Source organism: Hemiscyllium ocellatum, chromosome 19 (assembly GCF_020745735.1).
Source record: "Hemiscyllium ocellatum isolate sHemOce1 chromosome 19, sHemOce1.pat.X.cur, whole genome shotgun sequence".
In the NCBI taxonomy this organism is placed as follows: domain Eukaryota; kingdom Metazoa; phylum Chordata; class Chondrichthyes; order Orectolobiformes; family Hemiscylliidae; genus Hemiscyllium; species Hemiscyllium ocellatum.
The window spans coordinates 3,840,425-3,910,961 of record NC_083419.1 but is presented as its reverse complement, the minus strand read 5'-3'; the positions used below and the strand labels follow the sequence as shown (position 1 = coordinate 3,910,961).

At 43.5% G+C, this 70,537-nt stretch overlaps 2 protein-coding genes across 2 annotated transcripts in view; both read right to left on the bottom strand.

Annotated features, from left to right (window-relative positions):
• Positions 1-4,753, bottom strand: part of igf1 (insulin-like growth factor 1) — a 9,139-nt gene extending 4,386 nt beyond the window's left edge. The window contains exons 1-2 of the mRNA XM_060839195.1: positions 4,588-4,753; positions 2,296-2,452 (exon numbers count right to left, since the gene is read on the bottom strand). Coding sequence (XP_060695178.1) covers positions 2,296-2,452; positions 4,588-4,647 — 217 coding nt within the window. The 5' untranslated portion in view covers positions 4,648-4,753. The remainder of the gene's footprint in view (positions 1-2,295; positions 2,453-4,587) is intronic.
• Positions 4,754-20,062: 15,309 nt separating this feature from the next.
• th2 (tyrosine hydroxylase 2) lies at positions 20,063-59,599 on the bottom strand. The gene is made up of 12 exons (XM_060840039.1): positions 59,387-59,599; positions 56,766-56,940; positions 53,964-54,052; positions 53,779-53,846; positions 53,506-53,556; positions 49,682-49,827; positions 49,435-49,570; positions 44,662-44,731; positions 40,920-40,976; positions 35,303-35,398; positions 24,899-25,032; positions 20,063-20,222 (listed from the first exon to the last, which is right to left on the bottom strand). The coding sequence occupies exons 1-12, from the start codon at positions 59,597-59,599 to the stop codon at positions 20,063-20,065; spliced, it is 1,395 nt and encodes a 464-aa protein (XP_060696022.1).
• Positions 59,600-70,537: the final 10,938 nt, after the last annotated feature.

The following is a 70,537-nucleotide window of genomic DNA, read 5'->3' as shown; positions in this document are numbered from 1 at the left end:
GTGCAGAAATATTCTGCACAATTTCTTCCTATGTGCCAGTTTTGACTCCAACCAGCAAGAGTTTTCCCCCATTGACTCTAGTTTTGTTAGGGCTCCTTGATGCCACATTCAGTTGAATGCAACCTTGATGTCAAGAGCTGTCACTCTCCCCTCCCCTCTGGAATTCAGCCATTTTGTCCATGTTTGAACCAAGGCTGTAATGAGGTCAGGAGCTGAGTGGCCCTGGGGGAAACCCAAACTGAGCATCATTGTGCAGGTGCTGCTTGATAGCACTGTTGATGACCCCTTCCATCACTTTACTGATTATTGAGAGTGGACTACTGGGGTGGTAATTGGCCAAGTTGGATTTGTTCTGCTTTTTATGTACAGGACATACCTGGGTAATTTTCCACATTGTGACACAGATGTCAGAGTTGTAATTGTACTGAAACATTTGGCTAGGGGAGTGGCAAGTTCTGGAGCACAAGCCTTCAGTAGTATTGCCGGAGTGTTGTCAGGGCCCGTAGCCTTTGCAGTATCCACAGTCTCCAACTGTTTCTTGATATCACGTGGGGTAAAATAATGAGGCTGAAGACTGGCACTTGTGAGGCTGGAGGTGGATAGGGTTGGCTAAATAGCCTGCCTCATTGTTGTAAGATTCAATGGTGAAATGTGAATGATAACAGACCCAAATCCACTTTGTTCACCTTCTCTCATCTTGGTGATCACATGATACAATGGGAATGAATCACGTGATCAATTGGATGAGTCTACAGCAGACCCAGACATGAATTGAGGAAACTCTCTGTGTGGGAGCTTTGAGAACCAGAGGTCTCAACGTTACCCAATCTTTATCATTATCTCTTTCAACACAATTAGCATTCATTTCTCCTAAATTCAAACCTCCTGGTATTATTATGATGATCTCATACCAAAGCAGCATGGTTCTGATATCAATTGCAGTCTGAACCATTCACTCACACTTTGGCACATAACAAATAGATGCAAGAGGAGACCATTCAGCCCACTGAGTGTGATACTGTCATTTGATTTGATTGTGTCTGATCTTGGGCTTTGACTCTACTTTCTGCCCTCTCCCCAGAATTAGGGCCAGAGTGTTCAGGAGAGATGTTGGGAAACTCACAGGGTGGGAGAGGTTTGAGTCCTTACAAATGATAGAGGAGGCTGGATCAGTTATTATTTTAAATCTGGGATAGATAAACTTTTGTTAAGCATAATATTAAGGGATATGGGCCAAAGGCAGATATATGGAATTAGGCCACAGATCAGCCATGATCTCACTGAAAGTTGGAACAGGCTTGAGGGGCTGAATGGCCTACTCCACTCTTTATGTTCCTAAATATTTTGATCTCATCTCAGTCCTAACAAAACTGTGTCACTGTGCCGTAATAAATACAGGAACAGGAGGAAGCCATTCAATCGCTTTGAGCATGCTCTATTATTCTAGATGATAGTTCATCATCAACCTCAACACACTATCCCAATATCCCTTAATGTCATTAGTAACTCGAAATCCATTGATCTTTGTCTTGAACTTGCTCAATGAGCTTCCACAGAGGGTCACAATGATCTAATAGTCTCTGATTGAGAAAATTCCTCTTCACTTCAGTCTCTTTATCCAGAGGCTATTTCCCTGGCTGTAGACCCGAACATAGAGTCGTACAACACGGGAACAGACTCTTCAGTTCAACCAGTCTATACTGAACATAATCCCAAAAGAAACTAGTCCCACCTGCCTGCTCCTGGCCCCTATCCCTCCAAACCTCTCCTATTCATGGACTTATCCAAAAGACTATTAAACATTGTAACTGTACCCACGTTTACCACTTCCTCAAGAAGTTCATTCCACATGCAAACCACCCTCTGTAAAAAATTTGCCCCTCAAGTCTTTAAATCTCTCTCCTCTCACCTCAGACAGGGGAAACATCCTTTCAGCATCTACACTGTTCACCCTTCGAAAATTATAATATATTTCAATGACACCACCTCTTATTCTTCAAAACTCGAAGAGAATCCAGGCCCAGTCTTTTCACTTCTCCTTAGTGGACTATCCCAATCTATCTTTCTAGGAATCTGTCTGGTAATCCTCTCTTTCTCTCTTTGGTCAGTGTATCCTTCCTCAGATAAAGAGATCTCTACGGCACCCAATACTCCAGGTGTGGTCTTACCAAGTCTCTACACAGGTTGGAAGAAAGATAGTGGTGAAATGGCGGAGCACTGGAAACAATCTTAAAATCCCCCTGCTCAATCACTTCGGAATCTGATACAGCAAGGAAAGGATGTCAGTAAACTTACTGAAATAAAAGCCTCGGTCGCCACACACAAACTGGAGAGCATCCACCAGCTCTGCCCCACACAGTGTCTCTGTGCTGGCATCCACCCCACTCAACGTCAGCACACACAGCATCAGGGAGAAGAGATGAGGGTAGGAGACAAGACTAATCCTGACAACCTGCAGAAGGAAGGAGAGATAATTGCTATTGAAATCTGCGCCACCAAGTCAGTCAGCCTTGCTTAATGTTTCTCTCTCCACACTAACAGCCCTGATAGGACGTTGGTTGCAGCTCAGTGGATAGCATTGTGCCAGAACTTTGTAGCTTCACGTGTCGGTAGTGACTCAAGTAGGCCAACACTAGCAGTTCTTGGCAACCCCACTACGCTGTGGGTACCCAGCAGGTTGGGATTTCACACCAAAGGCTTCCAAACTGGCAAATGAGATTCCCCGATGAAGTCAGCCATATTGCCCTCAGCAATGTAACATGGATCGATTGTGAACGCAGGTTTCTGTCATCTCTTCACGTACATCGACCTGTTTAACAAAGACCCGTCAGCATTAAGACAAACAACGCAAAGTCCATCTCCCATGAATCCCAATTTGGACACGTTCACCTTCCTAGGCGGAGGAACGTACAGGGAAAAAAAATGTGTATTCAAAATTAAAGAGCTTAACACTTTCACCAAGGGCTCACCTCACAGAATCACGGAATTATTATGGTGCAGAAGGAGACCATTCAGCCCAAAATGGCTGTACCAGCTCTATTACCCAGTGCCAATCTCCCACTTTGTCCCCCATATCCTTGCATATTGTTTCGATCAAATAATCATCTAATGCAGTTTTGAATGTCTCTGTTGAACCACATTCCCAGGTGGTGCACTCTATACCCTAATTACTTCTCTGAGTGTAAAAGCTTTTCCAAAGGTTACTCTTGCTTTGTTTAGACATCACTTTAAGTCCATTTATCATTGTTTAGAAAACTCTTACCTGATTTTGTTGTATCACATTTACAATGGTAAAGGCCATTATTAGCCTAGAGTTTGCTGCAACAGGACATTAAAAAGCAGCTGCCACTATTTAAGCTTGTCCCTGGCACGTTGAGGTTTAGACATGTTTTGTATTACACACAACTGTGTGTGTAAGGTGTGAGGTGTTAGTATCGCAGCATGCGGAAACCACAACACCAGTGAAGAGAATAACCAACAAGAGGTATCTCCTTCAACAATCATACTGCTTGGAATAAGGCTTGAGATGGAAGTGTAAATTAAACCTGGTGAATTGGAGTTGAATTGGGTACAGAAAGTGAAACAGAGAGAGGGTGGGTTAAGAGGAGGGAGAAAAGATGAGATGGAACTGAAGAAAAATTTAAAACTCAAGCTATTAAAATCTCTGACAACAATGTGAAACTCTACACCTGTGTTTGTTAATTTTCAGTACCAGAGATGGTGATCAGGTGTAATTAATAATTATCACCTTGGCTACTTGGACAAGTGCTGATTTGTAATGTGCAGATGTACCAACAGCGTGAGGACAATTCTTGCACCAACTGAAGTTACCGTGAAGGACTCTCCTTCTCAACTTCGCCCCTCACCTGAGGTGTGGTGACCCTCAGGTTAAACTACCACCAGTCAGATTTCTCCCTCTCGCTAATGAGGGAACAGCGCAATGGTGAGTTTAGCTTTACCGTACTAAAACTAGTACTGACAAGACTTAACTTTCTGTCGAGTTAAGTTGGTATCTACTGCATAAAAACACAAACTTCAGACAGTTCAATGAATTTCAATGATGAAACAGTCAGTCAAATACCACCTTCATGAAGCTGGAAGCTGAATAGCACAATTGAGATAGTAGTATTTGGAATTCCTGTTTACTGTGTATGCCATTTCCCACAAATACCACTTAACCCCAAATTCTGCCTCATTAAATACATTTCAAGATAACTGTCAGAAAAATTGTTTTAAGATGTGAACATAGTCTCAAGTTGCAATAATTACACTTGATGTTTGGGTGTTTCTTGAAATATAAACGAATGTCCCCCCAGAAACCTACCTGTAGTATAAAGGGTAAGAGGTGAGCTTTAGCTGTGGCTACAGTCTCTACACCAGCTGAGATTCCTGGATGCAAGCAATTCATTAAATGCTACCTCCAATCGTCGAGTCCCTGGAATTTAAAGGTTAATTTGTCCGACATTCTACCATTCGGAAGGTCTGAGGTTTATACACACATACTAGGATCTGTCTCAGTTTCAGCAGCGCGGCTGGAGTTCCAATACACACCAAAGATGAGAGAGAGAGCGGGCAAAAAAAAATCACCTGAAAGACGTGTGCCAGGCGGCAGTTGGGTGCCTGAGCTGATTTCTGAGTCTCCTCCATCACTTCAGTGCCCTCACTTCCAGCCTGGCAAAATCCAGCGGCAAAGTCAGTTCCGGAGTCTGAGTTTACATCGCTGGCTCTTTCACACTCCAGAGCTGGGAGAATGTTGATCGATTGCGCAGTTTTAAAAAAAAAATCTGCGCCCATTTCAAGGACAGGGGGATTTCATTTAAAGAGATTCCCCTCGATCTGACTGTCTCTCTCACACACACACACGTCAGCTTCCCCTTCCCAAACCCGACGCTGCAATCAAACACTTTGAACAAGTGATTTTGCGAGTTCGCTTCTTCCAAAGCGAATTAAACCTTGCGCCTAATTCCCTTCACTTTGTGAATTTAACCCCCTCACCCCACATACTCTTCTGCATAAAAATACCAGGAGACGCTCATAGACTCAGCACAGTTTAAAATCACAACTAGCTTCTGGATTTTGTGAGTTTATTAAAATGTCATATATATATATATATATATATAAACTCTATAAGTTCCAATCTTAATGCAACTTTCTTCAGAAATGTGAGCACGCGGTTAGGGAGTTGGGTGATTTTGCCGGGAGATTGAGGTGGGAAACATTGACCTTCTCGGCTGCAGACTGTGCAGGAACTGAATACTCAGGTTTGGAGTTTGAGGGAGACTGGGGTTTAAATAAAAAGCGAGGATTGGCTTCGACCTCGGCTGGGCAGTTTGTAACTGACTGTTTGCCCTCTCAATGGGACAGTTACATCTATTTTAGGGCCAGTGTTCCTGCCCCAGAGATAGGGCAGAACAGCTTGGCTCAAAATATCTTCAATGCTGCTGGCACCTAAGTGCCCTCCTGGATCTATTCCCCCAAGAACACACCAATACAGCCCAGGCCTGGTTCAATGACACTGGACTCTGTCAGTACCACTGGTCGTGGCCAGAGGGAGACAGAGAGCAGTGACTCAGACCAGGCGCCCAATGTTGCCATCAAAATTCACGTTTGGTTAGAGGATGGATAAATCCACAGAACCCTATCAAATGCCCCTTAAAACTCTGAGAGAAGCTAGGGAAGTGATTGCTGGGCCCAATGCTGAGATAATGGCATCATCTCAGGTCACAGGTGAGGTGCCACAAGACGAGAGGTGAGTTAACATGGTGCCATTATTTAGGAAAGGCGGTAAGGAAAAGTCAGGGAACTATAAACTGGTGAGCCTGACCTCAGTGGTGAGTAAGTAGTTAGAGAGGATTCTGAGGGTTGGAGAGTTTGAGCTATAGGAAAACGTTAAATAGGCTGGGGCTATTTTCCCTGGAGTGTCGGGGGCTGGAGGGGTGACCTTAGAGAGGTTTATATAACCATGAGGGGCATGAATAGGATAAATAGACAAAGTCTTGTCAAGATAGAAGAGTCGAAAAGTAGAGGGCATGAGTTTAAGATGAGAGAAGAACCATTTAGAAGGAACCTAAGGGGCAACTTTTTCACAGAGTGATGTGTGAATGGAATGAGCTGCCAGAGGAAGTGATGGAGACTGGTACAATTACAACATCTGGATGGGTATATGAATATGAAGGACTTAGTGGGATGTGGGCCAAATGCTGACAAATGGAACTAGATTAATTTAAAATATCTGGTCAGCATGGATGATTTGGACTGAAGGGTCTGTTCCTGTGCTGTTCATCTCTATGACTCTATGTCCCTCCTTTAAAATCTCCCAACACAACTGCTGCCTTCACCTCCAGTCTTAGTTATCATAAAGCAGGAGGAAAGAGGTCCTATCCCCAACTCCCTGAGTTTTGGACTCCCCTTCCATTCCATACATTAATCTATTTTTATCCGGGGATTGTACATTTTCTCCTCCTGCCTTCCCTGGAAGTTGGAACAGTTTTATATTTCCAGCCCTCATTCTCCCCTTTCATCACTCAGTCATCATCTCCTATCACAAGGTGCCCTCAGTCCATTTAATTAAATTCACTGTCTGAGAATTTGATGACTCATTGCAGTCGTTTTCTTTCTAATTGTGAACTCCTCAAAGTTCCTTGAATTTCCTTCACTTCTCTTTCAGCATGCACATTGTATTGTGCCCTGAAAACTTGCACTTCAAACATTACAGCTCTTTTTTTATATTCGTTCATGGGATAGAGGCATCGCTGGCTGGATTAGCATTTATTGCCCATCCCTAATTGCCCAGAGGGCAGTTATGAGTCACACATGTTAGAATAGATTACTTACAGTGTGGAATCAGGCCGTTCGGCCCAACAAGTCCACACCAACCCGTCACCCACCCAGAACCATTCCCCTACACCTAATACTATGGGCAATTTAGCGTGGCCAATCCACCTAACCTGGATTTTTGGACTGTGGGAGGAAACCGGAGCACCCGGAGGAAACCCACGCAGACATGGGGAGAATGTGCAAACTCCACACAGAGAGTCGCCTGAGGCGGGAATTGAACCTGGGTCTCTGGTGCTGTGAGGCAGCAGTGCTAACTGCTGTGCCACCGGTGCATCCAGGGTTGTGCATAGGCCAGACTGGGTAAAGATGGCAGATTTCCTTCCCAAAAAGGGATAATGAGCCAATTGGGTTTTACAACAATTGATACAATTAGGCCAGCATTTTCATTCCAAAATATTTTGCTCAAATTCAAATTTCACTAGTTGTCATGGAGAGACTTGACCTCACTTTAGAAATTACAGAAATCCAAGTTTAATTAAACGATATATGAAAAACATTTTTATTGTATCAAAATAATCAGTGAGTCCCACCCCAACCACATAACCTGCATCCATCAGATACCATTCAATGTTCTTCTGAGGAAGACACAACTGAGTTCAGGAATGGATTGTTCCTGTGTCTGAGGGATTCTAACCTTTTCCCTGAGTGTAAGGAGAAAGTAAGTACTGCAGATGCTGGAGATCAGAGTCTTGCTGGAAAAGCACAGCTGGTCATTCCTAGTGAAGGGCTTGTGCCCAAAATGTTGATTCTTCTGCTCCTCAGATGCTGCCTGACCTGCTGTGCTTTTCCAGCACCACACTCTCAACTCTTTTCCTTGAGTGTCATAGCCCCATGGTTAGGAAGGACTATGGCAACTTTGCTTTTACTGAGACAAAGGATAATTCTCATTGTTAATGACACTCCAGTTTCATCAACATGCTTTGAGAAAAGGTCTCCTAAGTACCCTTTCCTACTGGTCTATAGATCCCTACACTCTTATAGAGTTTACTTTCCTATAACAACCACATCAGGTGGAAACATCCAAAAAGATAGCAATCTCAACGAGAACCACACAGCAGAGTTTCATGACCATCGGATCTACTCAAATTAAATTTAATTTCTGAGGTTGTATAATTATGTAACTTTTTCCACCATTGTGTGTACAATGTTTGTCCCAATTCAACGCATCGTCTACTTTGACACCTGGACACTAGTAACCTCTTCAATGTTCCACATCATGAATTTTCAGTGCAACAATGTCATTTAAGTGGCTTTTTCTTAAAGTCTATCATGCCTTCTTTCATCTAGTTTTCATTCAGTTTACAGAATCATGGGAAGGTGGATGTCCTTGTGGTATTGTTGCTAGAGTAGTAATCCAGATACTTAAATAGTGTTCTGAGGAACTGGATTCAAATTCTCCATGGCAGATGGTGAAATTTGAAAACAAGAATAATCTGGAATTAAGAGTCTAATGATGATAATGAAACCATTGTTGGAAAAATCCATCTTTTTCAGTAATATCCTTAAGGGAAGGAAACTGCAGTCTTTAACCCACTTAAGGCCTACTTGGGATTCCAGACCCTCAACAATTACAGCAGGAGGTTGACTCTTACCTGCCCTCTGGGTAATTAGGGATGGGCAATAAATGCTGCTGAGCTAGTGACAATCATTCCCATAGAGGATGAAAAGCTGGAGGTTAAGGGGTGATTTATAAAGGTTTATATAGTCATGAGGGGTATAGATAAGGTGAACAGCAAGTGTTTTCTCATCTAGAGTGGGCAATTCATGGCTAGGGGGCCTATTTGTAAGGTGTGAGGAGAAAGATTTAAAAAAGACTGAGGGGAAATTATTTTACACAGAGTGTGGTACGTGTGTGTAATGAACTTCCAGAGGAAGTGGTGGGTGGGAGTACAGTTACAATGTTATAAGACATTTAGATAAGGACATGAATAAGAAATGTTTGGAGGGATATGGGCCAAACACAGGCAGGTGGGACTAGTTTCATTAGGGATTATGGTTGGCGTGGACTGGTGGGACCGAAGGGTCTGTTTCTGTGCTGTATGACTCTATGACACGACAGTTGACAATGCCAAGTCCTGAGGAGATCCAGCATTTGTTAATGTGTACCCTGAGTCAATTTCAGAAACGTAGAACATTAAACTAATACCAGTTGAAGGACATCACTGACTAGGGTGGCATTGTGGCTCAGTGGTTAGCACTGCTGCTTCACAGCGCCAGGGACCTGGGTTCAATTATGGCCTTGGCAACTGTATGTGTAGAGTTTACACATTCTTCCTGTGTCTGTGTGGGTTTCCTCTGGGTGTTCCAGTTCCCTCTAATAGTCTGAAGATGTATAGGATAGGTGGATTGGCCATGCTAAATTGCCCATTGTATCCAGGGGTGTGCAGGCTAGGTAGGTTAGCCATGGGCAATGCAGGATTACAGGGAAGGGAGGGTCACTGTGGACTTGATGGGCCAAATGGCCTACTTCCACACTGTAGGGATTCTATTCTATGCGAAAGACCCAAAAGTAAGGGAGTAGGTTGTTCGATTTTTCGAAGATTTCAGATATTTGCATAGTACCTAAAGCCGCAGACTTGTGCTAACATGATTCCCATGTGCTGCTGGATCGGCTGGACAAAATGGAACAGCATCATTCACTGTCTCATGAAGTAATTTAGCAATCATTAACCTATCGATATGTGGAACGAGGGGATCAAGGAGGCTCTGTGACACAATCTAATTAAAACACTATCAATGTTAGGGCGGCTGTTCGGTAATCATTCAGCTCAACAGGCCATGACTGCTTAGCAACAGGCAAAATGATAGATGATTACAAACACTGAGGATCACTTTGGCTAATAAACGAGCACTGAACAACCAAAGACAAGTTAGGAAACCGAAAACAAGTTTGGAATAACTCAAGTTTATGAAGGGTGTAAGGTGTGACAGTAATGTTCAATAAAATGGGGTCGAGTTCATGAATCCTGCCCAACATTACCATAAATGAGAATAAAGCAAATCAAAGTTGACCATGGCCCTATCTTTATTCTTTATCCGCTCAAGTTTCTCAGGTCTGCTCAATCAGGCAGAAGCAGACATGAAAACTGATCTATGGCTGCCACCTTGTGGTCAAAACAAGAACAATTAAGCATGCCAGCATAGAAATCCATCAATGGAGAAATCAATATATATTTTAAAAAGTAATAAAAACAAGTATAACATCTCGACAGCACCTCAGGACATCACAACAGGCTTCAGAACAACTGAAGCACTTTAGAAGTGCTATTATAGAGTGTAGTATAGCAACAATGTAAAACACAGCCAACTCCCACAATCAGAAAAGTGTTAGCATCTGGTAAATCTACTTTTAATGATGTTGGATAAATATTTGACAAGACTATGGAGAGAACACCCCTTCTCTTTTGGAAATACTGCCATGAGATCTTTTATCTGATAGGTCACAGGGTGCAGAGGAATCTAGGTGTTCAAGTCTGTGAGTCAGAAGAAGTTAATTTGCAGATGCAGCATGGAACTAAGAAGGCAATTAATATTCCATATTTTCAGAAGACTGTATGACGTAGGCGCAAAAGTATGGCATTCAGCCTGTCAGGTCCTCTGTGCACTCAATGAGATCACAATCTGACAATCCTCAACTCCACTTTCCTGTCATTTCCCAAGATCCTTAGAGATTAATAATCTGTCTATCTTACCCATTAGAAGAGGAATTGACCCAAAAGTAAGGAGGTTATGCTTTGGGCGTTGGTGTGACCACATCATTAATACCATGTGCAGTTCTGGTTTCCTTACATCAGGCAAATGTAAATGCATTGGAGGCAATTTAAAGTAAGTTTACTTGAATTACACTTGGAATGGGTGGGTTGTGTGATGAGGAAAGGTTGGACAGACTGGGTTTGTTTCCCCTGGAGTTTAGAGAGTGAGGGAGTGAGTTGATTGAAGTGTATCAGATCCTGAATCGGTTTAACAAGGTGGATGGGGAAAGGAGGTTTCCTCTCATGGGTCAGTCACACAGGAAATGAAAGGAATTTATTTCTTTCAGAAGGTTGTGTAGTCTCAGAAGGTAATGGAGATGGGTCATTGAGTATTTTTAAGACATAGAATCTTGTTTGGCAGGGAAAGACGAGGTTATGGGGGAAGGTGGGAATATAGAATTTAGGAAAAAATAACAGATCATTCATATTGAATGTAGCAGCAGGCTTAAGGGGCCGAATGGCTTACTTCTGCTCCTATTTTATATGTTTACATGAATCATAGAAATTTATGGCATTGACAATGATCATTGGTTCTGACAGTCAAAAAACTGCATCAAATCTAACTTTTGATCCACAGGCCTGTAGGTTATAGCTTTTCAAATCTCCAACCACATAGCTCCTAAATGGAATAAAGATTCTATCTCTAACATCTAACATAATTGTCTCTACCCACACCCGCAGTGTGAAAATAACCTGTCTCCTCAATTCCTCCTGATCCTTTAACCAATTGTTTTAAGTTTATATTCTGAATTGGTTTGACTTATTATTATCACATGTACTGCAGTACAGTGAAAAGCTTTGTTTTGCAAGCAGTACAGGCAGATCATAGCAACCAAGGATATACAGATCATAGGGTGCTTAGACAGAATGAGGCACACAAGTTTACAGCTGCACAGGGGATCCACAAAGCAAGAGCAACATTATTTTAAGTTAGAGATGTTTATTCAGCAATCCTATTACGGCAGGGAAGAAGCTGTTTTTGAACCTGTTGCTACATGTGTTTACACTTTTGTATCTTCTGGAAGACGTTGGAAGAGATTATAACCATGGTGGGAGGGGTCTTTGATGATGTTTTCTGCCTTTCTGCAGCAACAGGAAGTGTATATGGAGTCAACGGATGGGTGGTTGATTTCCGTGAGGGACTGGGCTCTGTAGTTTCTTACAGTCCTGGGCAGAGCAGTTGCTGTTCCGAATACAATGCTCTCTGTGATGCATTGGTAAATGTCGGTGAAGGTCCTAATGGACATGCTGAGTTTCTTTAGCTCCTGAGGAAGAAGAGGCGCTGTGTGCTTTCTTGACCATCAAATCAATGTGAGTGGATCGGGATTGATTGTTGATTATTGTCATGTCCAGGAACTTGACTCTTTTTTTTAATTGACCTCTTTATTAAGTGAATGGGTCTTTCCTGTCCACTCCATCAGAACCCCTCATCATTTAGATTAGATTAGATTATTTACAGTGTGGAAACAGGCCCTTCGGCCCTACAAGTCCACACCAACCTGCCGAAGCGCAACCCACCCATACCCCTACATTTACCCCTTACCTAACACTATGGGCAATTTAGCATGGCCAATTCACCTGACCTGCACATCTTTGGACCGTGGGAGGAAACCGGAGCACCCGGAGGAAACCCACGCAGACACAGGGAGAACGTGCAAACTCCACACAGTCAGTCACCTGAGGCGGGACTGTTGCAGCTCAGTTAAAACACCCCTCAGCCTCCTGTGCCCCAAAGGAACAACTATAGAGTATCGAATCTTACCTCATTTTTAATATTTCCCATTCCAGGTGACATTTTTCCTGTAAAATGGTGACCAAAACTGAATGCACTTACCTAAGCCACAGTCTAATGAGTGTTTTGTACAGTTCCAGCATTATCTCCTCTCTTTTATAATCTAAACCTCACTCAATAATTTAAAGAATCTTGCAATAAAAGTAAAAGTTGCTGGAGAAACTCAGCAGCATTGTGGAGAGAGAAGCAGAGTCAACATTTCAAGTCCGGAATAATTCTTTTATATCTGAAGGTTGCATTGTTAACTCTCTTCCTCCCTTCACAAATGGTACCAGACCTGCTGAGCTTTCCCAGCACATTCTGTTTTATTTCTGATGTCTAGCGACTGCAGTACCTTTTATTAAAGTATCCTGGAGGGATTCTTAACTTACCTACCTTATCTGCTAACTTCTAGGATCAGTGGACATTCACTCCAATGTTCCTCATTTCTCCTCCACCTCGGTATCTCCCCCTTTACCATGTGTGCATTTGACGTGTTGTCCTACTCTCATACATCACCTCACATCTCTCTATTTGCCGCAGTGACATCCTCCTGCAGCCGACAGCCTCCTTCTTCACTATCATGGATCAGGCCAGACCCCCTACAAAATATTTCAAGAAGGTGGTGTAGACACTAACATTTTCTTATTTTAAAGGCAGATGTGAGGTGGATATTCCAGGTGTGATGCCGCTAGTCAAACCACTCGGCTTTAAGCAAAACAGAATTTATTTACACACTACAGCTGAAACACAAACAAAAAAAAACAGAATTTAGAATAACTTAACTATTGGAAACCAACCCAACACAGTAACAACTTAGCAGGAGGCACTGGCCTAATGGCTTTATCACTGGACTGTTGATCCAGAGACCCAGGTAATGTTCTGGGGACCTGGATTCAAATCCTGCCATGGCAGATGGTGGAATTTGAATTCAATAAATAAAAATCTGGAATTAGGAGTTGAATGATCACCATGAATCCATTGCTGATTGTTGGGGGAAACCTGTCTGATTCACTAATATTCTTCAGGGAAGGAAACTGCTATCACTACCTGAACTGACCTACATGTGACTCCAGACCCACGGCAATGTGGTGGACTCTTAATTTAGGGCTGGGCAATAAATGCTCCCTAGCCAGTGATGCCCTCGTCCTGTGAATGAATAAAGAAAAACACAAATTAACTGCTCCAATACAGTAACATCCCATAAACACACCCCTTGGCAAAAAGCCAAATTCAAAGACAGATTCTTACAGGCGGGAGGGAACAACATCCAGAGAGAGATTTCAGAGAGTGAGAGCATTCCTTTAGTGAAGCTTGCAATCCTTTGGACTCTCACATGTTATGACTGCTACAGCTAAAAAACAACTAGAAAAAACATGAACAGGGAGGACTGGCCACTCCCCTTCCTTTGTATAACTGGCCACTCCCCTTCCTTTGTATAACTGGCCACTCCCCTTCCTTTGTATAAATGGCCACTCCCCTTCTATTATATAACTGGCCACTCCCCTTCCATTGTATAACTGGCCACTCCCCTTCCTTTGTATAACTGGCTACTCCCCTTCCTTTGTATAACTGGCCACTCCCCTTCCTTTGTATAAATGGCCACTCCCCTTCTATTATATAACTGGCCACTCCCCTTCCATTGTATAACTGGGTACTCCCCTTCCTTTGTATAACTGGCCACTCCCCTTCCTTTGTATAAATGGCCACTCCCCTTCTATTATATAACTGGCCACTCCCCTTCCATTGTATAACTGGCCACTCCCCTTCCTTTGTATAACTGGCTACTCCCCTTCCTTTGTATAACTGGCCACTCCCCTTCCTTTGTATAAATGGCCACTCCCCTTCCATTGTATAACTGGCCACTCCCCTTCCATTATATAACTGGCCACTCCCCTTCCATTGTTAAACTAGATTCCATGGTACCTCGGCCTTTAAAACCTCTAAGAAAAACAAGGACAGAATAACCTTTTAAAAACGACAGAATTGTTGCATTGCTACCAATCACACAGTCAATTCTTAAATGTGGCCAGTATATCTGTATCTGAAACATTGATATTTACCATGACCAGTAAGGGACCCAGTACTGAGCTCTGAGGAACCCCACTGGAGATTGTCTTCCAATTACAAAAACATCCATCAATTATCAATCTTTGATCCCAGCCCTGAACCCATTTTGGATTTAACATGTTATTTGTGAGACCATCAGACCATAAAACATAGGAGCAGAAATTAGGCCATTCAGCCCATTCAGTCTGCTCACCATTCAATCATGGCTGATAAGTTTCTCAATCCCATTTTCCCGCTTTCTCCTTGTAACACTTGATACCCTTGATACTCAGGACCCAATCTATCTTAGTTTAAATATACTCAATGACCCGGCCTCTACAGCCTTCTGTGACAATGAATTCCACAGATTCCCCACTCTCTGGCTGAAGAAGTTTCTCCTTATCTCCGTTCTAAAAGACCTTCCTTTTATTCTAAGGCTATGCCCTTGGATCCTAGTCTTTCCTACCAATGGAAACATCTTCCCAATATCCACTCTCGATTTCAAGAGCTTTAACTTTTTTAGCCACCCTTGAAGATATCGACGTGCGACCATAAGATGCAAGAGCATAAATAGGCCATTCAGCCCATCCATTCTGCTCTGCAATTTGTCACAAAGATAGTCCCTTTTTTTTTTCTAAAAACTGTTCCTTGGCTCAAGGAGACTCTGTCCTTAATTTTTTTCAGAGGGACAATAAACCAGACTGGTTTGGTACAGACATGAAAAGGATTTTGAGAGACCTTTTGTTTATATGTAAACAGATGAGACTTTAGGCTAAAGTGGTCATGTTTTAGATGTGACCTGTATAATGAAAAGGGAGTGGTCAGCTCTCGAGCTGAGCTGAGCAGTTTTAGTTCATCTTGAGCTGGTGAGAAGTTCAACAGGGAGCTGTGTGGAAACTCTTTCTCTCTCTCTCTCTTTCTGCCCTTCAACTTCAGCCTGTAAGCATGTATTCCATTTATACTGGTTTTTAAAGGGAGATTGCTTATTGGGATTGTTGTGTATATTGGGAACAGCATAACTAAGTCTAATTGGACAGGCTGAGTTCTGTAGGGGTTCTTTATTCTATTCTTTGTGTTTCATTGTGTAATTTTGTGAATAAATTTTTGTTTGTTTTAAAATCTTGTAGTCAACCTAGCTTAATTATTCTGGGTAATTTTCGCTGTACACTGACTGAAACAAATTGCAAAGTTATGATCTGTGGCTACCTACTTAAAGATATTTTAAGTGGCCTGGCCTAGTCCATAACACATTCAATGAGATCATAGCTTATCTTATAATCCTCAACTCCACTTTGCTGCATTTTCCCCATGATCTTTCACAGAGTAAAAATCTATTTCTCTCAGCAGTGAATATACTAATGACCCTGCCTCCACAACTATCTAGGGTAAAGCCACAGCTTAACCACATTGTTATCTCCACAAAGGTCTCACTGAGTCAGGCATGACCTTGCCCGACAACTCCGTGTGTGATTGATCTTTGCCTTTCTAGATAATGATTTATTTGGTTCCTCTGAATTTTTATCAATGATATATCCAAAGCTGGGATAAGTCTCTCTGGGGACTTTCCTCCCCTCTGAAACAATGGTGTAATGTTAAACGTCTCCTCCAGTCCTCTATCACCATCTCAAAGGGTAGTGTATCTGTCAAATTCTTTACAACAGAGAGCTGTTGAGGCTGGTTTGTTAAGTATATTCAAGCCTGAGATAGATTTTTAATTAGTAAGGGTATCAACAGTGATGGTGAAAAGACAGGAAAGTAGGGTTGAGGATGCACAGATCAGTCATAATTTCACAATAGAACAGCAAATGGACCAGCTTAGAGACAACTCCCAATGATGTTTTCCAGCCATTTTCTTTCTTAGCTCTATCTAGGCTGATTTCAGATCTCATTTTCTGACAATAGCTTTATTCTACTGCTCTGATTTAATCTTTCACTAACAAAGCTACCCTACCTCCTGTTCCTTTCTACTTCCTGAATGTTGAATTCCTACTATTATTCAATTCCCAGTTCTGCTCACCCTGCACCCATGTCTCCATAATGGCAAATGGTGATTAAAGGTCATCCATGATCTTCTTGAATGGCAGAGCAGACTTAAAGGATCAAATGGCCTACTCCTCATCCTATATCACATTTTCATGTGTTAATTCACTCTAGAAAGTCTTGACTCTAATTTTTCGGGCAATATTAGCTCAGCCGAGAGACCCCAGGGCTAGATTTCTTTTCTCATTGCTCACTCTACAATTTGTCTAACAGTTAGTGTCTGGTTATTTCCTCTGTATTTGAACTGCAAGTCTCTCTCCAAGACACAGACCATTCCAGTTGAAACATATAGATTTATTGTCACGAGCTCAAAGTTCTGGGACTTATACCCTAACAGCATTGTGGATCTGGCTACACAGTATGGACTGCAGAGGTTCAAGAAGGAAGCTCACCAACACCCTCTTCAGGGCAACTAGGGATCAGCAATAAATTTATTACAATATATCAATCACATTCATGTGGTGAAATAAATTGAAGGAACAGATTGTTATTGTTGATGGTATTTATTATAATTGCGATAGCCAATGAAGATTTTCCAATGGTGAAATAATCACTGAAGCAAACTTGAAATAGGAAAGGACTCATTCACAGGTCAGTCAGCAACAGCAGAGAAAGAAAAACAATGATCCTTTTTCAGAATACAGAACTAGGAGAATAGTTCTCATCAAGCTGAAATGTTAACTCTGTTTCTCTCTCCACAGCCAGTGGAGTAGCACAGAGATAATCAGGCTCCAACATTTTCAAATTCATCACAAAACTTTAAAGATTTTAAAATAAGGACACAAACTTCTCCAAATTCAGACCAGGTTGAAAGAATGCACGGACCAGATCTTATGATTAATTAGACTCTAGCTGCAAGTAAACAGTTACAAATCCATCTTACACACACATATATACACAGATACACACACACACATACACACACACACTATGGACAAGAACAGACCCCCTCAAAACATTTTAAGTAAGTAACTTAAATCCTAATGTTTTCTTATTTTAAAGGCAAATGTAAAGTGCTGTGTTCCAGATGTAATTCAATTGGTCAAACTACTAAACTTTAAGCAAAACGCAATTCATTTAAACACTACAGTTAAAGCATATCAAAAGAAAGAAGAGTTTAGAATAATGTAGCTCTACAGAATAACAGGTACAGTAACTATTACTAATTAACCGTTCCAATATAGTAACATCCCATAAATAAAACAGACAAATTCAGAAAAACAGGTTTTGTCTCTAGCAGCCTAGAAAGTGAACCTCCAGCTTTTGGCTATGAGTGAGAAAGGGAAAAATAGTTTCCACTTCTTCAAGCCCACAAAAGCAGCAGCTGAATCTCAAAGCTAAAAGAACTAAAGCTAGAATTCCTGGTCTATAGGAGTTGGCCAAACCCATTCGGGCTGCTTCTATTGTTCTAACTTAAACAAAAACCCAAGGCTTCACAAGCTTGTTTACCCTAGCGGTCTGGCAGGTAGAGCATCTCTGCCTTAAAACCTCTCCTTCAAAAAAAGGACAAGATACACCTTTTAAAGCCACAGCATTGTCACAATAGACACATACAGACAGGGAAACAACAAATGGATGGAGAGGAAAAACTGATTAGACAATTACATAGTTTTTTAGGAGAAAGTGAGGACTGCAGATGCTGGAGATCAGAGTCGAAAAGTGTGGTGCTAGAAAAGAACAGCAGGTCAGGCAGCATCCAAGGAACAGGAGAATCAACATTTGAGGCATAAGCTCTTCATCAGGAATGTGGAGTGGGCCCAAGGAGGCTAAGAGATAAATGGGAGGGGGTTGGGGTTCTGGGGAAGGTAGCTGGCAGCTAGTCCTCAGTAAAACCCTCGCCTTCATCCCACTACACTTCCACATCAATGAATTCAACATACGTTGTAACATCAAATTTTTCTTGCTCTGCCTCTGTTCTTAGTTTTTCCATCAGGACTCCCACCCACCCTCCAAGGACCCCTTCCCCCACCACCAACACACTCCATCCACTTGGACACACGGTGCTGGTCTATTACTCGCCCTCAATCACTTCATCTCCAACTGTCACCGTGATATTGACCGCCTCATGAGGAGGTTGAACAGGTCATTAACTTCATGAACACCTTCCACCCCGACCTCAAGTTCACCTCGACCATCTTGGACACCTCCCTCCCCTTCCTAGATCTTCCACCACCAAACCTTGGGCACCACTACCCCCTCCCCCCCACCAACCCCCACCCCAACTCCCCCCACATTCCTAGTAAAGAGTTTATGCTCAAAACATCAACTGTTCTGCTCCTCGGATGCTGCCTGACCGGCTGTGCTATTCCAGCACCACACTTTTTGAGTTTGGTAGTCTTGTCCACAAATACTGTTGAGTCGGTTCTTGATGATCTGAAAGTTTCTTTCTGGCTTCCCTTTCCAAATTCTTCTGCTTATTTATAAAAGGTACACGGTGGCTCGTTCACTTGCAAGTTCACTCTGATTTGTCATTTAAATGTCACAGCTCACAACAACTGCTGAAGCAATGATGAACTCGTCTTCTTCAAGGTTACAGTGGGTTTGACTGCAGAGAACAGAGAGTCTCTCAGTCTCTCTCTCTCTCTCACACACACACACACTCTCACTCTCTCTCTCTGTCTCTCTCATTCTCAGTTTCTCTCTCACGCTTTGTCTCTCCTGAGCTGGTAGAGATCAAAACACTTCTCCATCTTTTGTTCCTAGTTCCAAGCTGTTGAGTTACTGGACAACAAATCACACAGAAACTAGCAAGCGAAAGACCCTTGTCATCAGTAACTGGTCACTAGTCCATAAACCAATCAACCAGAGCTATATCTGTATGCAGAACTCTTTGGCTCTAACTCATCTGCAGCCACTTCAATAATTGTTCAAATGGCTGTACAAACAGCTTTCCCAAGGCTGTCAGGTTATTGTTTTCAAACCCTGCAACCATCTATTTAAACACTGGTATTTTTAAACAGTTCCTTCTCATTCTAGTGTATGGTTTGAAAAACACAGTGCTTACACCTTCGATGCTGCCAGACCAGATGAGTTTCTCCAATCTTTGCTATTTGTCTTTTAGATTTTCAGCATCCACAGTGTTTTAGTCTCATTTTCTCCTAATTATTTGCTCATCTATTCTAATTCTTAATTAATGATCGGAATGTATCATCACACAACTGCACAGACTCAGAAACTACTGGAAGTCGCTATAGTTCCAGAGGGTGACAGGCTGTTCTCTCATTAGAGAGGGGTGACTGGTGGTGAGTTTCATTGAGGGTTACTACATCTCAGGTGAGAGGCCGGGCCTTCATGTTGACTACAGTTGGTACAGGTATTGAACTAATGCTGTTTAGTATTACTTTGCATCGTGAACCAGCCAATCGAGCCAACCACCATCCTATAAACACCAGCATGCACACACAGACACAGCAATTTAACAATCATGTTGTACAATTGTAGCTCAGCTATTTAAGGTCTAGTTTCAGGATTCTTATTGAGATTGATTGGGGTTGAGTTATTCCCAGGTTTCTCCAGATCAGCTGCCAACTCTCCAGGTTTTCTGTGGAACTTTCTTCAAGGTCACAGGCCTGTGTGAAACCTTCTGTTTTAAGTTAGCGTGGGGGAGCCTTGTCTAAGAAAGTTTATCCAGAGCAAAGCAGAGATTTTTCAGCTCATCGGCGATCTGGGTAAGAGCTTTCTTGATCTTGTGTGGTTTGTCCAACAATTCGACACTGCAGGTCAGTGGGTCATAACGGAGTGAAAAAGGCCTCCTGATTTTACACGCATACATCCTGCTCAGAAAGAAAGAAGAAAACAATCATTACGACCCAAAACAATGTGGTGGCACTGAGTAGTGTTCCTGCCTCTGAGCTAGAAGCCCCAGGTTCAGGTCCCACACCAGGGGACTGGATGGCCAGGGAACATTGGAAATCAGATAGAGTATCAACTTGTAATTCCTTCCAACACACCCCAATGAGAAGTGGTAAGATCAAAAGACATAGGAACAGAAGTAGGTCATTCAGCCCATTGAGTCAGCACTGCCATTCCATGTGAACATGGCTGATCTGATAATCCTCAACTTCACTTTCTTTTCTTTTTCCCATAATGCTTTGTTCCCTTACTGATTAAAATCTGTCTGTCTCAGCCATGAATATACTTAATGACCCAGCCTCAACAGCCCTCTGTGGTAAAGAGTTCCACAGATTCACTCCCTCCAATAGAAGACATTCCTCCTTGTCTCTGTCTTAAATATGCAACCTTTTATTCTGAGATTATGCTGTCTCTTACAAAGGAAAACAACCTCTCCACATCTCCCCTGTCAAGACCCCGAAGAATCTTGTATGCCTCAACAAGATCACCTCTCATTCTACTAAACTCTAATAACTATAAGCCCAAGCTACTTAACTTCTCCACATTGGGTATTCCCTCCCTACCTGGGATCAGCTGAGTGAATCTTCTCTGGACTGTCTCCAAGGCCAGTCTAGCTTTCCTTAGATAAAGGTCCCAAAAATGTTCACAGTGTTCGGGCTGTGGTCTGATCAGTGCCATGTACGTTTTTTTTATAGTCCCTATTTCATCTCTTTCTGAAATAAAGGCCAACATTCCATTTTCTTTCCCTATTACACACTGAACTTGGATGTCAGCTTTTTTTGTGATTGATGTACAAGGAATCCAAAATCTCTCTGTTCAGTACCTTTCTATAGTTTTTCTCCCATTAAATAATATCCAGTTCCTCCATTCTTCCTGCCAGTAAGGTCCTTGACCTCACAATTACCTAAGTTATATTTCATCTGCCAGTTGTCTGTCCATTCACTTAACCTGTCCATATCCCTCTGCAGAGTCTTAGTGCCATCCTCATTACTTGCCTTCCCACCTATTTGTGTATCATCCACAAGCACATGTCTGTCAGACATTCAATTTCCCCATTTAAGTTAATAAATAATTATGGCCCCAGCACTGATTCCTGTGGCATTCCACAGGATGCCAATCTGAAAATGCCCCACTTAGCCCATTCTGTGTCTTCCATTAGCTATATGGCACAGTGGTTAGCACTGCTGCCTCACAGCACCAAAGACCCGGGTTCAATTCCCACCTCAGTCGACTGACTGTGTGGAGTTTGCACATTCTCCCCGTATCTGCGTGGGTTTCCCCCGGGTGCTCCGGTTTCCTCCCATAATCCAAAATTGTGCAGGCTAGGTGAATTGGCCATACTAAAATTACCTGTAGTGTTAGGTGAAGGGGTAAACTTAGGGGAATGGGTCTGGGTGGGTTGCGCTTCGGTGGGTCGGTGTGGACTTGTTGGGCCGAAGGGCCTGTTTCCACACTTTAATTAATCTAATCTAATCTAATCTAATCTATCCAATCCTCAATCCATGCTAATATACTATCCGCCATTATGGGCTCTGATCTTATTCAATGACCTAATGTGTGAGACCTTATCAAACACCAACTAAAAATCCAAGGATATTACATCGACTACTTCCCCTGCATCTACCCTGTTTATTACCTCCTCACAGAATCTGTCAGGCATGATTCCCTCTACATGAAGCCACATTGGCTGCTTGAACATATTTTACATTTCTAAAAGCTCTACTATTATAGCCTTTATCATAAACTTTAACATTTTCCCGATAGTAGACTCGCCAACTTTAAGGGCATTTAAATGGTCATTGGATAAACATATGGATGACAATGGAATAGTGTAGGATAGATGAGCTTCAGATTAGTTTCAGGTCAGCACAACATCGAGGTCCAAAGGGCCCGTACTGCGTTGTAATGTTCGATGATCTATCACAAACATTAAGCTGATTGGCCAGTTTTTCTGTCTCCCTCTCATTTTAGATAGAGGAGTTACACTGGCAGTTTTCCAATTAATTGGGAAATTAATTTTTCAGAATCCAGAGATTCCATGAAGATTACTACCAGTGCATCCATCATCCCTGTAGCTACCTCCTTTAATATCCTCAGATGCATCTCATCAGGGCCAGTTAGTGACTTTGTGGAATTCTTTAACACAAAGAGCTGGAAAGGCTGGGTCATTAATTATATTCAAGGCTGAGATAGATAGATGTTTAATCAATCAGGGAATCAAGGTTTATGGAGTAAAGGCAGAAGAGTGGACTTAAAAATGATCAGAACAACCGTGATCAAATTGAATTGCAGAGCAGATATGACGGCTGAATGGCCTACCTTTTCACCCATGTCTCATAGTCTAATGTCTCCACTGTTCTGGATGGAATGATTGAATATGACTTAATTAAAGTTAAACTGTCATTGCTTGAAATAAGGTAAAAACAGGTAAAAACCATGACTGCAGATGCTGGAAACCAGAGTCTAGGTTAGAGTGGTGCTGGAAAAGCACAGCAGGTCAGGCAGCATCCGAGGAGTATTGCTTGAAATAAAACCAATCTGACTCCAGGTTAAGACACAGTCAGATTTGAAACAAAGCCTCATACCTAAAATGTATTGTCTAAACTGAGACAAGATAACTACAGTTATCTTGGGGCAGTGATTTGTGGGCAGCACGGTGGCACAGTGGTTAGCACTGTTGCCTCACAGCGCAAAAAGACTTGGGTTCAATTCCTACCTCAGGCGACTGTCTGTGTGGAGTTTGCACATTCTCCCCGTGCCTGCGTGGGTTTCTTCCGGGTGCTCCGGTTTCCTCCCACAGTCCAAAAATGTGCAGGTTAGGTGAATTGGTCAAACTAAATTGCCTGTAGTGTTCGATGTAGGGGAATGGGTCTGGGTGGGTTGCGCTTCGGAGGGTCGGTGTGGACTTGTTGGGCCGAAGGGCCTGTTTCCATACTGTAAGTAATCTATATCTATATCTATATCTATTTGAAAGGAATTCTGCTTTTTCCATAGTAATCAAATGAAACCTGCATCTCCATTCTAACTGAATAAAGAATTAACAGCTATGGGTGGCACAGTGGCTCAATGGTCAACATTGCCAGGGACCTCGGGTGACCATCTGTGTACAGTTTGCACATTCTCCCCATATCTGTGTGGGCTTCCTTCAGGTGCTCTGGTTTCCACCCGCAGTCCAAAGACGTGCAGGTTAGAGTGAATTGGCCTTGCTAAATTACCCATAGTGTTCAGGGATGTGTAGGTTAGGTGCATTAGTCTGGGATAAATATAAGGCTGGGGGAATGGGTCTGGGTGGGTTACTCTTCAGAGGGTTGGTGTGGGCTTGTTGGACTGGTGGGCCTGTTTCCATACTGTAGGGATTCTATAAAATCTATCTAGGTTTGATCAATACATTCATATCAGTTCTATGACCCTTTGATCTTTTGCATATAAATTTTATGTATGATGTATTCTATCTCACTAGCTACCTGAAAAAGGAGCGGGGCTCCGGAAGCATGTGGTTTCAAACACACCTGTTGGACTATAACCCTGTCACGTGTGATTTTTGACTTTGTCCACCCCAGTGCAATACTGGGTCATCCACATCATGGCTACCATTGTTTGAACATTTAAATGTACTGAGCAAAATGATTTCAAAGGAAATGAATGACCTTTTTCACTGACATCAAGTCATAGTGTCATAGAGATATGCAGCACGGAAACATACCATTCAGTCCAACCCGTCCATGCCGACCAGATATCCCAACCCAATCTAGTCCCACCTGCCAGCACCCGGCCCATTTCCCTCCAAACCCTCCCTATTTATATACCCTTCCAAATGCCTCTTAAATGTTGCAATTGTACCAGCCTCTACCACTTCCTCTGGCAGCTCATTCCATATACGTACCACCCGCTTTGTGAAAAAGTTGCCCCTTAGGTCTCTTTTATATCTTTCCCCACTCACCCTAAACCTATGCCCTCTAGTTCTGGACTACCCGACCCCAGGGAAAGACTTTGCCTATTTATGCTATCCATGCCCCTCATAATTTTGTAAACCTCTATAAGGTCACCCCTCAGTCTCCGATGCTCCAAAGAAAACAGCCCTAGCCTGTTCAGCCTCTCTCTGTAGCTCAAATCCTCCAACCCTGGCAATATTCTTGTAAATCTTTTCTGAACTCTTTCAAGTTTCACAATATCCTTCCGATAGGAAGGAGACCAGAATTGCATGCAATATTCCAACAGTGGCCTAACCAATGTCCTGTACAGCCGCAACATGACCTCCCAACCCCTGTACTCAATACTGTGACCAATAAAGGAAAGCATACCAAAAGCCTTCTTCACTATCCTATCTACCTGCGACTCCACTTTCAAGGAGCTATGAACCTGCACTCCACGGTCTCTTTGTTCAGCACTCCCTGGGACCTTACCATTAAGTGTGTAAGTTCTGCTAAGATTTCCTTTCCCAAAATGGAGCACCTCGCATTTATCTGAATTAAACTCCATCTGCCACTTCTCAGCCCATTGGCCCATCTGTTCAAGATCCTGTATCACTTCCCTTACGTTCATGATCATTAGTTCATATGTTTGGTTGAGAGATGCAGTACCCTGTGTTTGATCTTACCAGAGTTTGGATTTCGCATCTTCAAAACTCTCAGACACAAAGTAAACTGGTTGGAAGGTCTGGTCTTGATAGGTTTGCATTGCCGTGACCTCAGGATCGAAAGCTTTGTATTGTGGTTCTCCCGATAAGGAATACTATGAATGACAGAAAGTTTCTTTTAGTCACTCTTTCACTGCAAGTTAACTTACATATGGCCTTTTGTAATCAATCTCCAAAGTGTGAATCCTATTCTTCATCTATTGCTGGCAGACAATGTGTGAAATTCTGTTTGTCTGTTCACATGAGTATGCAAGACTTACTATAGGCCCAGATAGTATTGCAGTGAAGGACTTGCCTTTAGTTAGCTGGAAAGCCTGAACAAAGCTTGCCTTTATCGAGAATCAATTTCAGACAGGCAAAGCTGACCAAATATAATTAAGTGTTTAACTCTCCCTGGCAGACTATGTTCATTTTCATCCAAATCACCTTCTTCCCATTCTTCCGGAACTCTTTGTTCCTCAACGTGTGAGACCTTAATCCAGAACAACACGGTTGAGTGCAGTGCTGAAGGATTGCTACATCATCAGAGGTGCTGCTTTTCAGATGAGGCGTGAAATTGAGGCCATGCCTCCCTGCTCAGAGGGACATAAAAACTCCCTTGGCAAAACCACAAGTGAAATCAAAAACAGAGACAGGAATTGCTGGAAAAACCCAGCAGGTCTGGCGGCATCTGTGGAGAGAAACCAGAGTTAACGTTTCAGGTCCAGGGACCCTTCCTCAGAACTGACCCCAAAATGAAGGTTCTGAGGAAGGGTCACTAGACCTGAAATGTTAAACTTGATTTCTCTCCACAGATACTGCCAGACCTGCTGAGCTTTTCCAACAATTTCTGTTTTTGTTTCTGATTTACAGCATTCACAGTCCTTTCGGTATCATGAGTGAAATTAGGACAGGTGCCCTCACCAATATTTAATTTTCAGTAAATATTATTGTTGCTGATAAAAGGTATATCTTATAGACCATAGAACAATACAGCGCAGAACAGGCCCTTCAGCCCTCAATGTTGCACCGACCTGTGAACTAATCTAAACCCATCCCACCACTATCCTGTCATCATCCATGTGCTTACCTAAGGACAGTTTAAATGCCCCTAATGTGGCTGAGTTAACTACATTGGCAGGTAGGGCATTCCACACCCTTACCACTCTCTGACTAAAGAACCCGCCTCTGACATCTGTCTTAAATTTTTGTAAATCATCCTTGTAAATTTTTTCTGAACCCTTTCAAGTTTCACAACATCTTTCCGATAGGAAGGAGACCACTCAATATTTATGAAAAGAACGTGTGTTAGTTTAAATCCGAAAGAAAATCACAACAACTTGAATCTGTATGGCACTTTTCATATTGCAAGATGCCCAAAGTCTCTTAACAGAAATGTTATCAAACAAAACTTAACTCTGTGACACACAAGATAGGGGCTTGGTCAAGGCACAGTGGTCAGATTGAAGATGCTTCCTATAGGAGTGGAATGAGAGTGAGAGAGAGAGATGGAGAGTTTTAGGAGAGGAATTCTAGAACTTAGAATCTGTGCCAAGCCACTGAGAGTGAATTTATAGCTCATTCGATCGCTTCCAATTTTTATTACTATTGAATTCACTGCAGTATGAAACTGTCTGCCAACTCATGGTCATCCCTTTTGCATGAGCACCCAATGATTGTAATTATTTAGAGGTCTCAGCTAATAATCTGCATGTTAGTTTGAAAGTCAAGGTTGGAGTGGTGCTGGAAAAGCACAGCAGGTCAGGCAGCATCTGAGGAGCAGGAAAATTCATATTTGGGGCAAAAGCCCTTCATCAGGAATTGGGCTACCCTAATCTTGGCTCTTCCAGCAGTACTCAAATCTTGGCTCTAATCTCCAGCATCTGCAGTATTCACTTTCGCCTATACGTTAGTTTGAACCCCATCACAGCATCTGGGGAATTTAAATTGAGTTAATTCAATCCGTCTGAAATAAAAAGTTAGTCTCAGTAATGTGAACCACTAGATTGTCATAAAAATCCGTACACAACCTCATCACCCAGGAGATCTCCCACCCACAGCCTCCAACCTCATTGTCCATGAACCTTATACCGCCCAGTTCCAACTTCTACCCAAGATCCACAAGCCTGTCTGCCCCGGCCGACCTATCTTCTCAGCCTGCTCCTGGCCCACCAAACTCACCTCCACATATCTTGATACTGTCCTATTCCCCCCTGTCCAGGAACTCCCCACATATGTTCGGGACACTACCCACGCCCTCCACCTCCTACGGAACTTTCATTTCCCTCGCCCCCAATGCCTCATCTTCACCATGGACATCCTGTCCCTATACACAACTATCCGCCATGACCGGGGCCTCCAAACCCTCTGTTTCTCCCTCTCCCGATGTCCCCATCAGTACTCTTCCACTGACACTCTCATTCGATTGGTTGAATTGGTCTTCACCCTCAATAATTTCTCCTTTGAATCCTCCCACTTCCTCCAAATGAAGGAGGTAGCCATGGGCACCCACATGGGCCCCAGCTACGCCTGTCTTTTCATTGGGTACAGTCCATCTTCCGTAATTACACCGGCGCCACTCCCTACCTTTTCCTCCGCTACATTGATAACTGCATCGGCGCCACCTTGTGCTCCCACGATGAGGTCGAGCAGTTCATCAACTTCACCAACACATTCCACCCTGACCTTAAGTTCACCTGCACCATCTTGGAAACCTCCCTCCCCTTCCTGGACCTCTCCATCTCCATCTCCATCGATGGTGACTGACTCAACATGGACATTTTGTACAAACCCACCGATTCCCACAGTTATCTGGATTATGCTTCCAAATGCCCTGCCTCCTGTAAATATTCTATCCTTTATTCTGAATTCCTTTGCCTCCACCGCATCTGCTCCCAGGAGGACCAGTTCCACCACAAAACACACCAGATGGCCTCCTTCTTCAAAGACCGCAATTTTTCCCCTTCCACGTAGCCGATGATGCCCTCCAGCATATCTCCTTCACTTCCTGCACCTCCACCCTCAAACCCCACCCCTCCAACCGCAACAAGGACAGAACTCCCTGGTCCTCACCTTCCACTCCACCAACCTCTGGATATATCATTTCCACCACATACAATCAGACCCCACCACCAGAGATATATTTCCCTCCCCACCCTTATCCGCTTTCCATAAAAGCCGTTCCCTCCGTGACTTCCTTGTCAGGTCCATTCCACCCACCAACCCACCCTCTCCTCCCGGCACCTACCCCTGCCACAGCAGGAATTGCAAAGTCTGCACCCACACTTCTCCCCTCACCTCTGTGCAAGGCCCCGAAGGAGCCTTCCACATCCATCAGTTTTACCTGCACATCTACACACGTCATTTACTGTATCTGTTGCTCCTGATGCGGTCCCCTCTACAATGGGGAGACAGGACACCTACTTGCAAAACGCTTCTGAGAACATCACTGGGACACCTGCACCAACCAACCCCATCGCCCCGTGGCCAAATACTTCAACTCCCCCTCCCACTCCATCAAGGACATGCAGGTCTAAGGGATTCCTCCATCACCAATCCCTAGCCACCCGACGCCTGGAGGAAGAACGCCTCATCTTCCACCTCGGAACACTTCAACCTCACGGCATCAATGTTAATTTCACCAGTTCATGATCTCCCCTTCACCCACCTTATCCCAGATCCAACCCTCCAACTTGGCACCACCCATATGACCTGTCCTAGCTGTCCATTTTCCTTCCCATCTATCCTCTCCACCCTCCTCTCTGACTTGTCACCAATTCCCCACCTTCATCTACCTATCGCACTCTCAGCTACATTGCCCCCAGCCCCTAACATTTATCTCTCCACCTCCTTAGCTCACAATATTCCTGATGAAGGGCTTTTGCCCAAAATATCAATTTTCCTGCTCCTTTGAGGTTGCCTGACCTGCTGTGCTTTTCCAGCACCACACTCTCAACTCTGACCTCCAGTAACTGTAGTCCTCACTTTCTCACCTGGTTCACTCATATAATCTCGGGACGGAAATCTGCTGTTCTTATCCAGTCAGGACTGTTTGTAATTCCAGACCCAGCAATGGGGTAAACTCTTAACTGCCCTCTGAAAAGCCAAGTTTCTGGTATTGAGACTGCTCTAATGCAACGAGGGGCTCGTCAGGTTCCAAGAGATCAATTGTGGTAGGGGACTCTCCAGTCCGAGGTACAGATAGATGTTTCTGTGGCCAGCAGAGAAAAAGCAGAATGGTGTGTTGTTTCCCTGGTGCCAGGATCAAGGATTCTCAGAGAGGGTGCAGAATATTCTCAAGGGGGAGAGGGACTAGCAGGAGGTCATTGTCCACATTGGAACCAACGATGCAGGAAGGGAAAAGATTGAGATTCTGAAGGGAGATTACAGACAGTTAGGCAGGAATTTAAAAAGGAGGTCTTCGAGAGTAATAATTCTGGATTACTCCCGGTGCTACGAGCTAGTGAGAGCAGGAATAGGAGGATAGAGCAGATGAATTTATGGCTGAGGAGCTGGTGTATGGGAGAAGGATTCACATTTTTGGATAATTGGAATCTCTTTTGGGGTAAAAGTGACCTGTACAACGAAGACAGATTGCATCTACATTGGAAGGGGACTAATATTCTGGCAGGGAGGTTTGCTAGAGCTGCTCGGGAGAATTTAAACTAGTAAAGTGGGGGGCAGAGGGGGGAGGAGGTGGGGGGTGGGGGAGAGGGGGGTGGTGGGACCCAGGGAGATAGTGAGGAAAGAGCTTAATCTGAGACTGATACAGTTGACAACAGAAGCGACTCAGTCAGGGCAGGAAGGGACAAGGTAGGACTAATAAATTAAACTGCATTTATTTCAATGGAAGGGGTCTAACAGGGAAGGCAGATGAACTCAGGGCATGGTTAGGAACATGGGACTGGGATATCATAGCAATTACAGAAAAATGGCTCAGGGATGGACAGGACTGGCAGCTTAATGTTCCAGGATACAAATGCTACAGGAAGGATAGAAAGGGAGGCAAGAGAGGAGGGGGAGTGGCATTTTTGGTAAGGGATAGTATTACAGCTGTGCTGAGGGAGGGTATTCCTGGAAATACATCCAGGGAAGTTATTTGGGTGGAACTGAGAAATAAGAAAGGGATGATCACCTTATTGGGATTGTACTATAGACCCCCTAAATTGAGAAACAAACTTGTAAGGAGATCTCAGCTATCTGTAAGAATAATAGGGTGGTTATGGTAGGGTATTTTAACTTTCCAAACATAGACTGGGACTGCCATAGTGTTAAGGGTATAGATGGAAAGGAATTTGTGAAGTGTGTACAAGAAAATTTTCTGATTCAATATGTGGATGTACCTACTAGAGAAGGTGTAAGGCAGGGCAAGTGACTGAGGTGTCAGTGGGGGAGCACTTTGGGTCCAGCAACCATAATTCTATTAGATTTAAAATAGTGATAGAAAAGGATTGACAGATCTAAAAGTTGAAGTTCTAAATTGGAGAAAGGCCAATTTTAACAGTATGAGGCAAGAACTTTCAAAAACTGACTGGGGGCAGATGTTCACAGGTAAAGGAACGGCTGGAAAATGGGAAGCCTTCAGAAATGATATAACGAGAGTCCAGAGTCAGTATATTCCTGTTAGGGTGAAAAGAAAGGCTGGTAGGTATAGGGAACGCTGGATGACGAAAGAAATTGAGGGTTTGGTTAAGAAAAAGAAGGAAGCATGTGTCAGGTACAGACAGGATAGATCGAGTGAATCCTTAGAAGAGTATAAAGGCAATAGGTGTTTACTTAAGAGGGAAATCAGGAGGGCAAAAAGGGGACATGCAATAGCTTTGGCAAATAGAATTAAGGAGAATCCATTGGGTTTTTACAAATACGTTAAGGATAAAGGGTAACTAGGGAAAGAATAGGGCTCTTCAAAGATCAGCAAGGCGGCCTTTGTGCGGAGCTGCAGAAAATGGGGGAGATACTATACGAGTATTTTGCATTAGTATTTACTATGGAAGCTATAGAATGTAGGGAAATAGATGGTGACATCTTGAAAAATGTCCATATTACAGAGGAGGAAGTGCTGCATGTCTTGAAATGCATAGAGGTGGATAAATCCCCATGCCTGATCAGGTGTACCCGAGAACTCTGTGGGAAGCTAGAGAAGTGTTTGCTGGGCCGCTTGCTGAGATATTTGTATCATCGATAGTCACAGGTGAGGTGCCGGAAGACTGGAGGTTGGCTAACGTGGTGCCACTGTTTAAGAAGGGTGGTAAGGACAAGCCAGGGAACTATAGATCAGTGAGCCTGACGTTGGTGGTGGGCAAGTTGTTGGAGGGAATCCTGAGGGACAGGATGCACATGTATTTGGAAAGGCAAGGACTGATTAGGGATAGTCAACATGGTTTTGTGTGTGGGAAATCATGTCTCACAAAACTTGATGGAGATTTTTGAAGATATAACAAAGAGGATTGATGCGGGCAGAGCAATGGACATGCTCCATATGGACTTCAGTAAGGCGTTCGACAAGGTTCCCCATGGGAGATGATTAGCAAGGTTAGATCTCACGGAATCCAGGAAGACCTAGCCATTTGAATACAGAACTGGCTCAAAGGTAGAAGACAGAGGGTGGTGGTAGAGGGTTGTTTTTCAGACTGGAGGCTTGTGACCAGTGGAGTGCCATAAGGATCAATGTTTAATCCTCTACTTTTTGTCATTTATATAAATGATTTGGATGCGAGCATAAGAGGCACTGTTAGTAAGTTTGCAGATGACACCAAAATTGGAGGTGTAGTGGACAGCGAAGAGGGTTACCTCAGATTACAACAGGATCTTGACCAGATGGATCAATGGACAGAGACGTGGCAGCTGGAGTTTAATTCAGATAAATGCAATCTGCTCCATTTTGGGAAAGCAAATCTTAGCATAACTTATACATTTAATGGTAAGGTCTCAGGGAGTGTTGCTGAACAAAGAGACCTTGGAGTGCAGGTTCATAGATCCTTGAAAGTGGAGTCACAGGTAGATAGGATAGTGAAGAAGGCATTTGGTATACTTTCCTTTATTGGTCAGAGTATTGAGTACAGGAGTTGAGAGGTCATGTTGCAGCTGTACAGGACATTGGTTAGGAGAAAGTGAGGACTGCAGATGCTGGAGATCAGAGCTGAAAAATGCGTTGCTGGAAAAGCGCAGCAGGTCAGGCAGCATCCAAGGAGCAGGAGAATCAACATTTTGGGCATATGCCCGAAACGTCGATTCTCCTGTTCCTTGGATGCTGCCTGACCTGCTGCGCTTTTCCAGCAACACATTTTTCAGGTCATTGGTTAGGCCACTGTTGGAATATTGCGTGCAATTCTGGTCTCCTTCCTATCGGAAAGATATTGTGAAACTTGAAAGGTTCAGAAAAGATTTACAAGGATGTTGCCAGGGTTGGAGGATTTGAGCTATAAGGAGACACTGGACAGGCTGGGGCTGTTTTTCCTGGAGCATCAGAGGCTGAGGGGTGACCTTATAGAGGTTTACAAAATTATGAGGGGCATGGATAGGCTAAATAGACAACGTCTTTTCCCTGGGGTAGGGGAATCCAGAACTAGAAGGCATAGGTTTAGGGTGAGAGGGGAAAGATATAAAACAGACCTAAGGGGCAACTTTTTCATACAGAGGGTGGTACGTGTATAGAATGAGCTGCCAGAGGAAGTAGTGGAAGCTGGTACAATTACAACATTTAAAAGACATTTGGATGGGTATATGAATAGGAAGGGTTTGGAGGGATATGGGCCATGTGCTGGCAGGTGGAACTAGATTGGGGTCGGATATCTGGTCGGCATGGACGGGCTGGATCGAAGGGTCTCTTTCCATGCTGTATATCTCTATGACTTTATGACTCTATGACTCCACAAACCAGTCAGATATTAAGAGGAGGGTTCATTGACATCCTCTTGTGGAAAATTAAGAATTGGCAGTAAATGGTCTTGCCAGCAACTTCCACATCTTGTAAACAAATTTAAGAAATCAACATGCAAGTTGCTTCTGTGAAGTTATTTTACTAGTTTAATGTTCTCTGTTATGTACTGTTAATAGCTAGATTAATGTGCCACACCTGTTAGATATTGTAATTTATCGGCTTAATATGTTAACAATGATTTTTTTTCTTTATTCAGTCACGGGATGAGGGTGTTGTTGGCACGGACAGCCGTTATTGCCCATCCCTAATTACCCAGGGGGCAGTTAAGAGTCAACCATATTGCTGTGGGTCTGGAGTCACATGTAGTCCAGACCAGGTCAGGATGGCAGTTTCCTTCCCTAAAGGACATTAGTGAAGCAGGTGGTTTTTCAAACAATCGACAATGGATTCACCCTAAATTCCAGATTTTTAAAAGTTGAATTCAAATTCTACCGTGCCGAGACTCAAACCCAGGTCACCAGAACATTATCCATGTCTCTGGCTAAACTGTCCAGTGATAATACCACCAGGCCATCACCTTGCATACTGTAATTTGCCAGTTTAATATATTAACTCACTATAATTGTCTCATTAATACCCATTTCAAAGGCAATATAAAATACATATAGAATATATGATCTTATTTCCAAACTGTTCATGTCTCACACATGGTTAACCCTACATTTACTGATACAGAGACTTTCAGCAAAATTCATTTCTGTATTGACATGAAAAACTGTCATGTAATCACTCAGCATCATGCCTTAGATAAACAATAAACCCAAGTAAGGCATACTGAAGCAGTCCATATTCAAATGCAACAAGATCTGGACAATATCCAGGCTGACAACTGGCAAGCCATCTTCGTGCTACACAAATTCCAGGCTACGATCATCTCCAATCAGAGACAATCTAACTCCTTCCCTTTGGCATTCAAAGGTGTTACATCACTGAATCCTCCACTGTCAACATCCTGGGGGTTATCAGAATTTCAGCTGGATCCACCACATAAACACTGTGGCTGCAAGAGCAGGTCAGAGGCTTGGAATATTGTCGTGAGAAACTCACCTCCTGAATACTCAAAGCCTGCCCACCATCTACAAGGCACAAGGCAGCAGTGTGATGGAATACTCCCCACTTGCCTGGATGGGTGCAACTCTAACAACACTCAAAAACCATTGACACCATCCAGGACAAAGCAGCCCACTTGATTGGAACTACATCCATTTGCATCCACTCCCTCCACCACCGACACTTCGTAGCAGCAGTGTTTACTATCTACAAGATACACTGCAGAAATTCACCAAAGATCCTGAGACAGCACCTTCCAACCCCACAGCCATTTCCATCTGGAACAACAAGGGCAGTAGGTACATGGGAACACCACCATCTTCAAGTTCTCCTCCAAGCCACTCACATCCTGACTTGGAAATATACCGCTGTTCCTTCAGTGTTGCTGAATCTAAATCCTGGAATTCCCTCTATAAGGGCATTGTGGCAGCTTTTTAAGAAGGCAGCTCACCACCACCTTCTCAAGGGCAACTAGGGACGGGCAATAAAATGTTCCCCCGGTCAGTGACCCGATACCACAAATGAATTTTTAAAAATTGGATGTGTAAAGGGAAGGTGTGCAGCCGCAGGTTACCTGGATTACTGATCCAGTGGTATGACCAGAATGTCATTGTCCCTTCATGGCTGCCAAGGGGATCAAAGGTTATGGGGAGAAAGTGGGAAAATGGGGTTGAAAAACCTATCAGCTGAAAATGTGTTGCTGGTTAAAGCACAGCAGGTCAGGCAGCATCTCAGGAATAGATGCTGCCTGACCTGCTGTGCTTTAACCAGCAACATATTTTCAGCTGTGATCTCCAGCATCTGCAGACCTCATTTTTTACTTGAAAAACCTATCAGCCATGATTAAATGGTAGAGCAGACTTGATGGGCCGAATGGTGTAATTTCGGCTCTTGTGTTTTATCGCCTTATGCTCTAGTGTTAAAGGATACGACATCATAAAAAGGCAACTTTTTACATTTGTTATAGAGAAATTATGGGACCAGTTAGCTCAGTTGGTCAGACAGCTAACGTGTAGTTCAGAATAAAGCAATTAGGTTCCTATTCCAGCTGAAATAGACTTGATAGCTACATCCACACCCGCCTTTCGAATGGAAGGCAAAGACAAACTGGGACCAACAAAACCTGCCAAGGAAAGGGTTGAGGATGGAGCATCAGCAGCCCTTAGGTAGGATTCGGTCGGCGCAACATCGAGGGCCGAAGGGCCTGTACTGCGCTGTATCCTTCTATGTTCTATGTTCTATGAGTGAAGGAGCCATCTTCAGACAGAGCACGTATGAATGAATGGATGGAATAGCGAAACTACAGACACATTTGTGAAGCACTTGCTGTAATGCTGCTTCCAACAGCAGAAAAGAATTACCACTGTTTGTGCATTTGTGCACTATTGGGTTCTTACCATAAGTTCTCCGTACGAGGAAAGTAGACCAGCTCCATAAGCTTTCAAAACTCCATTCTGTCTGCACAACCCGAATTCTATCGTAAACCAGTAAAGCTATAGATACAAACAGCAAGTTATTCATGGCACATAGATCTCTCCTCTCAGACTGGCTCCATTATTCAATTACATTACAGTTGAGCTGTTTCTTAACTCACTGTTGCCTCACAGCGCCAGCGACCCGGGTTCACTTCCTGCCTCAGGCGACTGACTGTGTGGAGTTTGCACTTTTTCCCCATGTCTGCGTGGGTTTCCTCCAGGTGCTCCGGTTTCCTCCCACAGTCCAAAGATGTGCAGGTCAGGAGAATTGGCCATGCTAAATTACCCGAGTGAAAAGTGAGGTCTGTAGATGCTGGAGATCTGAGCTGAAAATGTGTTGCTGGTTAAAGCGCAGCAGGTCAGGCAGCATCTAAGGAGCAGGAGATTTGACGTTTCGGGCTAAAGCCCTTCATCAGGAATGAGGAAGGTGTGCCAAGCAGGCTAAGATAAAAGGTACGGAGGAGGGACTTTGGGGAGGGGCGATGGAGATGTGATAGGTGGAAGGAGGTCAAGGTGAGGGTGATAGGCCGGAGTGGGGTGGGGGCGGAGAGGTCAGGAAGAGGATTGCAGGTTAGGAGGGCGGTGCTGAGTTCGAGGGAATCGACTGAGACAAGATGGGGGGAGGGGAAATGAGAAAACTGGAGAAATCTGAGTTCATCCCTTGTGGTTGGAGGGTTCCCAGGCGGAAGATGAGGCGCTCTTCCTCCAACCATCGTGTTGTTATGTTCTGGCGATGGAGGAGTCCAAGGACCTGCATGTCCTTGGTGGAGTGGGAGGGAGAGTTAAAGTGTTGAGCCACGGGGTGGTTGGGTTGGTTTGTCCGGGCGTACCAGAGGTGTTCCCTGAAGCGTTCCGCAAGTAGGCGGCCTGTCTCCCCAATATAGAGGAGGCCACATCGGGTGCAGTGGATGCAATAGATGATGTGTGTGGAGGTGCAGGTGAATTTGTGGTGGATATGGAAGGATCCCTTGGGGCCTTGGAGAAAGGTAAGGGAGGAGGTGTGGGCGCAAGTTTCGCATTTCCTGCGGTTGCAGGGGAAGGTGCCGGGAGTGGAGGTTGGGTTAGTGGGGGGTGTGGACCTGACGAGGGAGTCACGGAGGGAGTGGTCTTTTCGGAACGCTGATAGGGGAGGGGAGGGAAATATATCCCTGGTGGTGGGGTCCGTTTGGAGGTGGCGGAAATGACGGCGGATGATACGCTGTATACGGAGGTTGGTGGGGTGGTAGGTGACAACCAGTGGGGTTCTGTCCTGGTGGCGGTTGGAGGGGCGGAGCTCAAGGGCGGAGGAGCGGGAAGTGGAGGAGATGCGGTGGAGGGCATCGTCGATCACGTCTGGGGGGAATCTGCGGTCCTTGAAGAAGGAGGCCATCTGGGCTGTACGGTATTGGAACTGGTCCTCCTGGGAGCAGATGCAGTGGAGACAAAGGAATTGGGAATATGGGATGGCGTTTTTACAGAGGACAGGGTGGGAGGAGGTGTAGTCTAGGTAGCTGTGGGAGTCGGTCGGTTTATAGTAGATGTCTGTGTTGATTCGGCCGCCCGAGGTAGAAATGTAAAGGTCTAGGAAGGGGAGGGAGGAGTCTGAGACGGTCCAGGTGAAACCTACTGCAAATCCTCTTGCAAGGATGCCTTCCTTGAAGAAGCTCTCTTCCTCCCTCTACAAGGATATCAGTGAGTCTCTCTCTCACTGCACCCCCCAGGTCATCTCCTCTGCACAGAAGCTCTTCAGCCACGTTCTCAAACAGACTCGCTACCACAGCCACATCTCCTTTCTCAGCAAACAAACCTGCCTGCCCCGGCCGACCCATCGTCTCAGCCTGCTCCTGCCCCACCGAACTCATCTCCACGTACCTCGACACGGTTCTGTCCCCCTTAGTCCAAGAACTCCCCACCTACGTTCGGGACACCACCCACGCCCTCCACCTCCTCCATGATTTTCGCTTCCCCGGTCCCCAACACCTTATCTTCACGATGGACATCCAGTCCCTGTACACCTCCATCCCCCATCACGAAGGACTCAAAGCCCTCCGCTTCTTCCTTTCCCACCGTACCACCAGTACCCTTCCACTGACACCCTCCTTCGACTGACTGAACTGGTCCTCACCCTGAACAACTTCTCTTTCCAATCCTCCCATTTCCTCCAAACTAAAGGAGTTGCCATGGGCACCCGCATGGGCCCCAGCTATGCCTGTCTCTTTGTAGGATATGTGGAACAGTCCATCTTCCGCAACTACACTGGCACCACCCCCCACCTTTTCCTCCGCTACATCGATGACTGTATCGGTGCTGCCTCGTGCTCCCACGAGGAGGTTGAACAGTTCATCAACTTTACCAATACCTTCCACCCCGACCTCAAATTCACCTGGACCATCTCAGACTCCTCCCTCCCCTTCCTAGATCTTTCCATTTCTATCTCGGGCGACCGAATCAACATGGACATTTACTATAAACCGACCGACTCCCACAGCTACCTAGACTACACCTCCTCCCACCCTGCCCCCTGTAAAAACGCCATCCCATATTCCCAATTCCTTCGTCTCCACCGCATCTGCTCCCAGGAGGACTAGTTCCAATACCGTACAGCCCAGATGGCCTCCTTCTTCAAGGACCGCAGATTCCCCCCAGACGTGATCGACGATGCCCTCCACCGCATCTCCTCCACTTCCCGCACCTCCGCCCTTGAGCCCCGCCCCTCCAACCGCCACCAGGACAGAACCCCACTGGTTCTCACCTACCACCCCACCAACCTCCGTATACAGTGTATCATCCGCCGTCATTTCCGCCACCTCCAAACGGACCCCACCACCAGTGATATATTTCCCTCCCCTCCCCTATCAGCGTTCCGAAAAGACCACTCCCTCCGTGACTCCCTCGTCAGGTCCACACCCCCCACCAACCCAACCTCCACTCCGGCACCTTCCCCTGCAACTGCAGGAAATGTAAAACTTGTGCCCACACCTCCTCGCTTACTTCTGTCCAAGGCCCCAAGGAATCCTTCCATATCCACCACAAATTCACCTGCACCTCCACACACATCATCTATTGCATCCGCTGCACCCGATGTGGCCTCCTCTATATTGGGGAGAAGGGCCACCTACTTGCGGAACGCTTCAGGGAACACCTCTGGTACGCCCGGACAAACCAACCCAACCAGCCCGTGGCTCAACACTTTAACTCCCCCTCCCACTCCACCAAGGACATGCAGGTCCTTGGACTCCTCCATCGCTAGAACATAACAACACGATGGTTGGAGGAAGAGCGCCTCATCTTCCGCCTGGGAACCCTCCAACCACAAGGGATGAACTCAGATTTCTCCAGTTTCCTCATTCCCCTCCCCCCACCTTGTCTCAGACAATTCCCTCAAACTCAGCACCGCCCACCTAACCTGCAATCTTCTTCCTGACCTCTCCGCCCCCACCCCACTCCAGTCTATCACCCTCACCTTGACCTCCTTCCACCTATCACATCTCCATCGCCCCTCCCCCAAGTCCCTCCTCCCTACCTTTTATCTTAGCCTGCTGGACACATTTTCCTCATTCCTGATGAAGGGTTTATGCCGGAAACGTCGAATTTCCTATTCCTTGGATGCTACCTGGCCTGCTGCGCTTTAACCAGCAACACATTTTCAGCTCATGTTAAATTACCCATAGTGTAGGGGAATGGGTTTGGGTGGGTGCGCTTCGGCGGGTCGGTGTGGACTCGTTGGGCCGAAGGACCTGTTTCCACACTGTAAGTAATCTAATCTAATGTAATCTAAAACTCTGTTCTAGTGAGGGGTATAGATAGGGTTAATGATAGTTGGCATTTCCCTTGGGTGGGGGATTTTCAAGACTAGGGGCACATTTTTAAGGTAAAGGGAGAGAGATTTTAAAAAAATATGAGAGGCAAAGATTTTACAGATTGTGGTTCGCATGTGGAATGAACCTCCTGAGAAAGTGATGGATGTGGATACAGTTACACCTTTTAAAAGACATTTGGATAAGTTCATGAATAGGAAAGGTTTGGACGGATATGGGCTAGGAGCAGGGTAGGTGGGATTAGTTTAGTTTGGGATTATGTTTGGCATGAATTAGTTGGACTAAAGGGTCTGTTTACATGCTGTATGACTCTATGGTCCTTTAGAAATTACACCAAGTTATAGATGGTTATAAGTTATATTTCAAAAGGCAAGTGAAAATGTCTGGCTCGCTGTTTGTAACAGGTAGAATTGTATCCAGGAAAGAGATTAAATTAATCCTGTTTGTCCAGACAGTCAGCTACATCATGCAGCAGCAGTTTCAATAGTACACAACAATAATGCTGACAACAACAATCTTCATGTCCTTCCTGAAATATGGAAATATTCAATCAGAAACTTTAATGGTATCTTACTAAGTTCAAAGCAACCAGATCAATCTAGAATTTTAGAGATTTGGGAATAGGTAATAAACGTTCACTGTCCCAGAAACACCCACTGTCAATGAATGAACTTTTAATAAGAAAGTCACTGGTTAGGAGTGAGAGGAACATTTTTACACCATCCAGTGCATCACATGACAGGAGGAGTGTAAAGGCGGTAGAAAAGCTCAGAGGCGTCTGATCCCAGAAGCAAATATAGTTTTTTTTTTGCTTTTTATTCTTTATGTTTCTACTGCTCAGTAAAAGTTGATCTTTGCAGCTGTACTTGACCTTGAGCACAGCTAGGTCTGAAATATGGTGGGGATGTCAGAAGTCCCAGGAGGTCTTTGTACTGGGGAGGAATCCCCAAAGGTCCTTGTACTGGAGAACATTTCAGCTGCTGGTGAGTGCTAAATAACATGGGTGTAGTACCAGAGAGGGATGGTATGTACATAATGAGGTGATCAATGTAAACTTTTATAAGAAAGGTCACTAAGGGTCATAGAGAGAAATATTCACAAAACTTCCTGAATTGCCACTTAGCCAATTTTTGGTCAAACACAGTCTGTACGTTTTAACAAGCTCCTTAATTTAGAAGTCACCTCAATGGTTATTGCAACAACACTACTACTGTAACAAAAACAATGCCCAATAATACTGATAGTATTAATTGTAGAATAGATCATAGTCTAAATTGTGCCTAGAAATGTGATTAAGTGTTTCGGATACACATTTCCAACTCTTTAGCATAAGGTCAATAGCAATATTGAAATAAATTTGGAAACTAGATATTAAAAAATATATATTATACAATACAAACTATATTTTAGTGCTATTCATTCAGTATTAGATGGAAATTGAGATTTGTTCTGCTTAGTTAGACATCTTGATTTTGTCAGAAGATTTAGAGTGTAACCAGGATTGGCTGGATGGCTGGTTTGTGATGCAGAGTGGGTTCAATTCATGCACTGGCTGTGGTTACTGTGACAGACTCTTCTTCTCACCCTTGTCCCTCTCCTGAGGCGTGGTGACCCTCAGGTTAAACCACCACCAGTTGTCTCTCTCTCTCTAATGAAACAGCAGCCCTCTGGTCTGGAAGGACTATGCCAACATGACCTTTACCTTCATTCTTTATGATTAATTCTGTTTCTTAATTACTCACTGTTGATAGTTTCTCAATATCCTCATCTGAAGCTCCTAATGAAGCAAGGCCAAGTTCCTGAAGATAAATAAAAAAGCAGAAGATCAGATTAACATCTGATTATCCTAAAACTCAGGTGTATTTACACATCCAGCCGTGCACTTTGGTCAAAGCAATAAAAGGTGTAGAGTATATGTTCCTCTCTTTCTCACTCTGATTGTGGGTAAATCTGGGAGAAGGTGAAGATAATTGGGCAAAGGTTGTTTGCCAATGCATCCCCACCAATTCCAGGATGTCCCATGGAAGTGATAGTGGGTATCTCAGACAGTGACACAACTATGTGTGGCTATATTAAAGGAGAACAATGATGTAGTGATCATATGAACTAATTTCTAATCCCGGGAACTGGAATAAAGATCTCGAGAACACAGGTTCAAATCCTAATTTGACTTCAGTTTTAGAAACATCCTGCCGCAGTAAAGGTGAACGTGAAGTGACTGGATTGTTGTGAAAACTCAAATGCTTGCAAATTTTTCTTCGGGAATCAATCTCAATGTCCTTATCCAGTCTGAGTCAATATTTGCCTCTAGTGCCCAATAATTTTTGATGTTTTTGGCTGCAATCAGAAGTCCTTTACTGTGATATAAGCGACACCGACAGGGCCAGTATTTACCATCCATCTCCATTTACCCTTGTGCTGAAAAGATGGTTGAGTCAACCACACTGTTGTGGATCTGGAGTCACACATAGGCCAGACCAGGCAAGGACAGCAGATTTCCTTCCCATCAGGACATTTATGGAACAGATCTTTTTTTTAATGATAATCAACAATAATTGCTATAGTCAGCATTACTAAGAAAAAACTTTTAATTCCAGACTTATTTGTTGGTTTCCTATTTTAGCAGGTATCATGTTGGGATTTGAACCCAGGGTATTAACAGGCCTGAGGCTTGCTAGGCAAAAGTGAGGACTGCAGATGCTGGAAATCAGAGTCAAGATTAGAGAGGTGCTGGAAAAGCACAGTAGGTCACGCAGCATCCAAGGAGCAGGAAAATCGATGTTTTGGGCACAAGCCATTCATCAGGAATGAAGGCAGGGAGCCCCTGGGGTGGAGAGATTTATCTCTCCAATGCTCCCTGACTTTATTCCCAATTTTCCTGCTCCTCGGATGCTGCCTGAGGCTTGCTAGTGGAGTGACATTACCATCACGCCACCATCACCTGTAACGGCTTTATAAGGCACTCATTTCTAACAAAGCTCTAGAAGCCCAATCCTCACCATCTCCAGTCAACTCGGATAGGTAATAAATGATGCTGATTCTCATATCCTGTAAACGTTTATTGCAAACAATGGGACCATTTCTATCAAATACACATTCTACAAACATTGTCAAAAACAAAAAAATCACATGTATCTCGGGTATTTAAACTGTAATGACTGGAATGGAGTTGACCTTCAGATCAAATGAAAAACAAAATACTCATGTTCAGTTTCCCTAAGGCCATTTCATATCATGGTTGGGTTCAGACAGCCAATTGCTGTGATTGATCCCTGACTGCTGATTCCGACTCCTCAGCAGAGGCAGGAATACTGTGGGAATTCATCCATGTGTATTTATGCTGCTTTGGCAGTGGGATCTTGGCTGGGATCAGCAGGGATCAACTGGGATCACAGAGACAAGTAGAAGCCCTGTTCTAAAGTAATCCTACTCTCTGTTAGTGAGATCACTTGCTAAAGGGAATGCACTTTGCATCAATCCTAAGGGGGTGAAGCCAGAACTGTCTTACTGCTCATCTCTGCTGATTGAAGTACAATTAATCTTATCGTTCTGATCCTAATCATCTATAATGAAGTGCAAAGCAGCTAACACATACAGTGTCACATTGCTGAACAGGTTCTGAAGAAGGGTCACTGGACTTGAAACATTAACTCTTTTTTTCTCTGCACAGATGCTGCCAGACCTGTTCAGTTTCTCTAACATTTCCTGTTTTTATTTCAGATTTCATCTGTCGTTCTTTTGTTTTATATTAACTCAGAGACCTATGTTAGGGTGCCATTTGAATCCAATAAAAATATGGAGTTAAGAGTTTAATAATGACCAAGAAACCACTGTTGGTTTTGTTGTTGGGGGGGGGGGGGGCATCTGTCATCTTTACCCGGTCTGACTCACACGTGACTCCTGACTCACAGCAAAGTCATTGACGTTGAACTGCCATCTGATCAATTAGTGATGGGCAATAAAGTGCTGATCTGGCCAGTGCACACATATAACATGAATTAACTTTTTAGAAATGGAGTTATTATATTATCCATGAAGGTGCATGAAAGCATCTAAACTCGCATTTATATAGCAACATTTATATCTTCACAACACTTTTGAAGTGAAGTCACTGTTGTACTAAAGGCACCAGTTGACCTCTACACTCTTGCAATTAGATAAAAGATTATGTTGTTTGCTTCGGTGACTTGGTTGAGATTTAACTGTTGACATGGAGACGGAGAGTGTTTCCTCACCTTTCCTTGACTAGTGTTTTGGCATCTTTGAGATCTGTCTGAGAGAGAGCAGACAGGACCTCAGTTCAACATCTCAGTCCAAACACAGCTCCTGGCAGGCAACTTCGCCCGCAATTTTCTTCTCTGCTATGCGACCTACCAAACTCTGTGCCTGGCAGTGATTTTGGAGGTAAATGTGTCATTAATGCTGATTGGTGTGTCCAGAATCTCTCAGCAGCGCTGTTGCTGACAGACCAGCACTCTTGATTTTCTACAACACCAGCCTGCATCATTAATTAAATTGTTGGAGCAGGGTTTGAATCAAATATCTCTGGTTCTGAGGCTTGAATGCTAATATTAAGCTCCATTAGAGTGGTGCTGGAAAAGCATAGCAGGTCAGCAGCATCTGAGGCTCTCCATCCTGGAGGCTCCCTGCCTCCATTCCTAATGAAGGGCTTTTGTCTGAAACATCGATTTTCCTGCTCCTCGGACGCTGCCTGACCTGCTGTGCTTTTCCAGCACCACTCTGATCTAGACTCTAGTTTCCAGAGTCCTCACTTTTGCCTTGCTAATATTAAGCCACAAGCATACTCTAAGAGAGATGGAACCACACATTCTTGCAATATCAAAGATCACTTTGTCCAACAGCTCAAAATATTTCCACTCCTTTCTCCTTAAACCTCTTTCTCTCTCTACCTCACTGTCTTTCTTTAAAGCTCCTCTTTGACCAAGCTTTGATCACCTCCCCCAGTGCACTTTTCTTTGATGTGAAGTTTTGTCGCTAATCGCTCTATTATACATCATGCAATGTTTTACTGACATAAAGGTGCTATGTAAATGCAAATTGTTGTTTGCAGCACCAAACCAGTTCCTGTCTCCTTCTTACCCAGGGAGAAAGTGAGGTGTGCAGATGCTGGAGATCAGAGCTGAAAATGTGTTGCTGGAAAAGCGCAGCAGGTCAGGCAGCATCCAAGGAACAGGAAATTCGACATTTCGGGTATGAGCCTGATGAAGGGCTTATGCCCGAAACGTCGAATTTCCTGCTCCTTGGATGCTGCCTGACCTGCTGCGCTTTTCCAGCAATACATTTTCAGCTCCTTCTTACCCACACAAGAAAAAATAAAACAGGTTAATGAATCTGCTCCTAATTATTTAATGTAAAGATCATATAGAAACCACAATCCCAAGGAGAGGAATGGCAGGGTGTGAACATTATGTAAAATTAAAAGCTTAAACAAAATAAAGATACCAGTGAGCGGTGAGTCCTTGCCTGTGAAAATTGTGCAAACTGTTTGTCTGCCAACATAGGAATGTGTCCCAACAGCTCATGACAGCAATCTCTGTGAAGAAGGATGACAACACCACTAATCATTTCATGTTCTTTCATAGGCAGCACTTTGTACCTAGTCACTCACTCCAGACTGACCACACACTCCCGCCTGACCACACACTCCCGACTGACCACTCACTCCTGACTGACCACTCACTCCCGACTGACCACTCACTCCCGACTGACCACTCACTCTCGACTGAGCATTCACTCCTGTCTGACCACTCACTCCTGTCTGACCACTCACTCCAGACTGACCACTCCCTCGCAAATGGCCACTCACCCCGTCTGACGACTCACTCTTGACTGACCACTCACTCCTATCTGACCACACACTCCTGACCGACCACACACTCCTGACTGACCACACACTCCTCTCTGACCACTCACTCTTTACTGACCCCTCACTCTCAACTGACCACTCTTTCCTATCTGACCACTCACTCTCAACTGACCAGACACTACTCTCTGACCACTTGCTCCTGTCTGACCACTCACTCCTGGCCACTCATTCTTGACTGGCCACATACACACACACCTGTCTGACCACTCACTCCTGTCTGACCACTCACTCCTGACTGACCACTCACTCTCGACTGACCACTTACTCCTCTCTGACCACTCATTACTCTCTGACCACTCACTACTCTCTGACCACTCACTTCTGATTGACCACTCACTCCTATCTGACCACTCATTCCCGACTGACCACACACTCCTGTCTGACCACACACTCCTGTCTGACCATCACTCCTGACTGATCAGGTTTTATGACTGGGAACTTTATGTACAATAGAAGCAGCACAGGCCATTCAGCCCATGAAGGTTGCTGTTCATTACGGGCATAGTCTTGTGTTGCTGAACCTGAGACAATAGTGTGTATTATTTAAATGGAGCAAACCTGCAGAAAGCTGCAACACAAAGGGACTTAGGGACATTGTCTTACCAGCAAAGGTTAAATAGGCTGGGACTCTTCTCACTGGAGCTTAGAAGAATGAAAGGTGATCTCATTGAAATATATCGGATTCTTAAGGGCTTTAACAGGATCAACACTAAGAAGATGTTTCCCCTCACAGGATGGTCTAGGATCAGGGGCACAGTCTCAAAATAAAGGGGAACCAATTTAAGGCTGAGATGAAGAGGAATCTCTTCTCTCAGAGAGTTGTGATTCTTTGGAATTTCTTGCCACAAGAGCTGTGGGAGAAGAATCCTTGTGTATATATTCAGGCTGAGATCGATAGATTCTTGATCAGTTGGAGTATCAAGAGTTATGGGGAAAGGGCAGGAAGGTGAATGTGAGGAATCCTATTGAATGATGGAGCAGGCTCGAGGGGCCGAATGGCCTACACATGTTCATATTATGGTCATAATTTTTAAAAAATGAAAATTTTTAAAAAGGCACTTTCAAAAATGATCAATTCAATATTCCTCAATTTTGCATTGGGCAATGTATTGTACATTGGACTTGGGGCAAAGCTAGTTTGATTCACCTAAAATATCTTTATTTGCAGATGTAGAAATGTCAAATCATAAATACGTTAATTTAAAAATCATGGAACATAGAACATTACAGCACAGTCCAGGTCCTTCAGTTCTTGATGTTGCGCTGACCTGTAGAACCAACCTGATGCCCATTTAACCTGCACTATTCCACTTTCATCCAAATGGTTATCTAATGCCTATTTAAATGCCCCTAAAGTTGGCATGTCTGCTATTGTTGCAGACAGTGTAATCCACGCCCCCACTTCTCTCTGAGTAAAGAATCTTCCTCTGACATCTTCACCCTTCGATTTAAAGCTATGTCCCCTTGTTCTAGCCATCACCATCTGAGGAAAAAGGCTCTCACTGCCCAACCTATTTAAACTTCTGATTATCTGTATGTATCTATTAAGTCACCTCTTAACCTTCTTCTCTCTGATGTCTCAAATCCCTCAGCCTTTCCTCATAAGACCTTCCATCCATACCAGGCAACATCCTAGTAAATGTCCTCTGCACCCTTTCCAATGCTTCCACATCCTTCCTATAATGCGGCAACCGGAACTGTATGCAATACTCCAAGTGCAGCCACACCAGAGTTTTGTACAGTTGCAACATGACCTCAGGCTCCGAAACTCAATCTCTCTACCAATAAAAGCTAACACACTGTATGTCTTCTTAACGGCCCTATCAACCTGGGTGGCAGCTTTCAAGGATCAATGCACGTGGACAGTGAGATCTCTCTGCTCATCTACACTACCAAGAATCTTACTATTAGCCCAGTATTCATCAACCACTTAACCCTCATCCACCTATTTGATCACCTTCTCAAAGAACTCAATAAGATTTGTGAGGCATGACCACTCCTTCACAAAACTGTGCTGACTATCCCTAATCAATTTCTTCCTTTCTAGATGATTATAAAGCCTATCTCTTACAATCCTTTCCAATACTTTACCCACAAACGAAGTAAGGCTCACTGGTCTATGATTACCAGGGTTGTTTCTACTCCCCCTTTTGAACAAGGGAACAACATTTGATATTCTCCAGTCTCCTGGCACTATTCCTGCAGACAGGGATGACATAAAGATCAAAGCCAAAGGCTCTGCAATCTCTTCCCTAAATCCCATCCAGCCCAGGAGACTTATCAATTTTCATACCTTCCAAAATTGCTATCACCTCCTCCTTATGAATCTCAATCCCATCTGGTCTAATACCCTGCATCTCAATATTCTCCTTGACAACATTGTCTTTTTCCAGTGTGAATACTAATGAAAAATATTCATTTAATGCCTCTCCTGTCTGTTTGGACTCCATCACACCTTCCCAATACTGTCCTTGACTGGCCCTAACCTTACTCTAGTCTTTCTTTTATCCCTGACATACCCATAGAAAGCTTTAGGGTTTTCTTTGACCCTACCTGCCAAAGACTTCTCATGTCTCCTCCTGGTTCTTCACGTCTCATCTCTACATAAACCTCCTTCTTCCTCTTGACAAAAGATTCAATTTCTTTAGTAAACCACAGCTCCCTTGCTTGACCACTTCCTCCCTGTCTGACAGGTACATACTTAACAATTAGCTGTTCCTTGAATAAGCTCGTCATTTCAGTTGTGCCCATCCCCTATCCCCAGTTTCCTTCCCTATCCTATACATCCTAAATCTTGTCTAATCGCCTCATAATTACTTTTCCCCCAGCTATAACTCTTGCCCTGCAGTATATACCTATCCCTTTCCATCGCTAAATTAACCATAACTGAATTGTGGTGGATATCACCAAAGTGTTCACCTACCTCCAAATCTAACACCTGGCTGGGTTCATTCCCCAGTACCAAATCCAATGTGACTTCGCCCCCTTGTTGGCCTGCCTACATACTGTGTCAGGAAACCCTCCTGCACACATTGGACAAAAACGGACCCATCTAAAGTACTCGGACTGTAGTATTTCCAATTAATATTTGGAAAGTTAAAGTCCCCCATAACAACTACCATGCTACTTTCGCTCCTATTGAGAATTATCTTTGCAATCCCTTCCTCCATATCTCTGGAACTTTTCAGAGGCCGAGAGAAAACTCCTAACAGGGTGACCTCTCCTTTCCTGTTTCTAACCTAAACTCATACTACCTCAGTAGACAAGTCCTCATCAAACGTTGTTTCTACCACCATAATACTGTCTTTGACTAACAGTGCCACACCTCCCTCCCTTTTACCACCTTCCCTGTTCTTACTGAAACATCTAAATCCCGGAACCTGCAACAACTATTCCTGTCCCTGCTCTATCCATGTCTCCGAAATGGCCACAACATCAAAGTCCCAGATACCAACCCATGCTCCAAGTTCACCCACCATATTCTGGATGCTCCTGGCATTGAAGTAGTCACACTTCAAACCACCTTCCTGCCTGCTGCTCACTCCTGTGGCCTTGCAACCTTATTCATAACCTTACCATTCTCAAACCTCCTGGACACTGGAACTACAATTCAGATTCCCATCACCCTGCTGAACTTGTTTAAACCCTCCTGAAGAACACTAGCAATATTCTCCCCCAGGATATTGGTACCCCTCTGGTTCAGGTGTAGACCATCCTGTTTATAGCGGTTCCACCTACCCAGAATGAGCCCCCATTACCCAGGTATCTGAATTCCTCCCTCCTGCACCATCCCTGTAGTCAGATGTTCAATTGCTCTCTCTCCATTCCTCATCTCGTTAGCATGTGGCACGGGCAGCAAACCGCAGATAACAACTCTTTGCTTTAATTTCTGCATTAAAATATCTGGAAATAGCAAAGAACGATCTGTTTTAATTTGAAAAGTCATTTGATAAACAGGTAGTACTGGAGTCAACATTTATTCAGTCTTATATTTATTCACATAGTGAAACGTTGCAAGTGTCCACCTCCTAACAACCACATCACAATGTCAGTAAATGTAACTCAAGAGACTTCCCCACTAATATGCAGCATATACATGCAATTAATGAAAATAAAAGAAAATTAACAAGAATTCATATTTGTCTTGTTTGTTTTTGTTTAACCATACTCAATCTCCCATTTGTCATTAATGTCATTCCTTAATTTTCTTAAAACAAATGTTAGAAAGAAATAATTGCCAGGAGTGTAACAATTGCACTCTCTTTCTCTCTCTCTCACACATGGCAAATATGCATGCTCAAATGAAGGGACACACAGACACCCACTAGCACTCACTCACATGAGAACACACACTTTTCTGTTAGGCTTACGGTTCAGGGGAATGCATTGGTGATGAGGAGTGACGGATATACTGAGTGCATTGAAAAACTCGGAATGCCAAGCTGGCTAAAAAATCCCTGGGCGACAGGAGACCTGCAGTTGGGCGCAAGCAGAAACCTGTCCTCTCTAGAAAACAGAAAGAATCAAGTCAGGTTGGGACTGGCAGTTGGATTAACTTTATTCCTCTGCAGTTGCTGAAAGAACAAGCCTGAAACTCCAATGGGATGGAATACTCACCTTTCAAGAAATTGGAGACATCCTGGAGCTGAGGGATGTTGTCAGCCTGGTAACCACAGTGTTTCTCCAGAATATGAAAGGCATCCAGAAATTGCTTGCAGGCATGGCTTGGGTACAATGTAGACAACTTTGTGTAGACCTCCTTCCTAGCATAACAAGCATACACATTTACACCAATATTTCGATTCATTCCCAAGCTGTGAGCAGGCCGGGCAAGGCCAATATTTAATGCTCAGCCTCAATTTCTTTGAGTAGCTTATGAGGATCCAACAGAGGATATTAAATAGTTAACTAAATCGATGTGCCACTGAAGTCACATATAAATGCAAATCGAGTAAAGAAAGTAAGTTTCCTTCCTTCAAAGATATTAATGAAAAATTTCTGGCGGCACTTCCTCACTTTGCATTTCAAGCTTTTAAACTGAATCCAAGTTCTCGAGCTGTCACATGGAGTTTAAACTTATGTTTTCAGAATTTTTCATCTGGCAACGTAACGTCTATAATAGCATTGTCCCATTCATTAATCAAGACAAGAGAAATTCACCAACATACCTCTGTGGAGACTAAAACAAAAAATAGGGTGAACTTGTGGCAATTACATCAGCTGATAAAAAGGTGCATTGAAAAATAAATAAATTGCAATCAAATGGGTAGATTCACATCACTGAAGCTTGATTAAAAGAAGTAAGAAAATAAGGATTTGGAGATGTAGTTGGTCACTCGATCCCTCCAGCCTACTTTTCAATTGGACCTTAGCTGATCAATGACCTCAACTCCACTTTTCTGCCTGAACCCCTTGATTCCTGTAGACTCCAAAAATCTAGTGCTCTCCAGCTTGAATATATTCAGTAACTGAACATCTTTACCTATGTAGAGAATTCTACCGACCCATTACTCTCTGACTGAAGACATTTAGTACAAACAACAAAGAACAATGCAGCACAGGAAAAGGCCTTTCAGCCCTCCAAGTCTGTACCGATACATTTTGCCCTTTCATGCTAAAATTGTCTTCACTTACAGGATCCATATCCCTCTATCCCCTTCCTATTCGTGTATTCATCCAGGTGCTTCTTCAATGCTGCGACTGTGTCTGCTTCCCCCACCTCCATTGGCAGCACATTCCAGGCACTCACCACTTTCTGTGTGAAAAACTTGCCTCACACATCATTTCTCTTCAGTACATTCCTAAGTGACAGACCACTTATCCTGAGACTATGATTCCTGTTACAGAGTGCTTCTAGAGGAAGATAGTGAGTACTGCAGATGCTGTAAGCTCAGGACTAATGAAGGGTCCTGCTTGAAACATCAACTGTCCTGCTCCTCAGATGCTGTCTGACCTGCTGTGCTTTTTCCAGTCCCACACTCTATCTACTCTGACTCTGGAGGGAACCAATGTCTCGACATCTATATGGTCGTCCCCTCTCCGAATCAAATGTTTCAATGAGATAATGTTTCATTCTTCTGAACTGTTTCTGAAGAGTTTAAGCCCATTCTACTCAATCTTTCTTCATGGGACAATCTTCACACCCTAGAAGTCAGTGACATATTGTGACACCTAATGTAAGGCAAGAATATACTTGCTCAAGTATGGAGACCAAAAACTGCACACAGTGCTCCAAGCTTGGTCTCACCAAAAAACATTGCAGTTGATGCTCATTACTCTTGTACTCCAACCCTCTCAAAGTAAAGACCAAAATAATGAAGCCACTTTAATCCAAAATTATATTATAAAAATGAGGTTTATGTTTATATAGCATCTTTCACAACCACTGGATGTCTCAAACACTTTACAAAGAATGAAAACATCTTGAAATTTATTAAGGAAATACAAGGAAACAATACAAAAATATGAGAAAACTAGAGGGCATAGGTTGAAGGTTGAGAGGGGAAAGAATTAAAAGGGACCTCAGGGACAGTGTTTCACGCAGAGAGTGGTACATGTATGGAATGAGCTGCCAGAGGAAGTGGTGAAGGCTGGTACAATTACAATTGCAACATTTATAAAGTATCTGGATGGGTATATGAACAGGAAGGATTTAGAGGGATATTGGTCAAATGCTGGCAAATATGACTCGATTTATTTTGGTTATCTGGTCAGCATGGATGAGTTGGACCGAAGGGTCTGTTTCCATGCTGTGCATCTGTATGACTCTCGGACTTTAAATGCACAGGGTATCATCAGTATCTGATTGGAGTGCAGGTTATGATAAGGTCAAAGCCAAAATCTTAGGCATTTCTTCCTAAGATCCATAACCTTTTCAACATTGATGGGGTTGACAAAAAAAAACTGAAAGTTGTTTTTGTCTCACATTCATCAGGACCAATGCAAGAATGACAGATTTCAAACAATCATAGCAATTTATAAAGTTAAAAATCACACAACACCAGGTTATAGTCCAACAGGTTTTATTGGAAGCACACTAGCTTTCGGAGAGTCGCTCCTTCATCAGGTGATAGTGGAGGGCTCAATCCTAACACATAAAATTTACAGTGTGATGTAACTGTGTGAGCTAACCTGAGAATGCAACTTTAAAAAAAAGGTTTTGTGATTTACATATGAACGAAGTGAAACTATCATGGTATTCAAACAGGTGAAAGACTTAACAATCAATTTTTCAATGGACAATTTCAGTTACATCACACTGTAAATGTTTGCTATAAATTCTGTGTGTTAGGATTGAGCCCTCCACTACTAACTAATGAAAGAGCGATGCTCCGAAAGCTAGTGTGCTTCCAATTAAACCTGTTGGACTATAACCCGGTGTTGTGTGATTTTTAACTTTGTACACCCCAGTCCAACACCGGCATCTCCAAATCACAGCAATTTATATTCCCGGAGAAAAAGCTGCAGATTGGTTATGACTTCAACTTTGATTGGTCAAAACTTTGGCATGGAGAAAATAATGGAAACAATAGGTTTAGCATTATTGTTTCAAACAGAAATAAATCCCATAATTTGCAGAGTTTATTTGATTGAAATTGAGAGCAGATCACCTGAGTCCGATTTGAGAACTTGTCTGAGCAGCTATTGAGAAAATTCTGGATTCATGTTTCTACATCGCCATAGGATCAAAACAAAATTATTTTGTCCTTGGGGAATAGATAATATTGGAAAGGTTGACATGTATTACCCATCTCCTTCCATTCTGATAGGTTTCTGGTAGGTTTTTATTAAACCGGCTACATTACTTTTACTGATCTTTTCAAACAAGCCTATGATATCATTGGAAGCCCAGACATTGTGTGTAACTGCACAGAACAGTGCCTCTGAAACACTCTCCACAAAATGTTAGATTATCCTTTGAAGGCTGAGAACAGTAGACGTTTTTCTGTTAAGAATGTATTTTATTTATTTATTTAGCCAGTGCAAATGTCCAGACCTTTGGGTAAGTACAAAGTGGGTCAATGGAGTTGAGGCTCAGATCAAAGGTGATTTTGTTGAGTGGAGGGAATAGATTCCAATTCCTTTTTAATTTCCTTTGATAAGCAGGTCCAAACACAATAAGGACTGCAGATTCTTGGACGATATGACTGAGATTATTGGAAGTGATAGGACTCAGACTTGTTACAGTGCAAAAGGAGGTCATTTGGCCCATCATACATGCACTACTCTAATGAACATTCAGCAGCTTTTTACAAGTATCTTTCTGGCATCAATCAAACTATTGCCCAGATCTATTGACTTCCTCATGGTTTATTTGAATAGACAACTGTCTATGTTGCTAACTCTGTAAATTATTGTCATAATCTCATATCCAGCTGTAACCCTCTCGTACAAAAGCCCCGATGGGAATGATAGCCCACCACAAATGTAAAGGTTCTTACCAGGTGGCTCTCTCTTCGGCTGTGTAATCCACCCTTGGTAATGACTCCCCCCTACCACAAAAGACAGGACAAATTTTACCTTAAAATATCACCTTACAATCTGCAATTAAAGCTTCATTCATTGTGTCCACTTTACTATAACACATTTAGAGCTCATTAAGCTTCATCAAGTAAAACTAAAATGCACTGTGTATTTTTTATTCTGGACAAATTTCTATTTCTATTTCTATCTGTTCCAAATCACCAACCACTCCAAGTCAGAAGGAGACTTACTGTTTATAATGAAATGCGAGCCTGGCAACATTTGACCTGCGTTCCCTGTATTCCAGATCCTGGTAACCCTTAAAGTGGAAGAGGAAAAGACACAATCAGTACCATGATCCCAGCAGTAGAGGTTTATATTCATGTTGGAATCTGATTCTTCAGTACACATGGCTCCACATCACCAACCCACTCACAGGATGAGCTTGATCCAGATCTGGTTCAAATTTGGTAATGAGGTGGTGACATCTGTCAAGGTCCTGTATCTTTCTGGGAAACCAAGGGACTGGAAGAGAGAGATATGACATTTATAAACATACTTAGAATTAGGCTGATTTAATTGTGATGAAGTTCTTTGCAGTTTTTTATTCCTGACCTGGACATTCTTCCTGGGTAGTCTGAATGAAATCCAAAAGTGAAACAAAGAACTATGGATGCTGGAGATCTGCAATAAACACAGAAAGTGCTGGAGAAACTCAGCAGGTCTGGCAGCATCTTTAATGTTTCCAGTCTAGTGACCTTTCTTCAGTAAGGATCTCTAGACCTGAAATACCTCTCTCTCTCTCTCTCTCTCTCTCTCTCTCCCCCTCTCCCTCTCTCTCTCTCCCTTTCTCTCTCTCTCTCTTTCCCCCTCTCCCCCTCTCTCTCCCTCTCTCTCTCACCCTTTCCCTCTATCTCTCTCTCCCTCTCTCTCCCCCCTCCCTCTCTTTCCCTCACTCTCTCCCTCTCTCTCTCTCCCTCTCCCTCTTTCTCCCTGCCTCTCTCTCTCCCCCCTCTCTCCCCTCTCTCCCTCTCTCTCCCTCTCTCTCACCCTTTCCCTCTATCTCTCTCTCCCGCTCTCTCTCTCTCTCTCCCTCTCTCTCCCACTCCCTCTCTCTCTCTCTCTCCCTCTCTCTTTCTCTCTCTCTCTCCCTCTCCCTCTCCATCTCTCTCCCTCTCCTTCTCCCTCTCACTCTCCCTCCCTCTCTCCCTATCCCTCTCTCTCCCTCTCCCCCCTCTCTCTCTCCCTTTCTCTCTCTCTTCCTCCCTCTCTGTCCCTCTTTCTCCCTCTCTCTCTCTCCCTCTCTCCCTCTCTCTCTCTCTCTCTCTTTCTCTCTCTCTCTCTCGCACCCGCACAAACCCTGCCAGACTTGCCGAGTTGTTCCATCAATTTCTGAATAAAACATCTTGTCTCAGTAAAACGTGAGGTGGAGGTCATTCTGTCCTGTCTACAAACCTCGTCTAGATCTGATTCCCTAGTTTGGAGTGGTCCATTTTAAATCTATTGCCCACTATATCTAGAATCAGGGTCTTGCCCACCCCTGGTGTCAACTACAACTTTGTCAAGTCATCCAGGAGTGGAGTAGACCAACGAGCAGGTTACTGGCTGGAGGATGAATCCAGATACTGCCTACAACTATCCCTCATGTGCTCACCCAGTCCCATATCATTTCTCTAAGAAACCACTCCACTCTATCTCAGAAATGTTAAGGTGGGGAAGGAGGCCATTCAGTCCATCCCATTGACACTGGCTCTCCTAATGACCATCATGACCTACTGCCATTCTTCTGTCTTCTCCAGGTACTTCAACACATAGCTTCCACTCAAAGAATCATCCAATGGCCTCTTCATTGAACCTGCCTCTCCCTGAGTCAGATTAAGCTGTTATTCCAGAATGAAAGAATGGATGTAGCAGGAGCAGAAGCAGGCCCTTCAGACCCTTGGACTTCTTCTGCTGTTCCGTAAGATCATAGCTGATCTATTTACTCCATCTACCCCTGAGTGTTTCACCATCTTGTTGATCAAAACTCTCCCTCTCTCAGCCTTGAAGATATTCAAAGACTTTGCTTCCACTGCATTTTGATAAAGAGAATTCTAATGACTCAGGATCTATGTGTTAATAAAAACCTGATGTCTGTCTAAAATAGGGCACCCCTTATTTTGACCGCGGTCCTAGAATGAAGCCAAACAGCTCTCGGCAATGCTGATGTTGCAATATAAATCCAGCTTCATCACACACCATAATAATAATAAAAAACACAATTGTCAGATAACTTCATTCTTAGTTTAGAAATTTAGAAGGACTTGGGGTGGTCTCATTGAAACTCACAGAATACTAAGGGCCTGAATAGAGTGGATATAGAGAAGATGTTTTCACTAGTAGGAGAGACTAGGACCTGAGGGCAGAACCTCAGAGTGAAGAGATGACCCTTTAGTATTGGTATAAGAAGGAATTTCTACAGCCAGAGGATGGTGAATCTGTGGAACTCATTGTCACAGAGGGCTCTGGAGACCAAATCATTAGTTTTTTTTAGATAGAAATAGATAGTTTATTGATTAGTATGGGGACTGAAGATAATCACTAGGAAGCAGGAGAACTTCCTATTTGAGGAAAGACATTCTGGCTATTGAGGGAGTGCAGCGTAGGTTCACGAGGTCAATTCCTGGAATGGAGGGATTACCTTACACTGAAAGACTGAAGCGACTGGGCTTGTATACCCTTGAGTTTAGAAGACTGAGATGGGATCTGATTGAGACATATAAGATTATGAAAGGATTGGACACTCTGGCAGCAGGAAACATGTTTCGGCTGATGGGTGAGTGCCGAACCAGAGGACACAGCTTAAAAATACGGGTAGACCATTTAGGGCAGAGATGAGGAGAAACTTCTTCACCCAGAGAGTGGTGGCTGTGTGGAATGCTCTGTCCCAGAGGGCAGTGGAGGCTCAGTCTCTGGATTCACTTAAGAAAGAGTTGGATAGAGCTCTCAAAGATAGTGGAATCAAAGGTTATGGAGATAAGGCAGGAACAGGATACTGATTAGGAATGATCAGCCATGATCATATTGAATGGCAGTGCAGGCTATTGTCTATTGTCTAACTGTGTTGAGAAGCAGATAGCCATAATCGAAAGGCAGTTTAGACATGATGGGCCAAATGGCCCAATGATGCTCCTAGATCCTATGGTCTTGTTATGGTACATTGTGGAGCAGTGAGTGACCCATGATGGAGGATGCTTACCTTTCTCTTCCTTATTGGCACAAACATCTTCAGCCACTCTTCTTAAAGAGTTTAGCAGTGAATTCACAGCGGAGTTGTTGATCTCACACCTGATGAAGAAATCCAGGTCATCCATCCCACCCTTGCCCTTTCGGCTGGGCCTGCTTTCCACATGATGGATTTGAGCTTCAAATGCCTACAAAACCAAATCAGCAAGTTGGCCATTTCAGGCTGGATCGAGGCCATTTGAAATCTGATGCAGTTACCACAGAAACATTCCCAGTTCTGTTCAGACATAATTCTGGAGTTTTTTTTTTAATCATCTGGAGCATTTATAGAAGCACAAAAAGATCAAAAACAGGAGCAGGAGTAGGCCATTCAGCCCTTCCAGCCTGCTCCACTATGATCATGGCTGATCATCCAACTCAGTCCCCTGTTCCCCACTTTCCCCCTAATACCCTTTGATCCTGTTAGCCCTAAGAACTATACTAATTCCTTCTTGAAATCATCTTGGGTCTTAGCCGCTGTTTGTGGCAGAGAATTCCATAGTGTCATCACTCTCTGATCTGACAGTGATCCTTGGTTCTAGGAATATTGTATAGGTTTTGCTGAGATGCCCCTTGTTCTTCTAAATTTCAGTGAATTGGTCCTAACTGATCCAGTCTCTCTTCATGCATCCGTTGTACTATTCCAGGGATCAGTCTGTTGCACTCAGAGGAGCGCCGCTCTGAAAGCTAGTGTTTCCAATTAAACCTGGTGTCGGGTGATTTTTAACTTTGTAAAGCCCAGTCCAACACCAGTCCAATTCACAGTCACAACATCCATCCTCAGATAAGGGGACCACACCTGCACACAATACTCCGGATGTGGTCTCACCAAGGCCTTGTATCACTGCAGCAGGCCACCCCTGCTGTTGTGCTCAAATCCTCTCATACCATTTCCCTCCTTCACTGCCATGTTCTACATGCGGCCTTTCAGAGACTGGTGTACCAGGGCACCGAGCTGTCAACGCACCTCTTCCTTTCCCGATGTATTGCCATTTAGATAATAATCTACCCCCCCCCCCCCCCCCCCCCCGCTGTGCTTCATGTCGACTTTTTGATGTTCTCTCGAATTATTTATAACAGTGATTCGGTGGGTTTCTGTTTAGGGAGAGTGCAGGATGGCCGGGAGAGTTACAGCTCAGGGGAATCACAGACAGGTTGAGAGGCGCGGTCGGTGAGAAGGCGAACAGGAGAGTGGGGTTAATCCTGTCCCTGTGGGACACAGTCAACATTATCCTGATTTGACCTCGACATTCCGATGGGACGGTTGCATTTCTTGGAAATCCCTGATTTCGTTTCTTCTTTTTACTGATTTATTGATGTGACGAATTCCAAAACGTCGCCAATAGAGCCCACTGGGAGGGAGATTGAAAACAATGAATGAATATTCAGCAATGTGTTCACTACCACAGCAGGGGGTTGTGTGTGTGTGGGGGGGTCGGGGGGGGGGGGGGCTGGGGGCGGGGGATTTGTGTGTGGGGGGGGGAGGGGGGGCGGTGACACATGTTGAGATCGAACCGCCATTACATTTTGACATGTTGCCTGACCCGCTGTGATTTCCAGCGTTAGTTTTAACATTCAACGTTTACATCCAAACACCTTCAGTCACATGTTTTAAAAAAAGCCCTTACGGGATGAGGGTATAAGTTGCCCATTCCTAATTGTCTTAGAACCACTATTGTCCCGGGGTGTCGTGCTGTTAGGAAGGGGTTCCACAATTTTGATCTAACCACGTTTCCAATGACCCCCCAAAAATGAGTGTCAGTTCCTCAGAGCGCAGAGAGAACCTCCAGGCTGGGACCATCTCGTTTCAGAGTGGGACTGAACCCCAGTGTTCACTTGGGGGCTTGCCTCTGTGGAGAAAGTGAGGACTGCAGATGCTGGAGATCAGAGCTGAAAATGTGTTGCTGGAAAAGCGCAGCAGGTCAGGCAGCATCCAAGGAACAAGAAGGGCTTATGCCCGAACCGTCGATTCTCCTGCTCCTTGGATGCTGCCTGACTTTCCTTTGTTTCAATGACAGAGATGTGAATGGCGTTCCCAATATGCACAAGAACGATATAGTCTTATGGTCTAACTAAACTCAAAACGTGGGGATTTCTCAACGGCTTGGACGGCATCTGCCGAGAGAGAGAGGGAGAAGATAGGAGCAAATTTCTGTAAAATGCTGGAATCTGTTCTGAAGACAACAAATGCTGGAAATCACAGCGGGTCAGGCAGCATCCATAGAGACAGAGTAAGCTAATGTTCCGGATCTGGATCATCAGAGCGGGTGGAGAGAACTTTATCCAGTTCGGATTCGGGATTTGAATGTGACACATTAAACTGTTTCTCTCTCTCTGCAGGTGTAGGATTTCCCTTTTCTGTTGGTGCTTTTTTTCGGTCGGAGCTCTACACCTTTCCCAATCTTTCTGTGTCTATTTATTTTTCCATTTTTTTCAAGAGTACTAAATTGCAATAAAACAAAATCTCAGGTTTCCCAGTGAGGGGAGAGGAATTCTGCTCCTTTATGCGGCTCAGTGGATCTCAGAGACCGGTGAACTCGTTAGAAACACATTTCCCGGAAATCCGTTCTTAAATATGGAAGTAAACGAGCCTACCTCGAAGATTTTGAGTGCGCGGGAGAGGTTGGAATTCTTGGTGTTCCGCAGGGAGAAAGTGACGGTCACCAGGTCCCTGTCTCCGTCCCGGTCCGGAATGAAATGCTCAGGGAACTCCGGCCCCGAGCTGTCCCGCTCCCCATCCGCCTGAGTACCGTCCACCGGGCGGTCCCTCTTACCCGGCACAGCCTGGGAACACACCTCGGTCTTCATTCGGGCCGCTGTCACTTTCCAAACGATCCGGGAGAACTTAGTGAGAACCAATGGATTAGCCGGATAGCTGGATCTGTCTGGAGCGCGGGGGACGCGCTATTTAATGGCCCGGGGTGAATTAATTCGGGAAACTTTCTAACTTACGCAAGTGTGTGGGTGGATTCAGATATCCGGAACAGGATAAACCCCAATGCGTCAAACTGCGGTAAGATAATAAGCTGGTGAATATTCAAGAGGCGCCTGAATCATTAGGACTTTTCGATCAGAAAGTAAAATATCGGAATAAACAATGCAGTTTCAAAGCTCGCCCCCGCCTGTTCCGACGCTGTTGCTTTGAGCTAGTGTCACAGTGACAGCGGCTGCATTTCCAAAGGAACGTGTAGGTTCAGAATCTTTATAGGGAGGTGCTTTGTAACTACAGTCTCTTTTAGAAAAGTGTTAGGTTTCACGAGGGTGGTCGCTGCCTTGTGTCTGACTGATTCCCTCTCCCCTCCCTCCCTCTCCCCTCTTCATTCTCCTCAGTCCTAGTTCCGGTTTGCCTTCAGCTCGGTAAAAAGTTGAAAATGTGTTGCTGGTTAAAGCACAGCAGGTTAGGCAGCATCCAAGGAACAGGAAATTCGATGTTTCGGGCATAAGCCCTTCATCAGGAATGAGAAGAGTGTGCCAAGCAGGCTAAGATAGAGACTCACTGAAATCCTTGTAGAGGGAGGAAGAGAGCTTCTTCAAGGAAGGCATCCTTGCAAGAGGATTCGCAGTAGGTCAGCTCGGTGTCAGCCCCAGGGCCAGGGCCAGTGTCCGGGACCGGCCGGGAGTCCGCCCCAGCTCCCGCTGAAGGAAGGCGCCAGGGATCCATTGGGAGGGATGGAGAGCGGTTAGATGGTAACCACAACAGATTCATTAATAAATTACAACCAAAACGAAATATAAGTCGGACATGTCACTAATACGCAATTTGTGTAAAATATCGAGTTCAGAATGTTTGTGCTATTCGGCCGCAAACGTTTAAAACAAACAATAAAAGCAAAACACTGCGAATGCTGGAAATCTGAAACAAATTCAGACGATGCTGGAGAAACTCAGCGGGTTTGACAGCATCTGTGGAGAGAGAAACAGGATTACTGTTTCGAGAGGAATTTAGCTTCTGAACGGTTCCAGGGTAACATCAGCCTGGAATTGACAGAGTCTCCCTGGCGCTGACCCTGGTGCTGAAACCGAACTGAAGGTGACCCGGTCAAATCGGAACTGGGGCTGAGGAGGGGGAGGGGAGCGTGAGGAGGGGGAGGGGAGCGTGAGGAGGGGGAGGGGAGCGTGAGGAGGGGGAGGGGAGCGTGAGGAGGGGGAGGGGAGCGTGAGGAGGGGAGAGGGAGAGCTCCTTCACTTAAACACACATCTACTCCGGCAGGTTTAAGAACAGCTGCTTCTGCTTATTTAGGTTGCTGAATGGACCTCTCTAATTTCAAATCTAATGTTGCTCTTGTTTTGCACCCCTCCTGTTTAGTGTTACCTATGTCTCGCTCTGTCCAAACACCCGATGATTTCTATGTCTTTGTTTGCTCTGATCTGCCTGTAATGCTCGCAAAACGAAGCTTTTCACTGTACTTGGCTACATGTGACAGCAATAATTCAAATCAGACGCATGGAGGCTGAAAACTGGTTGAAAACTGGTATCCTGTCCTTTGGACATTTAGAGCTGAAAAAATGTGTTGCTGGAAAAGCGCAGCAGGTCAGGCAGCATCCAAGGAGCAGGAAATTCGACGTTTCGGGCATAAGCCCTTCTTCTTTGGACATTTAGCCTGGGTGGGAGTGAGAAGCATTGCGCGGAATCAGGAACCTGATTCCTCCCATTTAATTTGGAAATCGAGTTTTAATTTTGTTTCCATATTTGGAGCATTTGCAATTCAGATTTTCATTTCACTTGCTGTTGAAAGTTGTTGATGGAGCCGGAGAATTTTAATCAGTGAATTTTTTTACTAGAAATAAATGAGAAATAGCAACAGCAGCCAGAACAATTGAAATTTTCGATTGAGGTAGAGCCAGAGACAGTTTTTTTTATCTGTATCTGGATTTAAAAATCAGATCAAGTCCGGTTGATAGGATTATTTCTACATTCGTTTCAAAATTTCAGAAAAAATAAATTACTGTTTAGAAATCACAACCCAAACACTTTAATCTAACGAAATGGTTAAGATCGACCAATAGCAGAGATGCAATATATATTTCTAAACACATCGTCTGAAGGTGTTCACTCCATTCGGAAGCAGCTTTAATCTTGAACACCAGTGGGGATACGGATATTTTCTGACCCCCTCCCCTGTTCAGAGATGTTATTACGTACCTCTAGGGCAGATAGGACTTGAATGCTCGTCTCCTGGCTCTGAGTGAGGGGCACTACTTGTTCAGTACATCCGACCCTCACGCTCACAGACACACACCATGAAAGAGAACTCTAAACATACACATGGCGTGTTCCAATGTCATTTCAGCACCTGCAACTGATTGAAAACGGAGACAGAGGGAGGTGAACTGCCGGGAGAATCAGACTGGGCTGTGTGCTACACAGCTCTATAAAGCCCACACAAGAGAAAACACCCTCTCCACATTCTCCCTGACAATGTCGCCCAGGATTTTCTATGTTTCAACCTTTTCTGTTTACCCCTCACTTTCTAAACTCCAGTGGATACAAGCCCAGTCTGTCCAACCTTTCCGCGTAACACAATCCACTCATTCTAGGGATTAGTCTGGTAACTCTTGATTGAGCCGATTTCAATGCATTTATATCGAATAAAGTGAATAATACTGTACAGTTTTCCTTGCTAACGTATGAACAGCTAAACGTATTCAAGCTAAAAATGGTCACCCAGATTTTCTAAGCATTGTGCGTCTGTATATAATAAAGAATGAATAAAGGCCTCTTGCTGCGCTATATTCTTCTACAATTTTATACAGTTCTGTATTCAACACTATATGTATTCTTTTTTCATTTGCAAATTATTTAAATTAGGAATTAATTTTACATCGAACCAATCGATATAAATGTATCTAATATCTAATCTAATATTTTAATGCGGTTAAGGGGGTCAGTATGCAATAACAGGCTATGTCTCATGAAGTTTTTATTATTAATTAAAGGGAAAAGAATGTGGCTGGTTGGACCAGAATTTCCTGCCCATCCCTAAATTGCCCTGGAAAAGGTGATTCCTGACGAAGGGCTTTTGCACGAAACATCGATTCTCCTGCTCCTCGGATGCTGCCTGACCTGCTGTGCTTTTCCAGCACCACCCTACTCTCGACTCTGACCTCCAGCATCTGCAGTCCCCACTTTCTCCCTGCTCGCAGCAGGAGAACAGACAGATCGTAAATCCAACAACAGAAATCACACAAGCTGTTTGCAACTCCCCGCTAAGCGTCAGGTAAAAGGTTTCCCTTGTAACATATATAAACAAAATAAAACTTGTTTGATCTTGCGAGAGGAAATTCTTTCCACGGGAGCGAAAGCCTTTGCTTTCTGATATTTGGTGATGTGTTTACATTCGGGCTGGAGCGCCGGGCTCTTACAGAACCATTTGTACATTTTAGTTACGATTTGTTCAAAAACGATATACCTTTCGGCCGAACCGCAACCAGAAATTGCTGGAGAAACTCAACAGGCCTGGCAGCATCAGTGGAGAGAGAGAGAGAGAAACAGGGTTAACTTTTCGAGTTCAATGACTCTTATTTATTTTTGTTTTTGTCCCGATCTCCTGAGTGGCAGCTCCTTGTTTTAGTTTAATACATTTCACCAAGTGTTCAGGCACCAATGTATCTCAACCGCTTGAATAACCGGATCAAAATGAAAGAAGGCCGTTAGAACAAGTTAGTGTCTCAAATCCTCTCCAAAATCCGTTAAAACTCAAATGTATCACGGTTTATCCGATACTCATTGATTTAAACTCCAAGGATATTCGGATGTAATACTGTCAGAGGCTTCAGCACAATTACTTGTTAAATTATTTTATAAAATCCAGGATCCCTGCGTGTGAGGAAAAAATACCCAGGAAATTCTGAACGTGTGTCTTTGAAGATGTTAATCGCATCCTTAGTCGCTTTCCGAGCAAGTTGCCCCTTTTAGATGGAGTGTCGCATCGATCTGGAGCAGGTGGGACTTGAATCTGGCTCACCTGGCTCAGAGGTAAGGGCACTACCACTAATCCTCTTCTCATTCCGCGTTAGTTGACTCCGTGCTGAGAGGCTGCTGGACGGGGTTTGTTTTTTAGAGGAGGGGACAGTACCCTCCTTCTCCAAGATCGGTGAATGAGTCTTGGTCGAGACAAGACTCCGCGTTTTCAACTGGGATCGTTTCGGACACCCCTCCACCCGCCGCCCACCCAGAGAAAAATCTGTCCACTCGGACCTCCGAGAAATAAACTATAAAGCTAAGAATAATAGTTTATTTTCACCGCGCATTTAAATAGTCAAACAGAAAAATTAACCCGCAGTTTTATAAATTCAGGGGCGTGCGTACGGAGGAACAGAGCGAGAGAAAAGATTGGTATTTTACACAGTTAAAAAAAATATAAATCGAAAGGGAAATATTTGATTTGGGGCGCAGTGAGTGGGGAGGTCAGGGCGGGACAGAACAAAGCGGTTAGAACCAGGGACCGAGAAATACAGCCCGGTTACTTCACATTTCCATTGGTCATCTCCTGCTGGGTAGATGTTGAGTAACCACAGTAACTAACAGGAGATGGTTTCATGTTTTATTTTAAGGTTAAATCTTTATTTATATTCCACCACCAGGAAGAAAGGAAACACCCGAGTGGCCAGTGACAAGCAGTGCCCTTCACCTCAAAGGGCAATGCTGTGTGATCAACAATAGTGAGGGGGAGGGCCGGGATTAAACCACAACGGAGTTGGAGGGGGAAATAACACAACCCCTGCAGTGCCTACCTCTCCCTGAAAATCTCGAGGGTGTTGGTGGTCACAGAGTGCTCTTGCTCCAGGGACACAGGAGATGGTTTTAACTAACATAGTGAGTAAATAAATACACGTGGTCTATGTGCTGTGTTAAGGGAGGAATTGAGGGCCTGTGTAATTTTGCAACAATCTCAGTCAGACATCATACAAGGGTGGGTCAGAAATAAATCCAGGAGGGAATTCAGGAGATAATTCTTCGCCCCATTCAGGTCAGAATGTGGAATAAAAGCAATATGGTGTGTCTGAAACAAACACATAAATTGCTGGAGAAACTCAACAGGTCTGGCAGCATCTGTGGCCAGAGAAATAGAGTTATCTAGACTGGTATGACTCTGCTTCAGAATGAGAGTATGGGATTGATAGAACATACAGTTTGAGGGGAGGCTGATTGAACATTTGGGGAGAAAAGGGGTCTATGAGAAGCAAATGATGGGTGTGAGATCATGGGACCTGCATGAAGCTGCAGGGCTGAGTGGCCTGTTTCTGTGATGGAGATTCTGTTGTAACGTGTAATGTGTTGAACATTTTAGAGAGTGAGTTTTGTTGTATTAGGTCTTGCTCCAGCCACTGGACATTATGTTAGATCCAAAGCTGGATACATTCATTGAGCAAAGGCTGACTCAGCTGGGGGCTGTTTGTCCTGGTACATTGGAGGCTGAGGGGTGACCTTACTGAGGTCTATAAAATCATGAGGGGCAAAGATAGGATAAATAGGCAAGTTCTTTTTCCTGGGGTGGGGAAGTCCAGAACTAGAGGGCATTGGTTTAGAATCAAATGGGAAAGATATAAAAGGGACCTAAGAGGCAACTTTTTCACACAGAGGGTGGTACGTGTATGGAATGAGCTGCCAGAGGAAGTGGTGGACGCTGGTACAATTGCAACATTTAAGAGGCATTTGGATGGGTGTATAAATAGGAAGGGTTTGGAGGGATATGGGCCGGGTGCTAGCAAATGGCTCTAAATTATTTGAGGACATCTGTCGGCATGGGTGATTTGGACTAAAGGGTGTATTTCCGTGCTGCACATCTCTCTGACTCTTGGACTCTAAACGAACTGTGTAGCAACTGAGTTAGTTCGGGGGTTGGGGTGAGGTTGGGATGTATATACGAAGGAAACTGCAGGATACATTGCCAAAAGACAGGAGACCAGGTGAGAGACTGGGATTTAATCTGACCTTGTCGGGCAAGTGATTCTCATTATAGTCCATGATGCTTGCACATTACCTTTGAGTAGAAAGATCAGAATGATAAAAATCAGAAAAAGACCTTTCTGCCTTTTGTGCTATAGCATTCCAGCCAATCCCAAAGCTGGTCAATTGAATCACAATAATTTGATTAGGTAGTGAAGCACATTTAATATGAACCAAGGGTCATTTAGACAGAGATTTCTCCCAGAGAGTGGTGAGCCTGTGGAATTCTCTGCCTCAGAAAGTAGTTGAGGCCAAAACATTGAATATTTTCAAGAAAGAGTTAAATATAGTTCTTAGGGGAAAAGGGATTGAAGAGTATGGGGAGAAAACAAAAATAGGGGGTTGAGCTTGATGATCAGCCATGATCCTATTGAATGGTGTAGCAGATTTGAAGGGCTGAATGGTCTAAATCTGCCCCTATTTTCTCTGTTTCTATGTACTCTAAAATAAATTTCAAAATGCTCATAATCCAGACAATCATTGCTGCAAGTTATGGAATTTCTCAGCTCCGGCACAGTGGTTAGCACTGCTGCCTCACAGCGCCAGAGACCCGGGTTCAATTCTCGCCTCAGGTGACTGACTGTGTGGAGTTTGCAGGTTCTCCCCGTGTCTGCGTGGGTTTCCTCCGGGTGCTCCGGTTTCCTCCCACAGTCGAAAGATGTGCAGGTCAGGTGAATTGGCCATGCTAAATTGCCCGTAGTGTTAGATAAAGGGGTAAATGTAGGGATATGGGTGGGTTGCGCTTTGGCAGGTTGATGTGGACTTGTTGGGCTGAAGGGCCTGTTTCCACACTGTAAGTAATCTAATCTAATCTAATCAAACTCAGGATGCTTTCTTGTCTCTTGCATGTTTTTTTAAGCTTCACAATTCGTTCAAACCTCATGTTATAAATCTGAGATCTTGAGCATTCTCCTCCCCCTTTCCCCCCTCCCCTCAAAGGGATCCCACTCCAATGTGCTTAAAGCAAATTTTGATTTGTATTTGGTAGTTGTAGGGTTCAGTGCGGATTGGCCACATGTTTACAGCTCTGTATGTCAGCACAGACACCTGGAGTTGGTGCAAACATATAGATTTCAACACAAACTTCTGCTAATGATGGTCCTGTTTTTCCAGGTATATTTTTTTTCTGGTCATTGCAAGGGATGCCCAACTGGGGAGAAACAGTCGGATGTCTTCAGCACCTGATTGAACAGCTCATTCCTTCATGTGTAAAAGGTCATAGGTTATTTAATGAAAATCTTTGTGGAAGGCCTTTCCCACACTGGACTACAATGTTTCAGGAAGAACACATGATCACATTGTTAAAGGTTACTAGGTTGATTAATATTGTTCACTTAACCAACACAACACTCTAGAATCCTTTATTGCAGAGGCTGGGTAAGGTTGAATCATTAAGTATATTCAAAGCTGAGATAGACAGGTTTTTAATAAATAGGGAGAACAAGGGCTATGAGGAAAAGATAGCAAAGTGGAGTTGAAGATCAGCCATGACCTCATTGAATGGTGGAGCAGATTTGATGGGCTGAATAGCCTACTTCTCCTTCTATGTCTTACCATCAAACTGATCATTCAGCTCACCTGCTGTTTGTGACGTCTTAGCACATTACAGCGCAGTACAGGCTCTTTGGCCCTCGATGTTCTGTTGGTCTGTGGAACCAAAGTCTTGTGTGAACTAATTGTTTACTTCCATGTTCTCAGTTGTAAAATGCCATTCCGATATTGGAACACAAATACAGCATACCATCATTGAACTAACTAACCCATTGAACATGAGTTTACAAACATTTATCAGCGTCCATGTTCTCTCTTTTAAAAAACATAGTATTATCTGACAGGTAAATTAGTACCTTTAGTTTAGAGATCAAAAGAGTGTTGTTGGCCAAAGCTGTAAAATGATGCCAAGGTTGGTGGTTAGAATTAGGATACAAATCAGCTGTGAATGAATCGAGTGGCTGAATGGCCTCCTCTACACACATTGTTCTTTAGAACCTTGAAATAGTGTTAGAATTGCCCTTGTTGCATTATGTGGCATATACACGTGTATATTTTGCAGAACAGATTTCTTGATAGTGATTCAGTTACTTGTGAACCTTAGATGTTCTTACACTTTCATTTAGACACAACGCTGCTTTGGCTAAGTTTGTGTCCTCCTCAGATGGGGTGCAATTCTTTTGAGATGAAAGGATGGGAATTTACAAATGTTATTAATTGAATTAACCATTTTGAAGCCCTGGCAGATCTTGGTGGTATAGTTTATTAGGATATATCACAGTACAGGCTGTGCAAATGAGACATACTTTAAAAATAAGAGTCATTGTTTAACATGACTTGATTTAGTATAACATTATTTTTAAGATACTGACAGATTTAGCATACACTTCATTTTGATATTACATCTTAGTGGTCAGTTTATGATATGATATTTTCTGATAGATTTACAGTGAGGCCATTGGTATGTTGAATTGTATCTTTAAAGAGAAAATATTAATGCAAGTCTCTTCAATTCTTTGCCATTTTGTGTAGTATGGATGTGTAACGTTGGTCACCACTTCTGGTGGACAGCATCAGAAGTCACATGACACCTGGTTATAGTCAACATCACCTGATGAAGGAGCAGCGCTCCAAAATCAACCTGTTGGACAAAACTGGTATCGTGTGACTTCTGACTTTTTCCATCCCAGTCCAACACTGGCACCTCCACATCACACCTTCTGGTGGTGCACACAATTACATGGGCCAGTGACATTAATTTTGCAAAATGACCTCTTATAAATTCTGATAATTTGAATAGTTAAATTACACAGTCAAATTTTATAAATATGCCAGTAACCAGGAAACGGGGTGCATTATATCATCAAGAAATTATATTCTGCTGTAAATTTTTTAAAAAAGCAAAATAATGCTTGAAAACATTCTGTTAAAATATTATTCTCTGATAAATAAAATAAATTGAAAAGCAACTCTCTTCTGTTTCAGAATTCCTGCAGTTGCTGGGTAGAAAGATCCTTAAGTAGTTTATATTAAGTTCTCAGCTCATATATATATTAGCTGGAAGAGTTCAATCTGAAAATAAATTTATTAAATCAAAATTTATTAATTCTGTGTGATATAGTTATAATACCTATTGGCGAAAGAGGTTGTATATAACCTCAGCCCACAGATCATGTCCAAACCTTACATTCTGAAATTCCACTCCTTGAATCCGAGGTAACACAGTCCTAATTGAAATTGTACCATGTCTGTCTAGAAAATGCTTGGAATACTCAGCAGGTCAGGTAACACCAATACTGGGAGAAAGAGAGTTAACATTTCGACTTGATAACATTTCATCAGACCTGAGAAGTAGAATGAACAAGTTTTGATAAAATTAACAATAAAGACCTGCTTGTAAAATAAGAATTAGGAGCCAGTGTAGCCCATATACATCCTCGGTAGTTCTGCCATTCAATATGATCATGACTAAATTTCTCATTATCTCAGTTCTATATGATTGACCTTATCCTGAAGTTAATTATTCATTAGCCAGAGGGAAACAATCTCACAGTGTCTACCCTCTTGTGTGTCAATAGAATCATATATGTTTCAATGAGACCATTTCCAGAGAGCATTGGCCCAATCTGCTCAGCCTGTCATCATAGGACAATCTTCTCATCCCAGGAATCATTCAAATGAACATTTGCTCTGTAGCTTGCATTGCAAATGTATCCTTCTTTAAATATTGCGATAAAAACTGTGCTTGAAAGCTGCTAAGTCTCTATATCTTCCACTTCTAATGAAAGGTTATGGATCTGAAATATTCCACAGATGCTACAAGACCATTTGAGTTTCCAATACCCTTTTGGTTTTATTTCAGATTTCCAGCATCCACAGTATTCCGCTTATATTTCCTGTCAGCTGGTTTGTTCTGTTTGAATTTTTCTTAGATGTGCAGATTTGAGAAAGGTTATTAGTGACATTTCCTCAATGCTAATTGGAATAGCTTTATTGGATTATATTATGGATATTAGTTGAAATAATAAATACCTCATTTTAACATCTATAGATGCATTCTAATTATGAATCTAAGATGTGTTAGTGTCAGATAGAAGCAATTGAAGTTAATTTTAACATTACATATGGTCCTCGATGATCTGTACTACACATCTACATGGTTGATAGCAAACAAAGTTTGCACAAACCTAATCTTTTGCATCAATCTTAACTTTGTATTTCAATGGGAATAATGAAAGAGACAAACTATATACAAAAAGGTGCCTGTTTAACAAGAGAGCTGATAGATGAACAAAACAAAAGGGGAAACGATAAAGAGCAAAAATGATTTGTTCAAAGCATTCAAATATAACCATTTTGCATAAATAGGCTTCTACTCAGAAGGGTCTCAGGTGTTGCCTTCAAATTAGTTGCATTGCCTGTATTATAACTGACAGCACCTCTCCTGGCTGTAACCCAGATGCTGAGCATCATAAAGAGCCAGAAACACTGTAGATGAAGGCTCAGTCTGGACAGCTCACTCTTTTAAGAGAATCAGAATCACACTTGGCCTGAAAAAAAAGAAAACTACCCCAGCAAAACAATTCATTCTATCTGCATTTTCCAAATTACTTTTGCAGAATGAACCTGTGGTGCATTGAATGACTGAACATATTTTAAGTATAGCGGTGTTCATTAAAGCTTTTCAGGGTCTGACCTGGGACATACACTGTTTATATAAACAACGTGGCGGAATGAACACTAGCATTTACAAATAAGATGGCTGCTGACTAGTGTATGGATCATTATTGGCACCGTCAGATCCA

Excerpts from the sequence above, each read along its gene's own strand:
- th2 (XM_060840039.1), bottom strand. The coding sequence starts at position 59,599 with ATGAAGACCGAGGTGTGTTCCCAGGCTGTGCCGGGTAAGAGGGACCGC. Across the intron at positions 53,847-53,963 it reads ATCTGGATCAAGCTCATCCT|GGTTACCAGGATCTGGAATA; the intron begins GTGAGTGGGTTG and ends TTCCACTTTAAG. Across the intron at positions 20,223-24,898 it reads GATGCGAAATCCAAACTCTG|GATGTATGCGTGTAAAATCA; the intron begins GTAAGATCAAAC and ends CTTTCTGAGCAG.